The sequence below is a fragment of the Dasypus novemcinctus genome, chromosome 19 (genome assembly GCF_030445035.2).
Source record: "Dasypus novemcinctus isolate mDasNov1 chromosome 19, mDasNov1.1.hap2, whole genome shotgun sequence".
Taxonomy (NCBI): domain Eukaryota; kingdom Metazoa; phylum Chordata; class Mammalia; order Cingulata; family Dasypodidae; genus Dasypus; species Dasypus novemcinctus.
The window spans coordinates 6,831,059-6,892,006 of NC_080691.1; the positions used below are offsets into that span (position 1 = coordinate 6,831,059).

The window sequence follows — 60,948 nt, forward strand, 5'->3', positions numbered from 1 at the left end:
CCTGTGCCCAGGGAGCCCCTCCCGAGCCTGCCCTGCAGGGTGCGTCCCCAGGACGCCAGGACCTGGCCACGGCGCTGGGCCATGGAGGGAGGGCCGCCCGGGAGAGACCCACTGGCCAAAGGTCAAGCTGCGGGGGACGGGGGGGGGGGGGGGGGGGGAACACCCAGGCGCAGCGCCAGTCAGGACCCTCCCCACCTCGGGCCACGCTGCGTGGGAGCGGCCTTCCGGGAGAGGCAGAGCCAGCCAAGCCCTGGGGCAGGGCTGTCGGGGCCCTCGGCGGTCCCTGCGGTTCCCGGGGTGTCCCGCGCTGGCTCCTCTGGCCGTAGGCACGGGGCCAGGGGTCAGCAACCTGGTGGGACTGCGGCGGTGCTGGGCGGGGAAGCGGCTCCGTCCTGGACGCGCTTGAGCGGACACCATTTCCCGACACGGAGACGGAGTGCTGTGGACCAGAGGGACAGACGGACGGACGTCCGGTCTGGGCCAGGAGATGGGGCGGCCGCAGGCAGGTGGGACAAGTCCCTGGGTGGGGCCGAGGCTGAGCCATCAGAGGCCGGGAGACCCCCAGCCGGGACAGCGAGTCCTGCCCTCCCCTCCCCCGCGGGGGCGCCGCTCGCCTGCTCTGCGCCCTCCCTCAGGACCGAGGGCGCTGCGGGGACGCAGCCGCTAGGGACACAGCCGTGGGAGACACAGCCACGGGACACGCAGCGGCAGGGGACGCAGCCGCCGTCGTGCGCGCCCCTCTCCAGGAGCCGCCGGCCGCCGCTGCAGCAGCACGCTCTCCGCTGAGCTGGCGTTTCCTCTTCTGTCACCCCGGGCGCAGGCCGGTCTCGGCCTGTCTCGGCCAACAGGTGTGCGTGTTTTTAACGTGCTCGTTCCACTGGGCCTTTAGTCCCCCGTCCTGGTTGAAGAAACTAAAGAGGAAATGCCCGTCCGTCAACAGAACTTGGTGCTCTGGTTAGTCAGAGAAAACTCAGCGCAGTGGCCAGAGGGTGCCGGTGCAAGGCACGAGACCTGCGGGCTTCACAGGGTGTTTATTTGGGGTAGGAGCTCAGTCACGAGGCCCTTTAGTCCGACTCAAGGAGCCACCTGAGGCACCTTCTCCCCGTCTGCGGACACGGCAGGCCATCCTCTCCTGCGCGGCTCAGCCACTGTTCTCTTCAGCTGCGCGTTACCAGGCGATGGCTCAGCCCCTCGGGGCGCGAGCAAAGCTCCTCCTCCGCCGTCTGTGGAGCTCTTGCTTCTCGTGGGTCTTTGTCCGAGTCTTCTTGAGTGTCTGTTGATGTGGTTGAGTCAAAGCCCCGATCTTACGTCTAATCAAGGACTCCTCAGCTGAACCCAGTAGTCACGGCTCACGCGCACAGGGCAGAGCACTTTACAGACAGAACCTCTCCTTCTGGAATTCATAATCAATCTCAAACTGCCAGATAGCAAAACAGGTTCCGTCAGCCTCTGCGTTCCTGCCTCACTTTCCTTTTCCTTTTTTTCTCTCCCCCCGCCCCCATTGTCTGCTCTCTGTGTGCATTCACTGTGTGTTCTTGTTTCCACTTCTATTGTCAGCAGCACTGGGAATCTGTGACACTTTTCGTTGCATCATCTTATTGCATCAGCCGCATCAGTGTGCGGCACCACTCCTGGACAGGCTATGCTTTTTTTTGCACTGGGCGGCTCTCCTTACGGGGCTCACTCCTTGCGCGCATCAGTACTGCGCTTGGGCCCACTCACCACACGGGTCAGGAGGCCCTGGGTTTGAACCCTGCACCTCCCATGTGGTAGGCGGATGCTCTATCAGTTGAGCCAAATCCAACTTTCCTTTTCCAAAACGCTGATTAGCACCGTCGTCAGATTCCGCCTGTAGAAGCCCCACTCAGGACCCCTTCCTGGTACGGGGTCACCAGCTGCTCCCGGGGCCCCTGAAGCTCCCGTGCAGGCCGCCTCATGGCTGTGGGCCGCGTGGGAGACCCTGCAGGTCTTTGATAGGTGGACCCAGGACCCCAGGACCCCTTCCCCACGTGCTGCAGAGACGGGACGCAGGGGCTGGGAGCAGCCAGAGGCTGTCCGGTGGCTCAGGTGTGGGACATGCTGGTGGCTGGCCCCGGGGAGGGGCCACGTGTACACACAGGACCTCTGCCCCTGCCTGGCAGTGAGGCTGTGCCGGCCCCTGTGTCTAGTGTGGCCCCCCATGGCCGAGCCAGCCCAGAAGCGGCGGCCACCTCCTCCCACTGCCCCCAGGCACCCCGGCTGCTCCTGTGCAGTATGAACCGTCTCCCGGGAAGAGGCCTGGGCGCGGCCAGCAGGCCGAGCAGAATCCCAGCGAGGCCCTCCCCCACCTAAAACCAGGTCCCGTGGGAAGCCCTGGTGCTCTGGACGCGCGTGCCCGCCCACCCAGCCGGCTGCCCGGGACAGCCCGTGTGCAGCGCATCCGGGGGCCGTCTGGTCCCGGTAGCGCTGGCAGAGGCGGGAGGACACACCAGCTGCCGGCAGTATGCACGCTCAGGCCACGAGACAGCTGAGCACGGGTGACAGCCGCTCGAGCTGGCCACTGCCCTGAACGTCTGCAAAAGCACCGAGCATTCTGCGGTTAAGAACTTCAGCAAAGCAAATTCACGAACACGGAATCCACAGGTGAGGAGGAGCAGCTATAGCGGTCTTTCCTGCTCACCGCTGTACTTGCTCAACTCGGAAGGCTCCTTCTCTCATCTGATTGTGTGGGAAATGCTGCCCCACGGCCCAGCAGGGCTGTGTGAGCTCCAGTCGGCGGGACAGAGAGAGCCAGACTCTGGGTGGGAATCACGGACATCCCACTGCTGCCACGCCTCACGGCAAGGGAGCTGGGGACGGGGAATGTGGCTGACGCTGGGGTGGCAATCCCATGTCCCTGTGGCTGACGCTGGGGTGGCAATCCCATGTCCTGCCTCCTGTGGGCTGAATGCTGCTACCCTGCACGGTGGGCGCTCTGCAGGGACAAGCCCCCCAACGCTGGGACCACAGGCGCCAGCAGATGCCCAGGACAGCCGCCATCACTCCTGAGGGTGGACACGGGGCTCTAACCATGCACCCACTTCCCCCAACAGCCCTCAGGGAAGGGCCCTGTCTCCCCACCGCCCCTGCAAGCGTTTGGGTGGGAGCCTGGCGCCTGCCGCTCTCCCCCCGTGCCTTGCCTCGGCATGCCGGGCTCCAAGCCGCTCACTGCGCCCAGACCTGCCGCGCCCGAGCCCACGAGGCCCTCCTGCCCGCCAGCCTGTTTGAACTGCATCGTCTTTTCAACCTGAGGCCGTGCAGGCAACCACGGGGGCCGACTGGGGCCAAGAGCGGGGAGGGGGCTGCGAGGAGGGGACTGAGCCTGGCAGGCGCCCTGCGCTCCTTCTGCAGCCCTCGCTGGCCCAGGGCGGGCGGCGAGCTGACCGCCGGTCACTGTGCAGGGCAGTGCTGCGCCACAGCCTGGCTCGACGGCCCAGCCAGACGAGCAGCCCGGAGCACGCGGCGGGAAACCAGCTGCCAGGGCGGGGCACCCTGGCCACGGGGGCGTGGGGGGCATCGTGGCCACACGGGGCTGGACGGGCTCGAGGGGCGCTGCCCCCCAGGTGCCGGCACCCCATTTCCAAGAGGTGTCTGAGGCTGGTGGGAACGGGCAGCCAGCGGCTCTCGACATAACCAACTTTATTTGTTGTCTCGCCCCCGGGGCCACAAGGACAGACCTCCCAGCCTTGGCAGCCAGCGGGCCTGGCCTGGCCCGACCTGGAGGCCACAGGCTGCACGGCCTGGAGGGCAGGCGCCACCCAGGGGATGCCGGGGGCTGCAGCTCTCACGGAGCCCGGGTTCGGGCGGACGGACGGAAACGTGCTCCAGCAAGGACAATGCTCAGGGGTCTTGTGAGTGTCTCCAGGGTGTCCAGGCCCAGCCGGAGCCCGGTGGGGCCACAGCATGCCTGGTGGCTGCTCAACACGGAGCGCGGCCTGCTCCCGCCCACCGTGCAGGCGTGTCGCTGGGTCTGTGTCGCTGGAGCCCGCCTGGCTGCAGGTGGTCGAGGCGCCCTCAGGCCCGGCCAAGCCGCAGGCTCGCGTCCTACTGGACGGCCCTCTTGCCCAGCCGCTGTCCCACAGGGCGGTTTATGTGCAGCCGGGGGCGAGGGGCAGGGTCAGCTGAGCGTGAAGAACTGGGCACAGAGGTCCTCCCGGCGGCCCAGCAGGCCCTGGGCTGGGATGAACTCCAGGGGCACCGCCTCGGGCCCCTTCTTGAGGTCCTGCTCGAAGACCTGCAGGCACGGGGGCCCTGAGCTCAGCCCTCCAGCCTGCGGCCCCGGCTCCCGCGCCCCCGGCCCGCGCAGCCCTCACCTCGAACGGCGTGAGCGCCAGGAGTGGTGCGATGCTGACCTCGGGCGCTGACAGCTCCTGGTTGACCACGCTGGCAGCCCTGGACACCTCAGGGTGGTAGTGCTGCTGGAGGGCCTGGGGCCGCAGGCCCGGTCAGTGCCCGCCCTGCCCACCCCACCCCGCACGCCTCCTTGGTCAGCGCCAGCCCCCGCCCCCACCTGACACCTTGGTCAGCGCCGGCCCCTGCCCGCCCCCTTGGAGGTCATTCCACCACGCAAGGGGGCGGGGTCGGCTCTCGCAGGCGGAGGGAGTCCTGCCTGGTCCCTGCCTGCTCTCGAGCTCCCCGGGCCAACGTGAGGGCGGGGCAAGGGCCGCGGGGAGACCTCCAGAGCTGGTGCAGCAGCAGGACGGGGGCTGGGGGCCCACCTGCAGCTCCCACAGGGAGCTCTCCAGGGCCCGGCTCTGGGCTGGGTCTTCTTCTCCGGGGTCGTAGGGGTCGGCATCCAGCTCTGGGAACAAGAGCCCACTCATCTGCACCCGCCCACCCTGGGAAGGGGCCTCCCACAAGACCACAGCCCGACAGCGGCCTGGGCCCTCACCGGGGCCGTGGGGATGGTGCACGAGGACGCGGCAGGCGGGGTGTCTGCGCAGCAGGTTGGTGACGAGGGGCAGGAGCAGCAGCAGGGCCTCGGGTGGCGCCGTCAGGGCGAGGCGGGCCAGGCGCTTGGCGAAGGCGGCCACCAGGTAGGCGGGGAGGTGGCTGCAGGGCAGGCGGGCGTCAGGCCGGGCGGCCCGCGCAGCCCCAGCCCCGCCAGGGTTTGGGGCGCATAGACTCACGAGGACGACAGGAAGACGTCAGCCAGGTGGAAGAAGCGGGCGCGATACTTGACGTGGAAGATGGACGGGTCCAGTAGACTGTAGAGCTTCCGGTAGAAGTCGGGGTACTCCCTGGAGGCGGGGACGTTGGGGGCGATGCCGCAGGGTGCCAGGGAGCCCCCTCCAGCCCCGCCCGCCTGCCGCACTCACAGGTTGTGCTGATGGATCAGGACAAACAGCCCGTCCAGGGCCAGCAGGCTGATGGCACCCCCTGCGGAGAGAGCCGGCGGGCAGCCCCAGGCCGAGCACCCTGCCTCGGGGCCAGGGCGTCCAGCGCCCGCTCCTGGGCCCACAGACCCCCACCCAGGGCTGAGCTGGCCTTGGCACCAGGACGCCTGCCCACCTCCTGCCGGCCGGAAAGTGGAAGCCACGGGAGCGGCCAGGAGACCCCTGCCACACGCGCGAGCCGCTCTGTCACTGGGCCTCACGGCCACCGGGCCCCGCCCCGGCCAGGGACACTCACCCACGTCGTAGGCACTGGTCAGGAAGTCGGTCATGAGGGCGGGCTGCGCCAGGTGCGGCAGGATGGCGTCGCGCATGCTCACCAGCACCTTCTTGTAGAGGCTGAGCGGCAGCTGTGGGCGCAGGCGGGGCTGGGTGGACCCCCGCACATACCCCCCAGGGCTGGGTGGACCCCCCCCCCCCCCCCCCCCGCACGCCCCCCCAGGGCTGGGTGGACCCCGCCCTGCACGCCCCCCCCAGGTCTGGGTGGACCCCGCCCTGCATGCCCCCCCCAGGTCTGGGTGCCCCCTCCCGCACATAACCCCCCCCAGGCCCCCAGGTCTGGGTGGCCCCCCCACCCTGCACGTGCCCCCCACCCCCCACCAGTCCCGGCCCCTACCTTACGCTTGAGGAAGCTGAGCCACATCAGCTGGAAAACCTTCCTGTGCTCCTGCAATGAGCTCGAGCTCCGAGGCTGCCGCGCCCACCCCCACCCTTGCCCCTTCCTGGTGCCGGTGACCCCTCCCTTCCTGCTTTCGGGTGAGGGCCTCTCAGGCCTTGGCGACTCGCCCGCTGTGTTTGACTGGAAAGCCGAGGCCCCTGGGCCGTCCCGGGAGGAGAGGAAAGTGCCTTCCCTGCTCGCGGCTACAGGAGGGAGCACGGCGCGCTTGAAGCTGGGGGCAACGCCACCAACCAGGGGGTTCCCCGAGGTGCCCGTGCCAGGCCCGTGTGCATCTCCAGGGTTACCAGGGCGTCCGCTCGCCTCGGCAAGGCTGCGGCCTGCGTGCGCTCCTCCCACCGCCAGAGCCAGCCGGCCCTGCCTAGTGCAAGGATCACCCATGTCCCGGCCACAGACGGCCCCGGGGGCCCAGAACCGCTCACCTTCAGGTGAGTCACCTTCCATTTGTCTGAGGGCTCTGCAAGGAAGGGAGGGGTTCACTGCATGGAGGGAGGGGGCAGGGGCTCCCCCGCAAGGGCCTGCAGGGCTGCCAGGACATGGTGCCGATCTCCAGCCTCTCCTGGAGCCCCGTCCCGGGGCACGTCCCCCCCCCCGCCCCCGCGCAGCCCCGACGCTCACCCGCATGCTGCACGTAGAAGCGGCAGGCACCGCCCTCCTGCTGAGGCAGGCTCACGGAGGACAGCAGGGTGAAGGCGTTGTTCCAGAAGGCAAGGGGCACCTGTGGGAGGGGAGGCCCGGCCTGAGCCCCGGAAGCCGCGCCTCCACCCCCCAGGAGATCAGACGCAGCCTGCTCACCTCAGGATGTCCGTCGGCGACCCTGGCCACGGCGTCCACGGCCGCCTGCATGGTGTGGTAGCGGATGTCGTCGTACTCCAGGAACTCCCGGAACTGGGAGAGCAGCAGGGCGCTGTCCTCCCCGGTGGGGAGCAGTCCTTCCACCACCAGCTGGGCGCAGGGCGCAGGGCGCAGGAGGTGAGCGACCCCCAGGAGAGCCGGGACCCAGGAGCCCAGTGCCTCCAATGCCAGGCAGGCCCATCTCCTGGGCCCCCAGCCCATGGAGCAGAGCAGGTGTGCGCTCATGGAGGAGGGTCTGGGAGAGCCCCCCGCCCCCCAAGATACTGCCTAAGGTAGGAATTCTTGACCTTTTTTGTTCCATGGACCCCTCTGCCAGTAAGGTGAAAACCACAAGCCTTTACTAAGTCCTCCTAAACAGTATATTATTTAGTAAATGTATCCCACCCAAGCCAACACATCCTCGCAAGAAAAACATTTGTTTTAAATTTCAGTTCAAGCTCATAGACCCCTTGTTAAGAACCCCGGGCCTAAGGGGACACCAAGCAGGTGGCCTGCCCACCGCCTCCGCAGAACTATCCTGTCCAACAACTGTCCACTCAGCTCAAGGCTGGCCAGGGAGGCCCCGCCTGGCCCCTCACCTGGAAGAGCTCTCGGGGGAACAGGTACTGGCCCTCCCACTTGGGCTTCTCCAGGGGGTGCTCTCCTTCCAGCTGCACAAACTTCATGAGCGTGCCGAGAGCCAGCTCCTGGGAGGAGGAGGTGTGTGGCCGCCAAGCCTCAGCCAGCCCACATCCCCGCCCACCCACAGAGCCCGCCCAGCCAGGGAGCCCCCGTGACCGGGCCCACGGCGTGAGAGAAGATGGGCACGAGTCCTTGCTCTATCAGCCATGTGGTCACGAGCAAGTCCTGTCCCCTCCGTGGCCTCTCCACACTCCCCAGCCACTGCTGGGTATAGAAAACCCGAAGACCCCAAGACTCACCTTGACCTGAAAGGAAGGGTGTGCCAGGAGCTCCCCCAGGCGGCTGCAGCAGCTGCGGTAGCGGTGCCTCATCCACACCTTGTACTTCCGCACGGCTCCCCGGGACCCTGCAGCCGGGGCAGTGTTGTCAGCCAACGATGCTCACACGTGCCCAGCTGGGCCCAGCCCAAGGCCTGCAATAGGCCTGTTCAGGCCGGAGCCCAGACTGCTCGCCTCCCCATGCCACCCCGGCCCTGGTGTCCACTACAAGCTTGGCCAAACCAGGAAAATTAGTGAAAATGGATCATCAAGGCCTCCAAACCTGGCGCCAGGCCAGCCCATGGAATTGGGCGGACAGGCCTGGCCCTCCCCAGAGGCTACACCGCCCTGCACACAGGGAAAGCAGCTCTGTCCCCAGGGCTAGTGCCCAGGGAAGCCCCCAAAGGTGGGGAATCTAATCTCTTTGTTTCTGCCCAAAACTTAGAGGTCCCAAGAGTGAGATGTTCAACAGCATCAGATCCCACAGGTGGTGCAAAACACACGAGGAGGAAGACAAGCCCTTTCGAATACTCACTCACACTTGGCTGTGGGGGCATTTCGAGTTAATCCCCCCAGCCCCCAGCCCAGGCAGAACTGTCCCTTTCCCGTGGGCTCTTGATTTGTCCTCCCACAAATCTGCAGACCCCAGGAAGTTAAATTGGAGTGCTCACCCCACATGGACAAAGCCAGCCTCCTACCCACAGGGCAGCCCGGGGCCCCTGCGGGATGCTCACCTGACGTGACCATCTCCTCAGAAGGCAGCCGGCCCACAAACAGTTCTCCCCGCTCCAGCAAGGCCCCGAAAAGGCGGCTGCAAGTGCGCACCGCTGCCTGGATCTCCTCCGTGTCCTCAGACTGCCGGGAGAGGACCGTCCCAAGGCGTCCAGCTAGAAACTGGGACCACCTGCCCGGGACGGGCTGGCCCCACCCCGGCCTCCCCTCACAGGCTTCACAAACATCCTCTGCCGGAACCCCGAGAGGCCCTCCATTCTACGAACACCGTCGAGCCGGAGAAATCCCCCCCTTTAAAGCCCTAATCTCGGCTTTAAATTGTCTAACCCATACCCGAGCCAGGCTCCACCTTGCCCGGAATCTTAAGCCCCGACCCCTCGCCAGAACCCGGGGGGCCCCCCATTCCGGCACCCATCCCGTTCCGGACCGCACACCCACCTCAGCCCCAGTCCCCACCCGGAACCCAAACAGGACTCCACGCGTCCCGCACGCCCGATCGCAGGCCTGCGCCTCGGGAGCCCGCCAGGCGCCCTGACGCCCAGGCCGCCCGGTCCCCGCCCGCCGAGCGGCCCGCCCAGGGCGCACCTGCAGCGCCGCCAGGATGTCGAACACCGCGTTGGCCTCGCCGCGGCTCGCCAGCACGGCCTCCAGCAGGCGGCCCAGCGCGCGCTCCATGCTGCAGCCCACTACGCGGAAGCGGGGGAGCCCGGCGCGCTCGTGACGTCACCGCCCGCGCCCGGACCCCTCTCCCAGCGGCGCCGGCGCGCCCGTGACGTCACCCCGCGCCTCGGGGGCTCTCCGCCCCGCCCCCCTTGAAAGCCGCCGTCGGCGCGTCCGTGACGTCGCGTCCGGCGGGGCTCGCGTGCGCCGGCCGGCCATGGCGCTCTTCCACATCGCGCGGTACGCGGGGCCCGAGGCGGCGGGGCCGGCGCAGGCGGAGGCAGAGCGTGGCGGCCGGGCCCGCGCGCTCCTGGAGCGGCTGCAGCGCCGGGCCCGAGAGCGGCAGCAGCGGCGGCAGCAGGAGAGCGCGCCCCCGGAGGCGGCCTCGCAGGCCGCGGGGGCGGCGGGGAGGCGGCGGCGGCGGCCGAGAAGGCGGCGGCGCGTGAGCGGCGGGGCTCCGGGAGACGCTGACGCCGACGCTCCGCGGGAGAAGCGGCAGAAAGTGGCCGCCGGGGCGGCGGACGCAGGTGGGACCCGGCGGGGGGCGGGGCGGGGGCGCCGTGGGAGACGCGGGTACGCGCGCGGCCTTGACCCCCTCGCCCGATTTCTGTCGAGCAGAATGCAGCAGCGAGACGCCCGGAGAGAGCACGGAGACCGGACACGGGGGCCCCGCGGAAGAGACATCTGGGCCCCCGGCCCACGCCCTAGTGCTCGGGGGCTTCGGCAAGAGAAAGGCGCCGAAGGTGAGTGCTCCGACGGGGGCGGCGGGCGGGAAGGTCCTTCGGCCAGACGGCCGCTGCCTGCGCTTCACCCTGGGCGGCTGGGCTGCGGCGGTGCGGCGCCTCCCTGACCGGGATGACTGGGAACGCGGCCCGCACACGGCGTTCCATCGGCGTTTGCCAGTGACTACGAGGCTGCGGCGCTGCGTCTCAGCTGCCCCTACTCAGTCTTTTTCGAGGTTTGGGTGCATACAGCTTTTTTGTTTTTCACTTTAAGGTTTTCCTCCCTCCACTGAACTGGCCTGGCAGTTTGGCTGTGGCCCACGCTGTTGTAAAGATATTCCTGAATGAAATTCATTTGCTTCATGTGTGCTTTTAAGGGGCTTCTATTACAGGTTTAAAAACGATAGGTGTGGTGTTACAGTGTCTTTCATAAGAGTGTTTTATCTGCAAAGAGCTGCAATAAACAGTGCATGCGTTTGTTAATCTAGAAAGAAAAACTGTATTGCAAGGCTATTAATGAAGGCATTCATTTGGAGTCTTCCTATTGCAATTAGGGAAGCACAGATTCAAGTAGCAACCCAAAGGATGTCTGTCTTGACATTTCCAGGCAAGGTTTTTAAAGGGAAAAAAATGTTTATAATCTGGATGTTTGGGGGTACTCTGATTGTCCTGTGTAATTAACTGAGTTCCTTATCTTGTGGTTTGTTTTATGGTTTGGGTGTCTTTGGGGTTTTCAGGAACATTGTTGCTCGAGGCTTTGCATACTGGGGCAGTTTGTGCTGTCTGGTTGAGACCTGCTTTTTCCAAAAGCATTGCTGAGCAACATTTGGTCTTAATACTTGAGCCCCAGGTAGGCACATCCCTGGGAGTTATGTCCCACGTTGGGGGAGGAGGGGAAGATAGCGAGTTTATTTGTAGTGTTTGGCTTAGAAAGAGATTACATTTGACCAACAAGGAGGTTTTCAGGAGGTGATTCTGGGGTATTATTTATAGCTAGGTTTAGTTTCACCATTACAGAAATGAGTTTTATAAGTGCAAACTTTAAGAGCAAGGGTTGGCTATTTAGCATAACCAGGGACATAGATGTGGCTGTTATTCTGGATCTCAAACAACAGATAAGATATTGTAGTGACTATAGGGGAAAAAACGATTAGTAAGGTTGAGATATGTTACAAATATTAGTCTCCAAAATAGAAGATTTAGCCAATTAAGTAAGTGTCTATAGGCTCTCTCTGCCCAGAGGGGCTCTCACCAAATCTTGGTGTGTATTTCTGTCTTTCCCATTTCTCAGGAAGCTCTGTTTTTTCCCACGTTTCCCAAATAAATTATTTTTACCAGCCTAACATAAATAGAAAGTGTCAATGGGTGAGGTTAAAAACTGTGACCTTTCTGTGGAGTCTAAATTAGCATAGCCCCAAAAGTTGGATAGATTGCCTAGGTCAGCAGTCTTTTATTTGGCTAGAGAAAGGGTGACGAATGGCATGGGACCAAGACGAAGGATAACGGTGCGAATGAGGAGTTTAAGAAGGGTAGGACTCATTGCAGGAGGGACAGAGATACACTGGGGCATCAAAGAAGGGATAAGGGAGGAATAAATATGCAAATAAAATAATAAAGAATATCAGAGCAGGGGTTATTGAGTGGAAATCAGGTCTCATCTTGGTTCTTGTGTTAGCCGTTCAGATGCCATCTACTTCTGGGTGATGCAAGCTTACGATCACCAGCAACTTTTTTTTTTTTTTTTTTAAGATATATTTTATTTCTCTCCCCTTCCCCCTGTTGTCTGTTCTCTGTGTCCATTCGCTGTGTGTTCTTCTGCATCCACATGCATTATCAGGCAGCACTGGGAAACTGCGTCTCTTTTTTGTTGCATCATCTTGCTACGTCAGCTCTCTGTGTGTGTGGTGCCACTCCTGAGTGGGCTGCGTTCTTTCATGCGGGGCGGCTCTCCTTGCGGGGCGCATACCTTATGCGTGGGATATCCCTACGCCCCTGCGTGGCACGGCCCTCCTTGCATGCGGCAGTGCTGCACATGGGCCAACTTACCGCACGGGTCAGGAGGCCCTGGAGATCGAACCTTGGACCCTCCATATGGTAGATGGATGCTCTATCAGTTGAGTCACGTCTGCTTCCCCACCAGTAACTATTAATTATACAGGCCTGGTCCTGGGTCTTGGGATACCTGTCTGCGTCACATGCCCTCAACTTCTGATCTCTGGTGATTGACCTTTAGTAGAAATGGATTTCCAAGGGAAACGGACTTTGGCCCAGTGGTTAGGGCGTCCGTCTACCACATGGGAGGTCCGCGGTTCAAGCCCCGGGCCTCCTTGACCCGTGTGGAGCTGGCCCGTGCGCAGTGCTGATGTGCGCAAAGAGTGCCGTGCTACACAGGGGTGTCCCCCGCGTAGGGGAGCCCCACGCGCAAGGAGTGCACCCATAAGGAGAGCCGCCCAGCGCGAAGGAGGGAGCAGCCTGCCGAGGAATGGTGCCGCCCACACTTCCCGTGCCGCTGACGACAACAGAAGCGGACAAAGAAACAAGACGCAGCAAAAAGACACAGAAAACAGACAACCGGGGGAGGGGAGGGGAATTAAATAAATAAATAAATAAATCTTTAAAAAAAAAAAAGAAATGGATTTCCAGGCAGGGCTAGGAACTTTTTTTAACTGAGAAATATGAATCCAAGAATACCTTCTGATTTAGCTGCACCTGGGTTAATTAAAGTATCTGATAGGGTCTGTATGATTATGAATTCCAAAAATAGATATTGGATTATGTTTGTAATCTGGTCTGTACCTGGGCATGACCGAGTTATGATTGGGGCTTTGATTGGGCCACATCATTGGGGCATTGAGTCCCCACCCCTTGGTGGGTGGGGACTCACAGAAAAAAGGCATGGCGAAGGACAGAGCTGAGGGTTTCTGATGTTGGAGTTTTGATGTTGGAGTTTGATGCTGAACCCTTAAGCTGTAACCCCAGGAAGTAAGCCCACAGAATAAAGAGAAGCCAGCCCTAGGAAGAGAGGAACCCAGGAAGCCTGAGCCCTGGCAGACCTCGGCAGCCATCTTGGTCCAACACGTGGAAATAGACTTTGGTGAGGGAAGTAAATTATGCTTTATGGCTTGGTATCTGTAAGCTCCTACCCCAAATAAATACCCTTTATAAAAACCAACCAATTTGTGGTATTTTGCAGAATACTAGACCCCTTCGGCTGACTAATACAGGATCCTTTCCAGTGAAGTTAGAGTACATCTTTATGGAGGTGTCTTTTCCAATATACAAAGTTGCCAGACTGAAGGTTGTGGTTTTGTGTTTTTTATTTATATTCATAAAATCCATCCAAAGTGTAAAACCGATGATATTTGGTATAATTACAGAGTTGTGGATTTATCACTTCAATCAATATTAGGGTACTTTCCTTACTTCAATAATAACTTAAAAAAAGACAAACAAAAAGCCTTCCCCCTTAATAATCACTCTTGACGTCTCTGTCCTTTCGCTGCCATCCCCAGCTCCTGTCCTCGATGGAGTCAAACATGGAGTGCCTTTTGTCTAGTTCCTTTTCACTGTTGTTTTTTTGCTCTTAATTACTATGCATTATCATTCATAGTTTGCTTTGGTATTAATATCTTGTAACATTAATGTATATATGTTTGAAAGAAAAAGTCATATATGCAATATTATCTTTATTAATATTTCATATGAGGTTTCACTGTGCGGTGTAGTCCCACGTTACCTTTTTTAGCTTTTTTTCTAGTAATATACGTGACATTAGACTTTACCTTTCAACCACTGTCACACCCGTATTTTAGAACTGCTAGTTACAAACACTGTGATGGGCTTTCACCATTTCTGTTCATTTCCAAGTTTACAAACAACCTTTTTACCAGTTCTGCACTGGTTAAACCTCAGCTTTCCATTATCTAACCTCATTCTATTCCTGGTGGCCTAGATTCTAGTTACTAACTCCATGAGTTTACACTATATATTTACTTCATAATAGCACAATCATGTGGTATTATCCTTTTGTGTCTGGTTTGCTTCATGCAACATAATGCTCTCCAAGTTCATCCATGTTGACATATGCCTCATGACTTCATTTCTTCTTACAGTTGCATGGTATTTCATCATGTATACATGATAGTTTGTTCATCGATTCCTCAGATGATGAGCACCTAGGTTGTTTCCATCTTGTAGGAGTTGTGAATAATGAACATTGCTGTGCAGGTGTCTGTGTCACTGTTCTCAATTCTTCTGGGTATATGCCTAGTATTAGTATTTCCAGGTCATGTGGCAAATCTGTCTTTAACTGCTTTTTTTTTTTAAGATTTATTTATTTCTTCCCCCTCCGGCCATTGTCTGCTCTATGTGTCCATTTGCTATGTGTTCTTCTGTGTCTTTTTGTATTCTCATTGGACGGCTTTGGGAACCAATCCTGGGACTTTGCAGAGTGGGAGAGAGGCGATATTCTCTTGTGCCACCTCAGCTCCCTGGTCTGCTGCGTCTATTATCGTCTCTCCTCTGTGTCTCTTTTTGTTGAGTCATCTTGCTGCGCCAGCTCTCTGCATAGGCCAGCTTGCCACACAGGCCAGCTTTCCTTTGCCAGGAGGCCCCGGGCATCAAACCCTGGACTTCCCATGTGGTAGACGGGAGCCCAGTTGCTTGAGCCACATCCACTTCCCTTCAACATCTTTTGGAACTGTCAAGCAGTCCTCCACAGTGGCTGTGCCATTCTGCATTCCCCCCAGCAGTGAATAAGTGTTCCTATCTCTCCACATCCTCTGCAACACTAGTAGTTTTCTGGCTTTTTACTAGTGGCCATTCTAATAAGTGTGAAATGATGTCTCTTGTAGCTTTGATTTGCATTTCCCTAATCACTAGTAACAATGAACATTTTCATGTATTTTCTAGCATTTCTTCTCTGGATACATTTCTAATCAAGTCTTTCGTCCATTTTTTAATTGGGTTGGTTTTTTTTATTGAGTTATAGGAACTTTTTTTTTTTTAAACCAATTTATTGATAGAAACTAATAAAGCATACAGTCCAACCAAAGTGTACAAACAGTGGTATTTGGTGTAATTAAATAGTCGTGCATTGATCCCTTAGTCATTGTTAGAGCACTTTCATTACTTTAATATTAATAACAGAGTTTTTATTGTTGTGTCTTTCTGTATGCCAGTACCACGCTGTTTTGACCACTGTAGCTTTTAATATGTTTCAAGGTCAGGCAGTGAGAGTCCTACTTAGCTCTTCTTTTTAAAGATGTTTTGGCTGTTTGGGTCCCCTTTCTCTTCCAAATAAATTTGGTGACTGCTTTTTCTCTTTCTGTTAAGTAGGCCGTTGGAATTGTGATTGGTGTTGCATTGAATCTATAAGTCAGTTAGGGTGGGATTGACATCTTTATATTTAGTCTTTAGTCTATGAACACAGACTGTCATTCCATTTGTTTAGGTCATCTTTGATGTCTTTTAGAGTGTTTTGTAGTTTTCTGGGTACAGGTCTTTTACGTATTTGGTTAAATTGATTTCTAGGTATTGGAGTCTTTTTGTTGCTATTGTAAATGGAATTTTTCCCCTGATTTTCTTCTCAGATTGTTCTCTGCTAGTGTATAGAAACATTACTGATTTTTGCATGTTGATCAAGTATCCTGCCACTTTGCTGAAATAGTTTATTAGCTAAAGTGATTTTGTAGTAGACATTTCAGAACTTCTAAATATAGAATTATTTCATCTGCAAATAATGAAGAGTTTTACTTCCTCTTTTCTCTTTGGATGACTTTATTTACTTTTTCTTGTTGTATTGCTCTAGCTAAATCTTCTAGCATAACAGTGCAGATGGTGTGCATCCTTGTCTCTTCCCTTTCTTAGAGGGAAAGCTTCAACCTTTCCCCACTGAGTACTTGGGGTTTTCCATACATGCCCTTTATCATATTGAGGATCTTTCTTTCTATTCCTATCTTTCAGAGTGTTTTTATCAAAAAAGGTTGCTGGATTTTGTCGAATGCCTTTTCTGTGTTGATCAAGATGATTGTATTTTTTTCCCCTTCAATTTGTTAATGTGGTGTGTTACCCTAATTGATTTTCTTGTGTTGAACCACCCTTGTGTACCAGGAATAAATCCCAGTGGGTCACAGTGTATAATTCTTTTGACAAAAAACTGAAAACAAACAAACGAAACAACAAAAAATAAAAAACAAAACAAAAAAATAGATAAAATTAAAAAATTCTTTTGACATGCTGTTGGGTTCTCTTTGCAACTATTGAGATTTTTTGCATCTGTGTTCATTAGATTGGTGTTTAATTTTCTTATATCTTTATCTGGCTTTGGTGTTAGGGTGATGTTGGCTTTATAAAATGTGTTGGGTAATTTCCCCTCCTCTTTAATTTTTTGGAGGAGTCAAACAGAATTAGTGTTAATTCTTCTGGAAATGTTTGATAGGATTCACCTGTGAAGCTATCTGGTCCTGGACTTTGTTGGGAGGTTTTTTTTGTTTTTTTGTTTTTTTTCTTAATTAGAAAAGTTTTTCTTAATTAGACTACAGAGCAGTCGTGCATAATGTGCAGAATTCCCATACTGTGCCCCTCTACCAACACTTTACGTTGCTGTGGACTGTCTGTTACACATTGTGAAAGAGCGTGATCAGATTCTTATCACTAACTATGGTCCAGTGTGTACAGTTAGTTTTTTGTCCCTATGCACACTCTTAATAACCTGTGTGTTGGTAGTGCACGTCTGTTACCGTTCATGGAAGGACACGCTCATGTTTGTGCTTGACCACAGTCGTCTCACCATATGGTTCACAGTGATACATAGTCCCAGACCTTATACATTCTATTCAAAATGTACATCGGGGCTCTCACATTCATCACAGGCTTGTGCAGTCATTGATCCAGTAAACCTTTGAAAATTTTCCTTAGTCCCAAAGAAAAATCCCAGACTCCCATTATTGACCCCTAAAGTTGATGGAGTACCTTCTTTGACATTGATGCAAGAATTTTACAATATTGCTATTAATTACACTCCGTAAGTTATATTAATTGTATTTTATATTCTTAACCACCATGTATTGCTATATTCTTAACCACCTTGTAATAGTGATGTACATTTGTTCTATTCATAGAAGAGCATTCTTGTCGTTACCTATTACTAACTGCAGTCTTCGTCCACCTCTGGCTTCACTGTTATTCAGTCCCTAGATCATGGGTTCTTAACCTTTTTTGTTCCACAAACCCCTTTGCCAGTCAGGTGAAAACCAAGGACCCCTTACTAAGCCCACAGTATACTGTGTATTTTTTAATAAATATACCACATCACCAACACTTCCCCATAGGAAGAACGTTTTTTTGAATTTCAGTTCAAGCTCACAGACCCCTGGTTAAGAACCCCAGCTCTAGATTATTCTCTAGCTTTCTTGCATTTGGCATTTCCATCTGTAGACTACCCCTTTCAGCCACAAATCCCATTTATAAATGAGCCATGTTAGTATACTCGCTATAATGTGTTACTATCAACTCTACCCGTTTCCACACTTTGACAGTCAAGCTAATTGAAAATTCTATATGCCTTAAGCATCAGCACCCCTTCGCAGTCCTCACCCTGTCTCCTAGTAACCTGCAGTCTAGGTGTTAACTCCATGTGTTTATTCTTTGTATTTGGCTTATATTACTGAGACTGTACAATATTTGTGCTTTTATGTCTGGCTTTTTTCACTTAGCATAAAGTCCTCAAAGTTCATCCATGTTTTCATGTGTGTCCTGGATTCATTTTTTCTGAACAGCAGTGTAGTATTCCACCATGTGTGTATACCACATTCTGTTTATCCATTGGTAAGTGGAAGCTTGGGTTGTTTCCATCTTTTTGCAGTTGTGAATAACTCTACTGTGAACATCGGTGTGCAGATGTCTGTTCGTGTCACTGTTTCCAGCTCTTCTGGATATATTCCTAGTAGAAGAATTGCTGGATCATACGGCAGTTCTATATGTAGCTTCCTGAAGAGCCGCCAAACTTCCACAGAGGCTGCCCCATTTGACATTCCCAACAGTGAAGGAGTGTTCCTATTTCTCCGCATCCTCTCTAACACTTGCTGTTTTCTATTTTTTAAATAATGGTCACTCTGTAAGGTGTGAAATGGAATTTCATTATAGGTTTGATCTGCATTTCCCTAATAGCTAGTGATGTTGAGCATTTTTTCATGTGCTTTTTTGCCATTTGTATTTCCTCTTGGGGGAAATGTCTATTTAAGTCTTTTGCCCATTTTTAAATAGGATTGCTTGCTCTTTTATTGTTGAGTTGTATGATTTCTTTATTTAGAATGGAATTCAAACCCTTTTCAGATTGTGCGGTTTTCAAATGTTTTCTCCCATTGAGTGAGTTGCCTTTTCACCTTGACAAAGTCAAGTCCTTGAGGAGGTCCCATTTATCTATGTTTTCTTTTGCTGCTTGTGCTTTCAATAACGTTTAAGAAACCACCACCTACCACCAGGTCTTGAAGATGTTTCTTTACATTTTCTTCTAGTTTTATGGTTCTCGCTTTTATATTTAGATCTTTGATTCATTTGGAGTTAATTTTTTTGTAAGGCGTGAGGTATGGGTCCTCTTTCTTTCTTTCAGGAGTGAATCTCCAGTTCTCCAAGCACCATTTGTTGAATAAACTGTTCTTGCCCAGCGGGGTGGGTTTGACAGGCTTGTCAAAAATTACTTGACCAGGCGGCGGACTTGGCCCAGTGGTTAAGGCGTCCGCCTACCACATGGGAGGTCCGCGGTTCAAACCCCAGGCCCCCTGACCCGTGTGCAGCTGGCCCATGCGCAGTGCTGATGTGTACAAGGAGTGCCCTGCCACGCAGGGGTGTCCCCGTGTAGGGGAGCCCCACGCGCAAGGAGTGTGCCCCTTAAGGAGAGCCGCCCAGTGCGAAAGAAAGTGCAGCCTGCCCAGGAATGGTGCCGCACACACAGAGAGCTGACACAGCAAGATGATGCAACAAAAAGAAACACAGATTCCTGTGCCGCTGACAACAACAGAAGCGGACAAAGAAGATGATGCAGCAAATAGACACAGAGAGCAGACAACTGGGGGGGAGAGAAAGGGGAGAGAAATAAATAAATAAATCTTAAAAAAAAAAAAATCACTTGACCGTGGATATGAGGGTCTGTTTCTGAACCATCATTCAGTTCCACTGGTCTGTATCTCTCTATGTCAGTACCAAACTGTTTTACCACTGTAGCTAGGTAATATGATTTAAACTTTGGAAGTGAGAGTCCTCTAGCTTTGTTCTTCCTTCCTAAGATGTTTCTGGATTTTGGGAGCCCCTTATCTTCCAAATAAATGTGATAACTGGGTTTCCCATTTCTTTTTAAAAAGGCTGTTGGAATTTTTATCAGGATTGCATTGAGTCTTTATATAACTTTTGGTAGAATTGATACCTTAATGATATTTAATCTCCCTGACCATGAACATGGAATGTTCTTTCATGTGTTTAGGTCTTCTGTTTTTTTCTAAGGTCAGTGTCGTTGACCTGGGCTTTTCATTTGGGGGAGTTGTTTGATGACTGATTCTCTTTGCTTGTGATTGGTTTGTTGAGATCTTTTGTTTCTTTTGGGTCAGTGTCAGTGGTTTGTGTATTCCTAGGAATTTTTCCATTTTATCTACATTGTCCAGATTGTTGGAGTACAGTTCATAGTATCCTCTTAGGATCTTTATTTCTGTGATGTTGGTAGTAATGTCTCCATTTTCATTTCAGATTGTATTTTCATCCTCTCTTTTTTCATTGTCACTCTAGCTAAGGGTTTGTCAGTTTTGTTGATCTTGAAGTTCTGATATGTCATGTTCTTGTTTTCATTAGATCTTTTTAAGTTTATTGAGATCGGCTTTGTGACCCAGCATGTGGTCTATCCTGGAGAAAGATCCACGAGCACTTAAGAAGAATGTATGTCCTGTTGTTTTGGAGTGCAGTTGCGGTGGCTTGCTCGGTCGGTAGAGGTGGGGTCTGGCTGCGGACGAGGGGTCGGTCCCGCTTGGGACGAGGGGTCGGTCCCGCTTGGGACGAGGGGTCGGTCCGGCAGCAGACAAGGGGTCGGTCTCACAGGGGTTGCGCGGTTCGGCTGACGGGGTCGCCCGGCGAAGCCAGCGACGAAGGGGTCACCCGGAGAAGCAGGCGACGAAGGGGTCGCCCGGAGAAGCAGGCGACGAACTGGGGACAAGGGAGGCCAAGCCCTTGTCGGGGGCTCTCAGAACTGGAGGGCGCACGGCAGAAGAACTACCGCGGAGACAAGGTAAACACGCAAGTCCAACTTTATTGAGGGAGAGGCAACAGTTTTATAGGGGCTGGGGAAGGCTGATTGGTCGAAGCCACGCCCTGTTCTGATTGGTTGCCGGCGAAAGGTCAGTGGGCGGTACTGGACGGGGGAGGGGTGGTGGTTAGGGATTGGCTGTCGCTGTTGCTGGGGGAAGGGGCAGGGTTTAGGGATTGGTGGCTGCTGTTGCTGGGGTGGAGGGCAGACTGGAGTTTCCCGCCCACGCCTGGCTGTTGCTGCTGTCGGGGGAGGGGAAAAGGGCAGACTGGAATTTTCTGCCCTGCGCCTGCGCAGGGAGAAGGAAGAAGAAGGGTGCCGCCCCACAAGGCATCGGGTGGCGCCATCTGGGAGGAGGGGCGGCCGCGGAAGCATGGCTGCCGAGAAGGGGAGACCCGAGGGCACTCTGCGCCCATGCCGAGCTTCCTTCAGGGGTGGCGGTGAGTCCGACCAGCCACCCTATTATGGGGGCAGCGGCTTGGCCTGCCGCGGCTGCTCCCCCGCCAGGCCAGCAAACCACACTTCAGCCCAAGGGGTGACCGCATTCACGAGCACTTAAGAAGAATGTATATCCTGTTGTTTTGGAGTGCAGTGGTCTTTATATATCTATTAGGTTTAGTTCATTTGTTATACTATTTAAGCTGTTTCTTTATTGATCCTCTGCACAGTTGATTTGTCCAATGATGAGAGTGGTATAGTTAAGTCTCCTACTATTACTATAGAGACATCTATTTCTCCCTTCAGTTTTGCCAGTGTGTGCCTCATATAATTTTGGTCATCTTGGTTAGGTGCATATACATTTATGATTGTTACTTCCTTCTGGTGAACTGCCTCTTTTTTTAGTATATAATGACCTTCCCTGTCTCTAATAACAGCTTTGTTTTTAAAGTCTATTTCATCCAAATAAGTATAGATACTCCAGCTTCATTTTTGGTTACTGCATGCATGAAATCTATTTTTCCAGCCTTTCCTTTTCAATATGTTTGTGTTGTTGGGTCTACGGTGAGTCTTCTGTAGACAGCACGTAGATGGTGTATGTTTCCTTACCCATTCCTACAGTCTGTATCTTTTGATTGGGGAGTTTAATCCATTAGCACTTGTTGTTATTACTGGAAAGGCAGTTCTTCACTCATTTTGATCTTTGGGTTTTGTCTGTCATATCTAGTCTTCATCAATCTTTTTACACTTTTAATTTTGGTGATATAATCTTGATTTCTAGACTCTTTTCCAAGTCTCTGTCTTTTCTTTTCAGACTGTAGCATTCCCTTTAGTATTGCCTGTAGAACTAATCTCAGATTACAGACTCAGTCTCTGTTTATCTGTGAATATTCTAAATGTGCCCTCATTTTGCAAAGATATTCTTGCTGGCTATGACATTCGTGACTGGCATTTTTTTCTTTCATTAGCTTAGGTGTATCATACCAGTGCCTTGCCTCCGTGGTTTCTGATGAGAAGTCTTACTCTTATTGGGCATTCTTTGTCTGTGATGAATTGTTTTTTTCTTGCTGTTCTCAGGATTCTCTCTTCTTTTGCATTTGGCATTCTGATTAGTATGTGTCTCGGCGCAGGTCTGTCTGGGTTGGCTTGGATATGTGTACGTTGTGCTTCTCGGGTACGGGTATGTATGTCCTTCAATCGGATTCGGAAATTTTCATTTATCATTTCCTCAGATATTCCTTCTGACCCCTTTCCCTTCTCTTCTTCTGGGACACCCATGACATGTATGTGTGCACATCTCTTGGCATCATTTAGTTCCCTGAGACACTGTTCAGTTTGTTCCGTTCTTTTCTTGGTGTGTTTTTGGCATGTTTGCTTTTGGAGGCCCCATATTCAAGCTCATTGATCCTGTCTTTTGCCTCTTCCACCTGCTGTTACATGCCTCCAGTGTATTTTTATTTTTTTATTTTAAGGAGTTACCAGGGATTGAACCTAGGCCCTGTTGGAGATTTGGGCCCAAAGGGTATTGGTAATGAAAGAAAGAGAAAAAGGAGAGTGAAAGAGAAAGAAAAAGAGAACGAGAGAGCTGGGATCAGGGGTCTGCGAGTAGAGACTCATCAGACAACTTCATTGTTCACAAGGGGCTTTATCTACACCCCAGTCTACGGGAGAACAAGCAGGCAGTTAACGATTAGCATTACTAAGGAACTCAAAAAATCTTAAGATACACAATCTAAGTGTTCTATTTACTACAAAAGGTATGTGCTCATCTTTTCTTTTAGTCTTTAACAACTTCATCCTGTTTGCCGGGAACTCAATTAATTACCGCATTCCTTAGTGCTGATGTGTGCAAGGAGTGCTGTGCCACACAGGGGTGTCCCCTGTGTAGGGGAGCCCCACGCGCAAGGAGTACGCCCCACATAGAGAGCCACCCCAGGTGAAAAAGTGCAGCCTGCCCAGGAGTAGCACCGCACACACAGAGCTGACACAGCAAGATGACAACAAAAAAGAGATGCAGTTTCCCAGTGCCGCTGGCAAGAATGCAAGCAGACAACGGGGGGGGGGGGGGGGGGGGGGGGGATAAAAATAAACCTTTAGAAAAAAATTACTATGTTGAGTGCAGATGTAGCTCAGTGGTTGAGTCCCTGTCTCCCATGTATGAGGTCCTGGGTTCAATCTCTGGTACCTCAAAAAAAAAAAACCTCCGTGGCACTTAAATATGCTCAGGGGAAAATGAAGTCCTAAGACAGTTATTCAGACATTATATATAATTTATATAATAAAATATAATTTTAACCTGAATTGTTTGTTTTTCCAGGACTTTTTAACAGTTGGCAGATTGTACAAATACACATTTGAATTAATTTGTAAAACTTTGCTTCTGTGTATAATATAGTGGTTTGTTTATATTCTTAGTTTGCTTTATCTTTTCTCTTTACTCAGTGAAACCCCAGAAAGGAAAAATGGTTGTACCTAAGGACCACATGTTTTTTAACCTAAGATGAAGAGAACCAGAGATAGATATCAGGTGTCCCTCTGATGTGGCTTCTACAAGGGCCAAATACAAGTGCAGGCGTCTTTTTTCCCCTCCCTTCTAAGTACTGTATTAATGTCTAGAGTTTTGCTTATTATAATCATTTACATGCGCTTAGGTACCATTGTTTCTAATAACTTCAAATTCATTTCTGCTATAAATTCTTGGCATACTTGGAGACAGTTTTGCAGAGGGAGTTTTGTTCCTGCAAACTGTCTAACAAGTCCAGTAGCTTCCTCAGGGACAGTTGCCATTAATATTCCCCCGCCCCCCGTGGGTGTGGGCCATGCTTTCTTGTTCCTTTGTATACATTTTCATTGAAAAACTAGGTATTTTAAATAATGTAATGTGGCAACTCTCCTTCCCAGGGTTTGTCGTTGTTGCTGTTTGTTGTTCTTTGTGTTACTGCCTCCCTCCACCCCTCCTCCCCGCTGTTGCTGTCTTCCCCGCCAGTCCCGCCCACATTGCCAACACGCAATCTGCCTCCTTCCTTAGCTACCACTTACCTCATAGCCACCCGCCCACTCCCACCTATCCTCTACCACCCCGTAGCTAGCCCGCCCTAGCTCCAACCCCTCCTTCTACCCGACCCTATATAACCAAGTGTGCTTCCGCAATAAAGCAGACCTGTTCCTGCGCGCAGGCGGTCTCCGTGGTTCTTTCCCCAACCGCGCGTCCCCCACGCCTGGAAGAACTGGTGCTCCCTTCGGGAGTACCCCCCGCCGGCGGTTCGGCAGGAGCGAGCCCCCCCCCCCCCCGACTCTTGGGCCTGAGCGAGGCTAAGCCCTCCAGCCCGACTTTAGCCTCCAGCCCGACGGCACTTTGTTATTTGTTTAGTGATTTTTCTGAGCTAATTCTGTAAAGTCTGTTTGTTGTCACGTGTGGCCACTGAAGCCTGCTCGCTTAGCGTAGTGATCAGCTAATGACTGGACAGGGATTTCCTTAAATATCTGGGACCGGCAAGTCTTCCAGTCATTGCCGGGGGGCTCTGTGTGCCCGCGGGGACCCCTGCAGCCCTCATGTCGGCGCATGCGGCCGTGAGCCTGGAGGCAGTGAGCGCCTGGCCGTCCTCAGCCCCTCCTGAGCCTGTGCCCACGCGCACACAGCCCTGCACATGGCTGTGGGTTTCTGGAGTCCCAGAAATACATCTGAGAAGATCCCAGTGAGACCTGCATACACATTTCAGTCTCCTGGTTCTACTGATGCTTGGTTTCCTCTCTGTAAGGAGCTCACACGAAGCTTAGAGATGACGTTTAGCTCATTGGGCGTGGCCTTTGGAGCTGAGCGCCTGGTTTTAAATTCTTGATCCACCCTGTTCTTCACTTTCCTGATCTTGACTATTGACACAGTCTCTGTGTCTGGGTACATTATCAGTAAAATAGGGGAAATGATAGGTACACCACCCAGGGTTGTTTGTTGTGAGGGTTAAAGAAGCATACACATATGTATCACTGAGAACAGTCCCAGGTAAATAGTAAGCTGTACCTAATGTGATAGCTAGTTTTTATTCTTTTCATTCGAACAGGAAGGCGTGTCTTTTAAACATTAAAAGACCTTTCTGGTAATATATTTCCTGAGGAACTTTTAGAATACAGGTCAGGGTTGACTTGTGACAGCCATAACTCTTCTCTCAATTTAAGAATGATTTTTCTTACAGCATTAATAAATTGAATTTCTCTACTACCCTCTCAGTAAAGAAGAGTCTAGGCTCTGTAGTCATACAGCCTTGGGTTCAAATTCTAGCTCTACCACTCACCAGCAGTGTAATATTAGGCAAATCAGGAAATTTCTTAAATTCTCTGTGATTCTGTGTTTTCATTTATAAAACAAGGATAAAGTAAATCTTACTTCCTAAGAAAATGGTAAGGATTAAGTTTGATGTTGCATGTATAGTGCTTATTATCGTGCCTAGGACGTAAGTTATCAACAGCTGTCAAGTATTATTGCCACTGATGCTGGCGTTATCGACGTCTTGGAGAGAGAACTTTCCATGAAGCCTCTCCACAGTCCTGTCTGATTTCTGAGTCTTTGAATTCTTACTAACTTGATGTGTTTTATAGAGTGGATACCTTATTATTTCTTTATGTGCTGTGATAATAGATACATTGTTCTTTTATCTTAAATGTATTAGCCAGACTGTAATCTTAAAGTTCTATAATATTTGATTCTAAAGAGAGTGTAGGTGCTAAGAAAGTATCTGTGATTTTCAGTTTTCTGTTTTCATGGATCTGTGTTATAGACTGGGAAACAACAATTATCAGTAGTAATTTTGAGAGTTTACTGTATGCCAGGGACCTCACTACCCTTGCAGCAACACTGCAAAATGAGTATGTGCATCAGTCATCTCTTGCTGCCCCCAAATGTAGTTGCTTAAACCAACCATGACTGATTATTCTTTACACTTCTGTAGATGTGCTGATTAGCTCCTCCACTGGTCTAGCCTGGACTCACAGATGAGCTGCAGTTAGCCTGCAGGTTGGCAGTGCGCTGGACTCAGCTGGAAAAGCCGGAGGAACTTCCTCTTTTTCACCCTGGTCTTTCATCCCAAACTTTTTCAGAGAATAGTTTCATGGCTATGCTCCAAGTATTCAAATTCCAATGCACACGCTTGCTCTCTTAAATAAGATGTGAATTATGTGTGTGGATGTCCCATTGGTCAGAGTCACATAGCCAAATTCAGAGTCAATGTGGAAGAGGAGTACATAAAAAAAGACGTGATTCATCAGGTGTTGTTACTGTTATTACAAGTGTGTAACCTCTTTTTTATAAATAAGGAAACTGAGGCTCCTGGAGGTTAAGAATCTACCCTGGGTCCTACAGCTGGTAGATGATAGAAGCAGAATATGTACCTGGCATGGCTAATTCCACAGCCTGTGCTGTTCTCCTCTTGTTAGCTCTGGTAAAAGTCAATTAGGATCAATATCATCTTCTTTTTTTTTAGATTTATTTCTCTCCCCTCCACCCCACCAGCTGTCTGCTCTCTGTGTCCACTCGCTGTGTGTTCTTCTGTGACTGCTTCTATCCTTATCAGCGGCACCAGGAATCCGTGTTTCTTTTTGTCGCGTCATCTTGCTGTGTCAGCTCTCCGTGTGTGCAGCACCATTCCTGGGCAGGCTGCACTTTCTTTTGCGCTGGGCGGCTCTCCTTACAGGGTGCACTCCTTGCACATGGGGTTCCCCTGTACGGGGACACCCCTGCGTGGCTCGGCACTCCTTGCGCGCATCAGCACTGCGCATGGCCAGCTCCACACGGGTCAAGGAGGCCGAGAGTTTGAACCGCGGACCTCCTATTTGATAGGCAGATGCCCAATCCATTGGGCCAAGTCCACTCCCCAGGATCAGTGTCTTCTCGATGTCATTTATCTCTTTGACCATGTTGTCTTTCAGTGCATTATTTTAATTTTGGAAATTTGTGCACATCTTGCTGATTAATTCTCTGAAATTCTTCATCTCTTCTGGGGCTTTGGTATATTCCTTTTCTTGGGCCATGTCTTCTCTTTTCTTAGTATGATTTTAATTTTTTGCTGATATCTAGGCATCTCATTAGGATGTAGTTTACTCAGCTGCTCAGTTTCCTTCTCTTTCGTAGGGATTTAGTGCAGAGGCTGTGTGTTACTACTGCTCTTTGATTCTTGGCTCGACCTGGATTGTTAGGATTGTCCTGGTTGCTGAGAACTGGGCACTGGACCCAGTAATTGGTCGTAGAGTCATTTCCTAGGGCCTTGGGGAGGGAAGCTAGAGGGGCCAGAAAAAGCCTCTCCTGCTTTGTATTTTCTTGTGTGCACTTCCTTGGTCTGCCTGCAGACGGCGCTCTTTGGCAGCTCTCAGTTCCGTGCCTGGATGGAGTGTGTTTGCTGCAACACAGTCCGGGTCAATGTGCTAGCGTGTCCTGTCCAGGGACTAGGAGCCTAGTAATTCAGACTTTGTCTGAGACAGTTCTCTAGCCTTCTCTGGCAGCCCCTTTCCTTTTCCCTGGTTGGAAATATTTCCCCTCCCCTCTGAGTCCTCAGCAATCAGTCCCTGTTAGTAGAGGAGCCTGGGAGGGTCGTGTAGCTTCAGCCCGCTGCGGCTTCAGGGCACACGATGGCGCGGCCCCCTGGCCCGGAAGGGCTCCTGGGACACGGAAGACCAGATCTGAGAGTTGAAAGCTGGGTTGGCCTTAGGCTGTGTCCCTCTCTGTCCTCTTTCCTGGGGCGTCCTCAGCAGTCAGTCCCAGCTAGAAGAGGGAGGTTGTGAGGGTGGGATTTCTCCAGTCCTTCCCTGGCTCCCAGGGCAAACCAGCGTGTGTCCCACCCGGCCTGGAAGGGCTGGTGAGAAACAGACCAGTTTTTGGGTCAGAAGCTGAGTCAGCCTTGGGCTCTGTCCCTCTCTCTCCCCTTTCCTGGGGTGGTGGATCCCTGGGCCCCTTCGTCTGTAGCCGCAGGCCCAGAGGCCCGAGAATTCTAAAGTGTCTTTAGTGGGGGGAGGGTGCCGGTGGCAGGAGCCACTGGTTTTCTACTCAGTTCTGTCCTCGCATCTTCCTTCCTTTGTCCCTCTCTCCTCTGGGTGGTGTCCAGGCTTCGCCTGGTGTCCTAAGCCCTAGAGGATCTTGCTCTAGGCTCTTTCAGCCTGTCCTCAGCTATTTTTCTGGAGAAGAGAGTCCTGTGTCATTCTAGTCCGCCTTCTTCCCGGGAGTCCTCCGCCTCCATGGTTTCTGATTGGAGTTTGGCACTTCATCTTTTTGTGGTTCCCTTGTACGTGATGCTTTGCTTTTCTGTTGCTGCTTCTAGACTCCTTTCTTTATCTCTGGTATTTGTCGTTTTGAATAGTGAGCTTCTCGGGGCAGGTCTGTGTGGATTTCGGTTTGGGGTGCGTTGCCCTTGGATATTGATGTTTATGTCTTCATAAGGGTTGGGATGCTCTCGTTCATTATTTCCTCTAATATTCTTCCTGTCCCCTTGCCATTGCCTTCTTCCCAGGCACCGATGACACATGTGCTTATTAGCATTTTGCCTTGTCACTCAATTCCCTGAGACCCTGTCCAATTTTTTCCATTCTTTTCTCCTGTCTTCTCAAGTTCAGATACTCTGTTCCCCAGCAATTGAAATCTGCTGTTATGTACGTCCAGTGCATCTTTAGTCTCATCCATCTTGTCTTTCCTATAAGCTCTTACTTTTCTTTGTAAGCTTTCAAAATGATGTTTATGCTCACCCAGTGTCGTCGTGGTGTTCTTTCCCTCTCTAGCCGTGTTTCCTTCACCTCCTTGAGCTGATTTTGCTGATTTTTGTGAACATCACTGATTAGTTGTCTTAAATCCTGTGTCTCCTCAGGAGTTTTCATTTGTTCCTTAGGCTAGGCCTTTTCTTCCTGTCTTAGTATGGCTTGTAATTTTTTGCTGATGTTTAGGCATCTGATTATATTGGTGATTTTACTCAGTTGGTCAGTGCGCGCTCATGTTCATTGGTTTTGGTTCGTGGCTCTTTGATTCTTGGTTCAACTTTTTCTAAAATTTTAAGACTTCCCCTGTTAAGGAAACAGGGCTAGAGACCCTCTAACCGGGCGCAGGTGGGGTCCCCGGTGGGCTCAGGACAGGAGCAGCCTCGCCTTTCTGCAGTTTCCCGCTGGCCAGCAGATGGCGCCTCTGACAGCCCGTCACTGACCGGGTATTTTGAACCAGGGATCAGAGTGGACCATGCGTTTAAACTCGTCAAAGAGAAAGCACGCTCAGCCCTCTCCCCTCCCCTCCCTCTTCCGAGGGAGGCATATATCCTTTCCCTTTTCTGTTAGCTGCTCAGCTGCAGGTTCCCACGAGCCTGCGCCTCGCGGGGTGAATGCCGTGTGGTTTTCCTTTCGGCCCCCCTGTCTTCTGACCCCAGCCGCCGGGATGATGCCGGCAGCACGCGCCCTGTCTGCAGAACCCCAAAAAGCTCCCTTGGATGGCTTCTGCCTCCCTCCCGTTTTAGAAGAGCGCTGCCCCCTGCCTGACGCCATTTCCCAGAACTCTTCCACTAATTCAGTTTTAATTGCACCATTTATTTCTTCTACTAAGCTTCAGGATTGGGGGTAATAGGCACAATGAGAATTTTGCAAAACAGGCCACACTTTACATTATTGTCTTTATAAACTGCCCTATGAAGTGGATTCTTGGGCCACTGAAGTGCTGAGGGAATTCCCCCGTTGGAATTATTTTTTCTAATAGCACCTTTGTGACAGTAGCAAGGTACCGTGTCTACAGGGAAAGGTTTGTCTCAGTGGGAGTACATGGAAATCATTACCGAAACATACTTATAGCCTAGGGATGGGGTAGCTGAATAAAGTCCAGTTGCCAATTTGCGAAATGTCCAGTAGTTAAGGGGAAGTATCCTTGAGGATATGGAAAGGTTTTCTTGGATTATGTTTAGGACAAATTAAACACTTTGTATATTTTCATAGTTTAGAGGATGGTTATCAGAAGTTCTCTAAAAGCCTTATGGAACGAGGGCTGGCATGCTGTCTGTGCCGTGTGGGTGCCGGCGCTTTCCTCTTGGCCCACGGTCAGTGCATGCTGCTGCTGCTCCTGCCTGGCAAGAAGCTCGGCGTGCAGGGCTGAGGCAGGGTCGGCACGGACTTGGCTCTGTTCCAGGTTGGAGGCGACAGCAGACCCAGCAGGTGGAGCCTGGGCTCTGTAGGGGGGAACCTTCTGCGTTCCGGTAACAGCTGCCCTACCGGGGCCTCCTGGGTATTGGGCAGGAGAGGTTCACAGTTAAGGCTCGCAGCCCTGGGGCGCTGGGTCAGAAGGAGTGGGAAGTACCATAGGGGAGGGTTGTGACAAGGAACCTTGGGAGGGGAGAGTGAGGGGATTCCGTGGGAAGTTTCTGTTGGTAGGGAGGGCTTCAGCAAAGAGAGACAGAAATAAGGCAGATCCCATAATTAATCCAGCTGATTCTGGAAGTTTTGGCCTTGCACAGCGGCCTCGTCCCCTGGAGAAGCCCCGTGGCTTGGTGTCTAGTTGCTGGCTGTCATCTCTAGAGGTCCGTGCTGCTTTCCCGCTTTTGAGCGAGGAACTGGTCTTGAGAACCACACACGGGGTAATCTGTACTTGGGGTGTTCCAGAGCGGGAGTGCTGAGCAAACGACGCTTGGTTTCCTTAAAGGAGTTCTGACTAGTTTCATCCCAGTGAAGGGGTTCAGTTTGTTTAGCTTTAAATGAGGCATACAAAGGTAGAGCAGGCAAAGAAAATTAGGACTCCAGTTTCCACAGGACCGTGCAAGGCCTGCAGAGCCTTTCAGTTGACGCTGGGTGTTGGGAGAGCCTAGGGGCAGGCATAGGTGAGGCAGGGAGACTGGGCTCAGGAGTTGGAATTGTCTCTGCAAGAGGGCGCCCTTTATTTTTTACTTCTCAGATTATAGGGACAGGGACGTGCAAATCCCTTTCCTGGCCTGTCCAATCTGGTTCTAAGGGTTCCAGATTAATTCCCCCCTTTTGAGAGAAGCGTGTGTGTGCTTGGACTAATTTGAGGAACTTTCTTCCCACAAGGTGAACTGGGGTAGAGGGGACTGCCAGAAATTGATGGGTGCCTGGTAAAGGTCCTAGCTGGAAGCCTCCCGGGCTTGTTGAGACGCCCGCCTCTAGGGTTGTCTGTCCTGCAGGGTGGAGGGTTGATGAAGGCGGTGGGATTTCCGGTGGAAAAGGCGGCCAGGAGCTCTCACTTCCAGTGTTTCAAGGTAGCACACCTGTTTTTGCTACAGGTGTGCTGTGGACAGTTGGACGCGCTTCTGCCGTTTCCCAGGGCAGCCCCAGCAGTCACAGCGACAGGCACTGCACTTCCTTAGACGCAGAGCGCGTTGGGGGGCTGCTGCTGTTCCGGGGAAGTTGCAGGTGTTGGTAGTAATTATACTAAATCACTAAGTTCCACCGCGACCCGTTTCAGTAGTTTACGTTTTAGAGTGGCGCTTAAATCTTCTGAAAGGCCCTTTACAAAGCAGAGCTAAACAGGCTAGCACTTTCACAGTGCATGTGGGCAGGACCTGAGAAGTGCTGAGAGGTGTTTTCGAGCCTGTTACAGTATTTATATACGGGCTCATCAAGTTTCTGGGTACATGGTTGGAGTTTTCTCTAATCAGTAATTTGGGGAAAACTTCAGGTATGACCTTAGGACCTCTGAATGCTTCCATTTCGACAGTAGCTTTTCATTTTGGAAGTCATTTAAGAGATTTTCTCCCACTTAGCTTCATCTGTGCAGAATTGGGCGTGACTTTCGGCAGCATCTTGGGACTTGAGTGGGGGAGGTCTGAGATCCAGGCTCCTGAGTCTGAGTCATAAGATTGAATTATTTTACAAAACTGACAGGTCCTCAGTAGGATTTGGGAAATCGTATCGCTGTAGAAGGGGGAGTTCAGCTAAGCCAGGACCAGGAAGGGGCAGGAGGGGCTGAGAGGAGGGTGAGGGCCGTCAGGCCAGGAGCTCTGGATCCATTTTCAAGCTTGATAATGCGCTTACATAAGTCTTTGTTAGTTTTTGTTCATTTTTGTTAATTTGTTTCTTAAAGAGAGGCAATTTTACAATTACTTATATGTTTAGAAGCTTCCAGATACCAGTTAAAATAAGTTCTGGTTACTTAGTTTTGCAGCCTCTATTTTCTCGCTGCGCATACAGATGTGCCAGTTTAGGCCTGTCAGAAGATCCCCATTGTGGTCACTGTAATTGAAGATTTTCTCCAGCGGGCCAGGTGCAGTGGAATAAGGTGTTAGGTGAGGCGTGATTTTCGAGCCTAGAATGGCTGGTGTGGTCGCCGGCCGTGTTCTCAGAGGGACCAGAACCCCTTCCTGAGGCAGCTGTGACCGCGAGCCGTCCCGCACCAAGCCCGGGGCCTGTCTGCGAGGTCTGCACGGCCTTTCCTGGATGCTGGTTTCCCCGGCAGACGGGCTGACCCGGCACTAAGGCTCCCCAGTTGCACGGAATTGTCTTCAGGGCAGTGGGCGACTTCGCATCGATGTAGCTCCTCTGGGGCTGCCTGGTTTTTTCGCGGGAGTCTTGCTTCTTGGAATCAAGGCCCCTCATCGAAAGGCAGTGGGCGCTGGAAGTGTTTTGGTTCCCATCGTGTCCTCAACAAAGTAATTACTCGATTGCTTAGTCAGGACGGAAGTCAAACTGATGGTTAGGGAAGTGTCCTCCACTGAAAAAGAGCTCAGTGTCAAAGGGGGTTTTTAACGGTCCCATTTGAGTACTCACCAGCCTTGTCTACTAAAAGGGGCAAACACAAAGGACTTCTGCCACAAGCAGACCGGAGCAGAACCTGTTACCTGCTCAAACCAAAAGAAATGATGCTTGGATTGCCCTTTACCGAGGACACCCGAAGAAAGGCCAGACCCTCAGCCGGCAAGAGGGAGTTTAGGGGTGAGAGGACTCACCAGGAACTCGGGGGCCATCGGGACACGCCAGAGCGAGGGGCTCTGTCCAGCACCAGCTCCAGATGGGGCTGGTGGTGCCTTGGAGTCCTGTTTCTGGCAACACGGAAGGTCAACCGAGAGATTAAGGAGGCGGAAGGCAGCAGGGCGCACTGTGGCCTTAGGGCTGCAGTTCTGGGGCGCGGTCAGCTGGGCTGTGTCCTATGTCGCATGTCCAGGCCAGGGTTTTAAAGGAAAGGGTTAGCCAGGGCCGCTCCAGTTGTCCTTCAGTCAGACAGTTACATGAGCTCGTCACCGCCTGGTTTGCGTGGGGGTTCAGGCACGCTGCTGCTCGAGGCTGTGCACACCAGGGCAGCCTGTGGCACCCGGCTGAGTCCTGCCTGATGGGAGGCCCCGGGATGGCCTCCCAACTCCATTTTAAATTTCGTAGCCATTGAAACTCTGTTTTGATCAGCAGAATATCCCTGTCTACATATAATAACATGACTTTAAAATGCTGTTTGACCTAATGTAAGGGGGAAATGGAAAGCAGAAATGAGTTTATATGGCTACGAGTCTCTAAAAAAGAGTCTGGAGGCTGTCAGAAGGATTGCCCCTGTGCACAGCTGAGCAGAGTCTGGGAGACAGATGGAGTGGATGCAATCCCCAGGTGTTGGTTCCTTTGAGGGCTAAAGAGACCCACGGGTTCTATGGTCATGGCAGATGGGGTTCACTGCCATGTCAGATGGCCCTTCTTTGGAGCTGGTGTTTCTGTGTGATGGAACTGAACTCAGATGGGATCTCTTTTCATAAGACTTTCATCCTACTTTACTGGAATTGTAGTTGGTGTTGGGGTTTAAGATATATTTAGGGGATTTGAATCTCTGGACTGACAATAGGATAGCCAGGCCCTGAGCGTCAACAGACTCCAGCTCCTACAATCTAATTTACTGGACTCACCTCACTCAGCTAAGATGGAGTTGAAGAAGGACAACCACCACACCATGGAGCCTAGATTGCCTACAACTGAAAGCAGGAGGATTGCATCCAGTATCCATGTGGAATCTGAGCCTCCTCCTGACATAGAGGTGCAACGGACACAACCAATTCAAGGTCCACAGAGAAAAGGTGGCATTGGAGTGGGAAAAGGGGACATGGTGGCTGATGGGTATGGGGAAAGGCAGGAAGAGATGAGATGTGGAGGCGCCTTTGGGACTTAGAGTTGCCCTGGATGGTGCTGCAGGGGCAATCACCGGACATTGTAAATCCTCCCAGGGCCCACTGGATGGAATGTAGGAGAGTGTGGGCTATGGTGTGGACCATTGACCATGAGGTGCAGAGATGCCCAGAGATGTACTTACCAAATGCAATGGATGTGTCATGATGAAGGGAGTGAGTGTTGCTGGGGGGGGGAGTGGTGGGGTGGGGGTGGTGGGGTTGAATGGGACCTCATATAATTTTTTTTTAATGTAATATTTTTACAAAATCAATAAAAAAAAAAAAGAAACTCTGTTTTGCTTTTTTTCACATGAAGACGACTTTGGGTGGTGGTGACAACAAGGACGAGGGGTTCCACAGAGCACACAGGGGTGTGAGAGGTCCGTGTGAAAGTTCTCAGGCGGCGACACTGAGCCAGGGGGTCTGAAGGCACAAAGGCAGCATCTGGGAGAGGCGGCGCCAGGGGGACCCTGGAGGCAGGGACGAGCATGGCGTGTTCCCACGTAGCTGCCACTCTAACAGAGAGAGCTTGGTAACAGTGTAACAGTCTCGGACTGGGCAACACCAGAGACAAGTAGGTGTTCCAAAGCGGTGGGGTTTAGGGCATTGGGAATTTACAGTCAAAAAAAAGGGGGGGGGGGAAATGGCGGTTGTGAGGGGAGCTCTGTTCTAGTGGCTCATTGGAAAGTGGAGGCAGAAGGAAAGCAGTCCGAAACTGACTGCTCAGACCTTCAGCTCCTTTTCTTGTCCTGGTTCCTGTCTGTCTCTGTCTCGAGCTGCACCTTCCTGACGTCTGATGGCATCAGGACTGTGTGCCGGGGCCTGAAGGTCAAGGTCGAGTTCCCTGAGCCTTGGTAGAACAGTGGTCAGCAGGCCTGTAGCAGAGTAAGCGACAGGAAGTGAGGCGGAGGGGCAGGTGGCAGGGCGCGTGGTGCCTCTCTGGCCTGGCGCACGTGGTGCTGCCGGTGTGCTGTGGGGGGCAGTGGGGATTCTGCCCGTGGGGTGCGTCTCTTGGTGTTTGTTCCCCCCCTCAAGAGTAGCTGTTGGTTTACTGAACAATCAGGCGTAAAATACAGGAGTCACATATAACACTTTTTTTTTAGGCCAGTAAAAAGAATTTTGGGGGAAATAGGGGAAAGAACAGCTTGCTGAGAAATGGGAAAGACGGAAATACCCTCCAAGATTTGATGCTGGCCCCTCTGGGCAGAGGGAGCTCGAGTGCTCGTGAGATCACCTTTTGAACTGTTCGTTGTTCCACCGCCTTGCTAATGATGAGGGGTGCGCCACAGCGGTCATTGGTTACTCCACCAGTGGTGGGGCCAATGGCAGGGCCTTTTTGGAATATCCACGGCCAAGGAGAGGTCTTGGAAAGAGAAACTGGGACCTCAAGGTTAAACCCAAGGTCCAGTGAGGCCTTGTAGCCACGTGTCTGCCGACCACGTTGTGTGTCAGCCACGCTGTGGGTCGTCTCCTCCATTACCCTGCACTAACCTGCTTCACCTCCCCCTTCCGAAGGCTCACGCCCTTATTACGGTCACGGGGCTGCCGGGGCAGGGGTCGTTCTTCTGTGGTTCCTTCCTGCTGGTTAGGGCAGTAGCTGCTGCCTGACGGGGCATCAGCCTCTGGCTATACATTGAAGTTGAAGGAAGACACTGTGAGGGTCTCCCCCGTAGTCGGAACTGGCTGAAATCCCTGCAGGACTAATGTCTTGTTTTAAAACATTGATTCTGGAAGAAATAAACTTAGTAACCTTACTTTTAAAGATAGTTAATGTCTGTTTGCTTTCCTGCATTCAGTTCTTCCTGGTAATACCACGTAGCAGGTCGCCACATCTTGTGGCAGTTCTGTATTTGGCTTCCCGAGGAGCTGCCAGATTGCCTTCCACAGCGACTGCAGCACTCTACCTTCCCGCTAGTAATGAAGGCGTGCTCCTCTTTCTCCACGTCCTCTCCAGCACTCGTAATTTCCTATTTTTTTAAATAGTGGCCATTCTAGTGTGTGTGGAATGGTACCAATTTATTGTAGTTTTGACCTGCATTTCCCTAATGGCTAGCGATGTTGAGCATCTGTCCATGTGCTTTTTAGCCGTCTGTACTTCCTCTTGGGAGAAATGTCTATTTGACTCTTTTGTCCATTTTTAAATTGGATTGTCTTTTTATTATTGAATTCCAGGGTTTCTTTATATATGGTAGCTATTAAACCTTTATTGGGTGTGTGGTTTCCAAATACTTTCTCCCATTGAGTAGGCTGCCTTTTCAATTTGATAAACTCCTTTGAAGCACAAAAACTTAATTTTGAAAAGGTTCCATTTATCTGATTTTTCTTTTGTTGCTTTTGCCCTGGGTGTAAAGTCTCTGAAACCACCGCCTACCACAAGATCTTGAAGATGCTTCCCTCTATTTTCCCCCAGGAGTTTTATGATCCAGACTCTCTTACTTAGGTCTTTGATCTCCTTTGAGTTAATTTTTGTGTAAGGTGTGAAGTAGAGGCCCTCTTTAATCTTTTGGATGTGGATATCAAGTTCTTCCAGCACCATTTGCTGAAGAGACTTTCCTGTTCCAGTTGGCAGCCTTGTCAGATATTGGAGGCTGTTTCTCAAGTCTTAGGCAGACTCTATTGATCAACAAATCTGTCCTGCCAGAACCATGCTGGCACCATGTCAGGTAGTGCGAGTCCTCCCAACTTGGTTCTTTTTCAACATTTTTCACTATTCAGGGCCCCTTAGTCTTCCAAACAAATTGGATAATTGGCTTTTCCATTTCTGCAAAAAAGGGCTATTGGAATTTTGATTGGGATTGCGTTGAATCTGTAAATTAATTTGGGTAGAATTGACATCTTAATATTTAGTTTTTAAGCCATGAACATGGAATGTCCTTCCGTTCATTTGTCTTATTTGATTTCTTTTAGAAAGGTTTCGTAGTTTCTTGTGTACAAGTCTCTACCTCCTTGGTTAAATTTCTTCCTAGATATTTCATTTTATTTGCTATATAAATGGAATTTTCTTCTTGAATCCCTCCTCAAATTGTTCATTATTGCTGTATAGATTACTGACTTTTGCATGTTATTCTAGTATTGGGTCACCTTGCTAACTCATTTATTAGCTCCAGTATCTTTGTTATAGATTTTCGGGACTTTATGTATATAGGATCATGTCATCTGCAAATAGTGGAAGTTTTTTACTACTTCCTTTTCAATTTGATGCCTTTTATTTCTTTTTCTTGCCTAACAACTCTAGCAAGAACTTCTAAGACATATTGTATAACAGTGCTGACAGTGGGCATTTTTGTCTTGTTCCACATCTTAGAGGTGAAGCTTTCAGTCTTTCACCATTGAGTATTATGTTAGCTGTGGATTTTTCATCTATGCCCTTTATCATGCTGAGGAAATTTCCTTCTATTCCTATCCTTCAGTATGTTGTATTTAATCAAGAAAGGATGCTGGATTTTGTCAAGTGCCTTTTCTGCACTTGAAGATCATAAGCTTTTTTCCCCTTCGGTTCTTCTTGGAATGATTGGGGAAAGTCTCTTGTTAAACCATCTGGTCCTGGGCTTTTTCTGTTGGGAGGTTCTTGCTGCTTGATCGCCTCTTTAGCTGTGATTGCTCTGTTGAGTCTTCTGTTTCCTCTTCAGTGCGGGTCGCTTGTGTTTCTAGGAGTCTGTGCATTTCATCACGCTGCCTCACTTGTTGGAATGCAGTTCTTCATGGTGTCCTCTCATGATCCTTTTTACTTCTGTGGAGTCAGTGGTGATGTTCCTGCTCTTGTTTTTTATTTTAATTAATTATTTTCCCAGAGTGATTTTAATTATTTGCATCTTCTTTTTCTTTGTCTGTCTCGGTAAAGGTTTGCCAGTTTTATTGATCTTCTCAAAGAACCAGCTTTTTTGTTGATTTCCTGTTTTTGTTCTCAATTTCATTTATTTCTGCTCTTTGTTATTTGTTTCCCTCACCTTGCTTTGGGATTGGCTGTTCTTTTTCTAGTCCTTTCAGGTGTGCAGTTAGGCAGTTAGGCCTTTGATTAAGTTCTTTTTTTTTTTTTTAACATAGGCTTTAACAATTTCCCTCTTGGCACTGCCTTTGCTGCATCCTGTAAGTTTTGACATGCTGTGTTCTTGTTTTCATTCTTGAGATATTTACTGAAATCTCTTGAAGTTTCTTCTTTGATCTTCTGATTGTTTGAGTATTTCGTTTAGCTTTCATTTCAGTCTTTTTAAATTCCTTTAGACTTTCTCTGTGACCTAACATGGTCTATCCTGGAGAAAGATCCATGAGCTTGAGAAGAAGGTATGATGTGGGGTGCAGTGTTCTTTTTTTTTTTTAAGGGGTGCAGTGTTCTATATGTGATCTTACATCTAGTTCATATATTACATCTCTTGTTTCCTTAATAATCCTGTAGCCACCCCACTTCTTTTTTTTTGTTACTGTTTGTGTGGAATATCACTTTCCAGTCTTTGACTTTCAACCTCTTTGTGTCCTTGGGTCTAAGGTGAGGCTCCTGCAGATGGCATGTAGACGGCTCATGTTTTAATCCATTCTGCAGTATCTGTCTCTCTTGTTCGCAGAGTTTAATCTGTTAATATTCAGTGTTATTACTGAAATGGCAGTGCTTATTTCAAACGTTTTATCCGTGGGCTTTATATGTCATGTATTTTCTCTCTGCCTTCACCTTTTAGTTACTCCTGCTGATGTCATTCATTTCTACACTCTCTTCCAGCCTCACTCGCATCTTTTCCTTTCAGTCTGCAGAACGCCCTTTAGTATTTCCTGTAAGGCAGGGCCCATGTTGGCAAACTTCCTGTTTCTGTTTACCTGCGAATATTTTAATCTCTCCCTCATTTTTGAAGGGCAATTTTACCAGATACAGAATTCTTGAGGGGCAGTTATTCTCTTACAGTATCTTAAACATGTCATGCCACTGCCTTCTCACCTGCATGGTTTCTGGTGAGAAATCAGCATGTAGTCTTACTGAACATCCCTTGTGTCTGATGGATTGCTTTTGTCATTGCTTTCAGGACTTTTTCTTTAGCACTTGACAGTCTAATTAATATGTGTCTTGGAGAAGTTCTGTTAGAATTTATGGTTTGGAGTACACTGCTTTCTGGACATGTATATCCATGCCCCTCCTAAGAGTTGGAAATTTCCAGACATCATTTCCTCAAGCACTCTTTCTGCCCTTTTACCTTCTCTTCTCCCTCGGGGACACCCATGATGCATTTGCTTGTGAACTCTGTGCTGTCATTCAGTTCTCTGAGACCCTGCTCAATTTTCCCAATCTTTTCTCTATCTCTTCTTCTATCCATGCGATTTTGCATATCCTATCTTCTAATTCACTATCCTTTTCTGCCTGTTAGTCTGCTGTTGTATGACTCCAGTATATATTAGTTCACATAAGGGAGACAACATTTGTCCTTTTGTGTCTGGCTTATTTCACTCAACCCACAGTGCCCTCAAGGTTCACCCAGGTTCTTGCATGCATCAGGACTTTATTCCTTTTTACGGCTGAACAATATTCATTGTATGTTATATACCCATTTTGTTTATCCATTCATGAAATGGGCATTTGAAGGGGTTGCTTCCATCTTTTGACTGTGAACATTGGTGTGCAAATAACTGAGTACCTGCTTTTAATTCTTTGGGGTATAGATCTAGTAGGATTGCCACGTCATGTACTCAGCCTCCTGAGGAGCCGCCAGGCTGCCCTCCACAGTGGCTGCACCACTGTCCACTCCCGCCAGCAGGGGATGAGGGCTCCTGTTGCTGCACGTCCTCTCCAGCACTTGTAATTTCCTGTTTTTTTTAATAGTGGCCATTGTAGTTGATGTGAAAAGGTATTTCGTAATTTTGACTTGCATTTCCCTAATGACTAGTGATGTGACCATCTGTTCTTGTGCTTTGTAGCCATTTGTATTTCTTCTTTGGAAAACTCTATTCAAGTCTTTTGTCCATTTTTTAATTGGGTTTTCTTGTTATTATTGAGTTACAGGATTTCTTTATATATTCTGGATATTAGTCCTTATCAGGAATCTGGTTTCCAAATGTTTTCTCCCATTGAGTAGCTGGTCTTTTTAACTTTGTGATGAAGTCCTTTGTTGCAAAGAAGTTCTGGGTTTTGATGAGGTCCCCCTTTTTTTCCTCTTTCCCTTTGGTAGCTTCTGCTTTGGGTATAATGTTGCCTAACAACATTCATTCTGCAGCTACTTCCCTACATTTTCATTGTCGTGGTTATTATATTTAGGTCTTGGTAATCCATTTGTGGTTATTTTTTATGTAGTGTGAGGTAGGGGACCCCTTTCATTCTTTTGCATTTGGATTGCCATTTCTCCCAGCTCCATTTATGTTAATAGAAGAGGCTTTCTTTCCCAGTTGGATGGACTTGGCAGTATCGTCAAAAATCAGTTGGCCATATTTTTTTTTTTTAAGATTTATTTATTTAATCCCCCTCCCCCCCCCCCCCCCCCCCCCCGTTGTCTTTTCTCTGTGTCTATTTGCTGCGTCTTGTTTCTTTGTCTGCTTCTGTTGTTGTCAGCAGCGCGGGAAGTGTGGGCGGCGCCATTCCTGGGCAGGCTGCACTTTCTTTCGCGGGGCGCGGGGCGGCTCTCCTTTCAGGTGCACTCCTTGCGCTTGGGGGCTCCCCTACGCGGGGGACACCCCTGCGTGGGGCGGCACTCCCTGCGCGCATCAGCACTGCGCATGGGCCAGCTCCACACGGGTCAAGGAGGCCCGGGGTTTGAACCGCGGACCTCCCATGTGGTAGATGGACGCCCTAACCACTGGGCCAAGTCCGTTTCCCTCAGTTGGCCATAGATATGAGTTTCTTTCATTACTTTGCATTCAATTCCTTTGGTCAGTATATATATTTCTTTTTGCTAGTACAATGCTGTTTTGACCACTGTAGCTTTGTAACATGCTTTAAAGTCAGAAAGTGTGGGTCCCCCAACTTCGTTTTTCTTTTTCAAGGGTTTTTTGGCCATTTGGGGCCCCTTATCTTTCCAAATAAATAGGATAATTGTCTTTTCCATTTCTCCAGAGTAAGTTGTTGGAATTTTGATTGGGGTTGCATTGCATCTGTAAGTGATTTTGGGTAGAATTGACATATGAACAATATTTAGTCTTCTAATCCATGAGTACAGAATATCCTTCCATTTACTTGGATCTTCCTAATTTCTTTTAGCCGAGTTTTATTGTCTTTTGTGTATAAGTCCTTTACATCCTTGATTGGATTTATTCATAAATATTTGATTCTTTAGTTGCTGTTGTAAATGGAATTGCTATCTTGATTTTTTTTCCCTCGGGTCATTCACTAGTAGTGTATAGCACCGTTCTGATTTTTGCATTGTTGATCTTGTGCTCCAGGACTGTCTATAGGTAGGATCATGTCATCTGCAAATAGTGGAGCTTTAATTTCATGGCTCAACTACTCCAGCAGCACTTGCAGCACAGTGTCGCGCTGCAGTGGTGTGGTGGGCGCCTCGTCTTCTTCCAGACCTCAGAGGGAAAGTTCAGTCTTTCAGCATTAGGTTATATTAGGAAGTTTCCTTCTGTGCCTATTTTCTAAGTGTTCTTATCACAAAGCGGTACTGGGTTTTGTCAGGTGCCTTTTCTACATCAGTTGAGGTGATCATATGGTGTTTTTTTTAACTTCCGTTCTGTTAATTTGTATAATACTAATTGATTTTCTGGTGTTGAGCCACCCTTGCATACCTGGAGAGAAAACCCATGATCGTGGTGTGTAGACTGTGCTGTTGGGTTTGATAAGCAGGTGTTTTGTTGAGGATTCTTTGCACCTGTATTCATTGGAGATACTGGTTTGTACTGTTCTTGTTTGTTTGAGGATGATACTGGCCTCCTAGAATGCATCAGGGAGTATTCCTTCCTCTTTAGTTTTTTGAGGAGGTCGTGCAGGGTTGGCGTTCATTCTTCTTGGGAACGTTTGGCAGAATCCCCCGTCAAGCCCCTGGTCCTGGGCCATTCCCTCTGGGGAGGTTTTGGCTGTGCTCTGTCTGCGCGGTCTCCTGCTGCTGCTCAGTCCGTGCAGTTGGTGTTTCTAAGAATGTCTCTGTTTCCTCTAGGTTATCTAACCTCAGTGCTGCTGCAGGCCTTGGTTTAGCTCAGTGGAGTAGATAATAATGTCTAATGTCCTCTTTTTCTTTTCTGACTTTAGTTGTGTTCTTTTTTTTTATTGTTGCAGTTATTGTAGCTAAAGGTTTGTCAATTTTTATCAATTTTTTTCAGAAAATCAACTTTTTGTTTTGTTAATTTTCTGTTTTTTTATTCTCTATTTCACTTGCCTCCACTCTAGTTTTTATTTCTTTCCTTCGCTTACTTTGGGTTTGGTTTGCTTTTCTTTCAGTCTTGCAGTTTTGAGGTGAGGCCTCTGACTTGAAGTCTTCTTTTTTAACCCAGCATTGAGAGGTGTAAGTTTTGCTCTCAGCGTTGTCTCTAAGCATCCCGTAAGCTGTGGTATGTTGTATTTTCATACATTTTCTTTTGCGTCAAGATACTTCCTAATTTTCTTCTGATTCCTCTGGCCCACTGGTTTTGTCGTCGTCTGGTGCACGCCTTCAAGATCCCTGAGAAGGCCCCGTGTTTCTTGGTCGTGCGGGGTGGGAGCCAAAGCAGGAGACGAGCGGGCAGTCCAGCCCTCGTGTCCTGTCCTGCTGAGCAGGTGCGCCTGGCCCTGGCCAGCTCGGGGCGATCACCTGACTCCTCTCTTCTGACAGGCCCAGCCTTTCCTGCCAGCCTGGTTGGCTCGGCCAAGCTGTGTGGGGCAGAATGTCACCGAAGACCTCGTCCCCATCCAGGACGTCCCCGAGGTCCACCCTGAGCTGCAGAGGAAGCTTCAGGCCCAGGGCATCTCGTCCTACTTCCCAGGTGGGCGGCCCCTCCACCCCGTGGCCTTGCCCGCAGCCCCCGTGCGGCCGTGTTCCGGCACGTACAGATGCGTGGCGCCGACGCTCGTCGCAGGGCTCTGCTGGCGCCTGGGGACTCTCGCACGGGCAGGGGAGTGTCTGGCAGCGGGTCACCGTGGCCTTGACCCGCCCGCCTTCTCTCCAGTCCAGGCGGCAGTGATTCCCACCCTCCTGCAGAGCGCGGCCGGCGGGTTTTTGGTAGGGCGAGGTGGCTACCGCCCCCGTGACCTCTGTGTTTCGGCCCCAACGGGCAGTGGCAAGACGCTGGCCTTCGTCATTCCTGTGGTGCAGGTGAGTGTGGGGTGACCCGGGCAGGGTGTGGCGGGGTCAGACGTCCTGACACAGCCCCTCCCCAGACCCTGCTGCACCGAGTCGTGTGCCACGTGCGTGCTCTGGTCGTCCTGCCCACTAAGGAGCTGGCCCAGCAGGTACGTGGCCCTGGGTGGAGGACGGCACCTCAGTCTCGCTGCCTCGGGCCCAGGGCTCAGGCCGCTGACTGCCTCCCTCCCAGGTGAGCAAGGTCTTCAACGTGTACACAGACGCCACGCCTCTGCGCGTTGCCCTGATCACTGGACAGAAGTCACTGGCCAAGGAGCAGGAGAGCCTCGTCCAGAACACGTGGGTTCCCTGGGTCTCGGGCTCTGCCGGCCGGCAGGAGGCCTGCTGGACTGACGTGGCCACGTTGCGGGTCAGCGCTGCCCAAGCTGAGGCCGGGCGAGGCGGCGTGGGCCTTCATCAAGAGTCACTCTGGTTTGCAGGGTGGACGGCTACCGCTGCCTGGCCGACATCGTGGTGGCCACCCCTGGCCGCCTGGTGGACCACATCGACCAGACCCCGGGCTTCAGCCTCCAGCAGCTCCGCTTTCTGGTGCGTCGGCCGGCCCCGCCTGGGCTGAGGGCAGAGGGGGCGCGCGCCAGCCCTGCCAAGACGCCGTTCCCCGCAGGTCATCGACGAGGCCGACCGCATGATCGACAGCGCACACCAGGCCTGGCTGCCGCGCGTGGTGGCCGCCGCGTTCCGGGCCGAGGGCCCCGAGGGCCCCTGGGCGCCCCTGCAGAGGAGGCCGCCCCAGGCAGTGACCGCCGCCAGGTACCTGGCCCTGCGCCCCTTGCGGAGGGCCCTGGTGGCGTGACTGTGGGATGTGGGTGCAGGGCCCCTGGGTCCCAGCTGCTTTGCTGGTCTCTGCTGTCCTCCGGCTTCGTCCCGTCTGGAGTCTAGCCCGGGCTGGCGAGTCACCCGGCTGCTGCCCCCTTTTCAGCGCCTGCTGCCCCCAGATGCCCCTGCAGAAGCTGCTCTTCTCGGCCACTCTGACCCAGAACCCGGAGAAGCTGCAGCAGCTCGGCCTCTACCAGCCCCAGCTCTTCTCCTCGGGGCCCCGGCAGAGGGGACCAGAGCGCACCCAGAGCCAAGAGGCTGGCGACTCGGGCGGGAAGTACGCTTTTCCCGCGGGGCTCTCGGTGAGCTGGATGAACGGGGCTGGTGGGCAGGGGCGGCTGAACGGGCTGCGGGCTGCGCCAACCCTGCGCCCTCCCTGCAGCACCGCTACGTGCCCTGCAGCCTCAGCTCCAAGCCGCTGGCCGTCCTGCACCTGGTCCTGGAGCAGCAGCTCTCCAGGGTCCTCTGCTTCACCAACTCGCGGGAGAACTCCCACAGGTGAGGCCCAGGCCGGGCGGGCATCCTGGCGCTAGTGCCGCCCGCCCTGGCATCTCTCCGGCCAGGCTCTTCCTGCTCCTGCAGGCCTTCGGCGGTGTGCCCGTGGCCGAGTTCTCCTCCCGCTGCGGGCCTGGCCAGAGGAAGGCCATCTTGAAGCAGTTTGAACAGGGCAAGATTCAGCTGTGAGTGTCTGGGAAGGGGCGGGCCCCTTCGGCCCACAGCCGTGGCTGCGCCTGCAGGCAGGGCTTGGGATTCCCACGCGTGGCCGGGCCCCAGGGCTGGCGCTGCCCGCAGGCGGGACCAGCAGCGCCTCCCTGGTTCTGCACAGCCTCGTCAGCACAGACGCCATGGCCCGTGGCATCGACGTGCCGGGCGTGCAGCTCGTGGTCAACTACGACGCCCCCCAGTACCTGAGGACCTACGTGCACCGGTGAGGGGGAGGGCTTCCTGCAGCCTCAGCAAGACCCCACTGTGCGGTTGGGGTGGGTGGCCAGGAGGGCAGTCCCCGGCCCTCGGCTCGCGAGACGCCCTTTCACTGCAGGGTTGGAAGAACGGCCCGAGCCGGCCGAGCTGGCCAGGCCTTCACGCTGCTTCTGAAAGTGCAGGTGAGGCCTCTGCGGTGGGCGGCCGGGTGGGCGGCCGGGTGGGGAGGCAGGGGCCCTCCCCAGAGTCCAGCCCACACCCCTTCCCCCAGGAGCAGAAATTCCTCCGGATGGTGATGGGAGCAGGCGTGCGGGAGCTGGCGCGGCATGAGATCCCCCCCGAGGGCCTGCAGCTGCTGGTGCCGCGCTACGAGGCGGCCTTGGCGCAGCTGGAGAGGACCGTCAAGGTGCAGCGGGCCGGCCGGGGGCCGCTCCTGCCCAGCAGGCTCGGCGCAAAGACGGACCGGGATGTGGGGGCGGCACCTCCGAGTGGAGCTTGTCCCTAAGGCGGGAACCCAGGAAGGGCATGGGAGGCTGACCTCTGACCCCTCCCTTTGCAGGAGGAGCGAAAGCAGAGGGCAGCCTACGTGTGAGCGGCGGGGACGCGGGGAGCCACGCCTGGACTGCAGGCTGCGTAAGCCCAGGGAGACTCCTCGGGCTCTTGGACGCTACGTTGTGAGCAGAAGCTGGAAACGGCCATTTCCACGCCTTCTTCCCAAACATGGGAAATGGCGGCCACCTGGCACCACTGCAGCTGGGCCTGAGAGCAGGTCAACTTTCACCAAGACAAGACTGGGCATGGCCGTCAGGCAGCTGAAAGGTCGCCATGGGACACGCTGCTTGTCCTCAGCAGGCCTGGATTTCTACTGTGACTGGGGTCATAAATCAAAAGGAAATAGCTGTGGGTCATCATTCACTTTATGACCAGTCACTACTCAGGTAGAAAAGAAATTTACAGCATGAAAAGTTCTTAATTGTGAACGTGAAGGAAAAAAAACAAGCCCGGGGAATACCCATCCACTTCTGTAAGAGGACTTTTTGTTTTCAAAAAGTTTGGTACTATTAAAACAAACTTTTTAAAAAATAGCAACAAATGTAGTTTTTATCCCTGTGAATAGATACCAGCCTTGTGACAGCAGAAAACGCGCGTTCTCAGTGCCCCACGGCGAGCCTTGAGCTAAGAGAAGGGCTTGTCTTCACTGCCCCAGCCACAGGCCAGGCGATCCCAGTGAACACGACACCTCGCAAGAGCGAAAGACACATTTATGGTAAAAAAAATACCCAGCCTAGAACTCCAAGGCTCAACTATAAACCAATTGAAATTCCTTGGGGATACAGAAATGCAAAGTTTTTACACAAAACAAGTGTGCATTTAGTACAGAGCTACACACAGGACAGAAGAGCCCCAAGGACAAGACACGGGGCGCGGCTGTTACAGGCTGGCTGCGGGCGCCCTGTGCTTGGAGGCCCGTGCTGGTGAGCTCTCCCGCGGTGAGCGCCCTGCCACACCCGAGCGCGCAGAGCGGCGCACCAGGCCCCGGCCACGTCCCCTGCCGCAGCTGGGCGGTGACGCCGTCAGCCTGGCGGTGGGCGGCCGCACCTGCACCGTCGCTGGCTGGCTGTGGGCGCCGCAGGCTGCTGGAACCTGCCCGGGCTTGGCCCCCCGAGGCCGTGGCTTTGCTGAGATGGTTGTCACAACTTGCGGCTGTTACTTTTGCTGAGCCACCAGGGCTGTGTCTGCTGCTGGGGCTGCACAGGCACTTGCTGGCCGCCGTGGGCTGCCGTGTTGGGGGCTGGGCCTGGACCTGGTGCTTGAGGGTGTGGCAGAAAGAGGGTCATGTATTTTAAAATGACGTGAGATCCTGCTCTCAGTTTGCTCAGGACATAAGAATGCACAGGGTTTCTAAAACCAGTCTCCCCAGATGTGGGGAGCACTGCAGGGAGAGCACGGGCCAGCAGGTCCCAGAATTACCAAGTAAACGGCCTCCCCCGGGGCCTCAGGTGGCCCGTGGACTGGACCTGCCTCTGGTGGCAGTGGGGCCCCGGGTCGGCTCCGCAGCCGCACGCTGCTGGTCAGAGTTGATTAGAAAAGAACCATTTAAAGTCTCTGGAAATTATCCCAAAGACGTAACAAAACTGACATGGATTCTGATAAAGGTGTGTATTGTAAGCCCTAGAGGAACAGTAAGAAAACCATAACCTGAAAAAATATTAAATAAGAATCTTATGCTAGCCAGTACTCATGAAATGCACAAGAAAGCAGGAGAGAACCGCAGGAGCGTACAGTGCGGGGAGACGCTCCACAGAAGGTGAACGACGATCTGAAACGCAGAAACCTGGAAAAACGCCTGAGGTGTACAGCGATGAGCGAACAGAGACCACGGAGGTGACTTGGGCCAGCAGCACAGGGACCTGCCTAGGGAAAGGTGGCGGAAGGAACTGTCCCCTCAGCGGGAACTGGCGGAAGGTCCAGAAAACAGTGAAAGGACTGCAGAGACGGGGCACAGCCAAAGCAAGACAGAAGCCGCTGAGAAGCCAGAGGCTCCTGGCCGACCCTCCACCCGCACCGACTTGGCACAGAGCTGGCCCGGCTCCCAGCGCAGGCCTCGTCCTGGTTCTGGAGGCCGTGTGGCTCTCGTGCGTGCACTGGGAGCACTGAGGGGCTCGCCGTGCGTGAAGGCGGCTCCCGAGCTCCGCAGAAGGCAGGGGGTGGGGCAGGGTAGGTCGCGCTGCGGCTGTCGTACCAGGACCATGAGGAACTGTTTCTGGAGGAGGAAACTCCTGGGACCAAATGTGCGTCCCCAAGACGAGGCGCAACTCACAGAGGGCCAGGGAGCCCCACACTAGGCCGGGAGCTCGCCCGGAAGGATGGCCCCCGGGCGGTAAGCCCTGTTTTACCTTCGCGCTCTGGCTGGCTCCTGGCATGCAAGGAAAGCTTAAGGAACAGACACCTCTAGCCTCCAACGATGACATGTAAAGTATCAGCATGTCCAGATTTCAGCAAAAGATTACAGAACATCAGAAGATTAAAGGCCTTAGAGCGTCAGGGAGGAGGAGCGGGCCTGGGACAGACCCAAGACTTTTAAAAATGGTCTAAACATGCTCAGCGAGCAAAAGGAGAGCGTGGACGTAGAGCTAGAGGAAGGAGGTGAACACGGGCTACTGAGAGAGAGATTATGAAAAGGAACCGGCAGAGCTGAAGAGCACAACTACTCCAGACTGCCCAGAGGCGTTCAACAGCTAATAACTTCCCAGATTTGAAAGATGTGAATAAACAAATGCAAGATGCTCAGTGAACTCCAAACCAGATAAACCCAATAGACCTGTACCACAGCATGTTAAAACCGAACTTCCAGATCCCAAAGATAAGAATGTTCTGAAAGCCCCAGAGAAGGGAGCCTCAAGGAGACTTAACAGGAAACCATGGGAGCAGTAAGGCAGGAGGACACCTGTGTATCTATAAAGCACTGAAAGTACAAGGTGTCACCCAAGAGTTCTGTATTCAGCGATACTGATCACGATGAGACCTGCCCTACAAGAAATACTAAGAACGTTCTTTAGGTGGAAAAGAAAGGACACTGTTTCAAAGCCACATGAAGAAACAAAGCTCTCCAGTGAGGATAAGGACATGGGGTCATAGAAATGCCAGTACTATTAAACGTTTGGTTTGTAAGACTCTACTTTTTACTCAGCTAACAAAGAAAAAAGAGTGAAGATGCAAATAAATTAAATCAGAAAAGGGGGAAGCTATGACTGACTCCGCAGAAATAAAAAGGATAAGAGTATATTATGAGAAACTGCATGCTAACAAACCAGACAACCTAGAAGAAACAGGCAAAGTCCTAGAAATGCACCAACAGCCTACACCGATGATACAAAAAAAATTTTTTTAAAGATTTATTTCTCCCCCCTCTCTCCCCATTGTCTGTTCTCTGTGTCCATTTGCTGTGTTTTTCTGCATCTGCTTGCATTATCCGGTGGCACTGGGAAACTCCTTTTTGTTGCGTCATCTTGCTGCATCAGCTATGTGTGGGGCACCACTACTGGGCAGGCTGCAGTTATTTCACGTGGGGTGGCTCTCCTTGTGGGTCGCACTCCTTGCATGTGGGGCTCCCCTATGTGGGGACACCCCTGCATGGCACGGCACTCCTTGTGCGCAGCAGCACTGCGCGTGGGCCAGCTCACCACACGGGTCAGGAGGCCCTGGGGATTGAACCGTGGACCCTCCATATGGTAAGTGGACACTCTTTATCAGCTGAGCCACATCCGCTTCCCATTATACAAAAAGACTTAAGAACATAACAAACCGCTCACGTTTAAAGATATTAAATCAGTCATCAAAAATCTCCCAACAAAGAAAAGTACAGGACCAGGTGGCTTCACAGGTGAATTCTAACAAGCATTTACAGAAGAATTACCACCATTCTAGGTTAAACTCTTCCAAAAAAATTGAGGAGGAGGGAATATTGCCCAATACATTTTATGAAGCCAACATCACCAAAGCCAGACAAAGACACTACAAAAAAAAAAAAAAAAAAAAGGAAATTACAGACCAATCTCTAATGATCATAGGTGCAAAAATTCTCAATACAATACTTGCAAATGGAATCCAACAGCAATCAAAAAACTTACACATCAAGACCAAGTGGGATTTATTCCTGGTATGCAAAGGTGGTTCAACATAAGAAAATCAGTCAACACTAACAAAGGAAAAAAAAAACACGTGATCACCTCAATTGATGCAGAAAAAAGCACTTAACAAAATCCAGCATTCTTTTAAAGATTTTTATTTTTATTTCTCTCCCCTTCCTCCCCCCGCCCCCCCTACCCCAGTTGTCTGTTCTCTTTGTCCATTCACTGTGTGTTCTTCTGTGTCCACTTCTATTCTTGTCAGCAGCACTGGGAATCTGTGTCTTTTGTGTTCTTCTGTGTCCACTTCTATTCTTGTCAGCAGCACTGGGAATCTGTGTCTCTTTTTGTTGTGTCATCTTGCTGCATCAGTTCTCCCATGTGCGCGGCACCATTCCTGGCCAGGCTGAACTTTCTTTTGCGCTAGGCGGCTCTCCTTATGGGGTGCACTCCTTGCATATGGGGCTCTTCTATGCGGGGGACACCCCTGCGTGGCACGGTACTCGTGCGCATCAGCACTGCGCATGGGCCAGCTCATCACACAGGTCAGGAGGCCCTGGGTTTGAACCTTGGACCTCCCATGTAGTAGGCAGATGCTCTATCCGTTGAGCCAAGTCTGCTTCCCTCCAGCATTCTTTCTTGATAAACCATTTGAAAGATAGGAAAATTCCTCTATAATAAAAGGCGTGTATAAAAAACCCACAACCAGCATCATACTCAATTGAGAAAAGTTGAAAGCTTTCCCTCTGAGAGAATGGGACGAGGGTTCCTGCTGTCACCGCTGTTACACAGCACTGTGCTAGAAGTTCTAGCTAAGGCAATTAGACAAGAAAAAATAAAGTCATCCAAATAGGAAAGGGGGAAGTACAACTCTTCTTATGGATGACATGATCCTATATTTATTTTTAAATGTCCACAATAAAGCTACTTGAGCTAATAAATGAGTTCAGCAAAGTGGCAGGATACAAGATCAACACACACAAATCAGTCATGTTTCTGTCCAGTAGTATGGGACAATCTGAGGAAATCAGGAACAAAACTCCATTTACAATAGCAACAAAAAGACTCAGATACCTAGGAATCAATTTAACCAAGGAAGTACAGGACCTATATTCAGAAGACTACAAAACAATGCTCAAAGAAATCAATGAAGAGCAAAACAAATGAAAAGACATTCTGTGTTCATGGATTGCAACACTAATATTGTGAAGACATCAATCCTGTCCAAAGTGATTTACAGATTCAATGGAATACCTATCAAGATTCTAAAAACCTATCTTACAAAAATAGAAAATTACCAAATTCCTTTGGAAGGGAAAGTTCATCCAAATAGGGCCAAAAGCATTCTAAAAAAGAAGAGCCATATGGGAGGAATTTCAGTGTCTGACCTTGAAACATATTACAAAGCTAACAGTGGTCAGAACAGCATGGTATTGGCATAAAGATGGACACATGGATCCATGGAATAGAATTGAGAGTCCAGAAATAAAACCTCACCTCTATAGCCAAAAGGTTTTTGACAAACCTACCAAGTCCATGTTAATGGGACAAAACAACCTCTTCAACAGATGGTCCTAGGAGAACTGGATATCCATAACCAAAAGAACTTAAAAGGACCCTTATCTCACTCCCTATATAAGAATCAACTCAAACTGGATCAAAAACCTAAATATAAAAGCCAGGGTCCTACTACTACTACTAGAAGAAAATGTAGGAAAACATCTTAAAAGAACTTGTGGTGGGTGGTGGTTTCTTGGACCTTATACCCAAAGCATGAGCAACAAGAGAAAAAATAAATGGGACCGCCTCAAAATTAAACACTGCACCTCAGTGGGCTTTGTCACAAGTGTGAAAAAGCAGCCAAGTCAATGGGAAAAAATACTTGGAGATCACATATCTGATAAAGGTTTAAAATCCTTGATATATAAAAAGATGCTACAATTCAATAATAAAATGACAAATGACCCAATTTAAAAATGGGCAAAAGTCATCAGTAGACATTTGTCCAGAGAAGAAATACAAATGGCAAAAAAAAAACACACACACATGAAAAATGTTCAACATCACTAGTGATTAGGAAATGCAAATCAATGCTACAATATATCATTTCATAGTTCTCAGAATGGCCACTATTAAAAAGACAGAGAACTACAGGTGTTGGAGAGGATGTGGAGAGATAGGAACACTTACCCACTGCTGGTGGGAATGAAGAATGGCACAGCCACTGTGGAGGACTGCTTGGCAGTTCCTAAAGAAGCAATATAGACTTGCCACATGGCAACACCACTACTGGGAACACAGCCAGAGGAACTGAGAGCAGTGGCACGAACAGACACCCGCACACCCATGTTCAGAGCGGCATTATTCACAATTTCCAAAAGCTGGAAACAACCCAGGCGTCCGTCAACGGATGAAAAGATAAAACTGTGGTGTGTTCACACAATGAAATATTAGGCAGCGGTAAGAAGTAGTGAAGCAAATGGCAAAGTGGATGAACCTGTAGACACTATGTTGCTTGAAGCAAGCCAGACACAAAAGGACACACGCTGTATGACTGTGCTGCTGAGAACTGAACATGTTGCGTAATCTCATGGAGCTCCTAACTTGCATATGGGTCACCAGAAAATAGAATGAGCTCAGAATATGGAAAGCTGAGGGTTAACTTGTGCAGAACTGATAAAAAGGATGCGTGCTGAATGAAAAGAAAAGGTGAAAGCCCAATATAATTTTGTAACTAGCAGTACTACTTTGTGGGTATGAAATTGGTTTAAAGGGAAAGTCTAAGGTCATGTGTGTTGCTAAAAGGAAAGCCAAAAAATATAATATGGGGCTGTATAGCATAATAAAACTGCACATGAAATATGAATATGGGTAAAAGTGCATAAATACCATCTTACTTTGAAACTGAACAAATGCATGATAATACTACAAGATGTTACTATTAAACAAAACTATTATGCTAAGTGAAAGAACCAGACACAAAGTACCACATATTGTATGACTCCATTTATATAAAATGTAAATACAAATCAATTTATAAAGATCAAATTAGATTAGTGATTATGTAGGGCAGGGGAAGGACTGCAAGCAGTATGGAGTTTTTCTTTTTTTGAGTAATGAAATTGTTCTAAAATTTTTGTGGTGATGTACGCAGATTGCTGTGATTATACTAGAAGCCACTGATTACACACTTGGGGTAGATCTGTGGATTCCACAGTCTCTGGACAAAAGAAGCTTTCAAGCAGCTGTTGAAGCCAGGTAGCGTTTATCCATTTCCAGCCGTATACTTCCAAACAGTTGCTGCTTACAGTCGACATCTTGTGGACAGCACATGGCGGGCCTCGTTTTATACCCGCTCTGACAGCATCTGCCTTGGACTGGAGCGCCCATCGACGGAGGAGTGGATGGAGAAACGTGGTCTGCTGTCACACAGCTGTACAGACTTACGTTCTTACACATTCCACAGCAGAGAGGAACCCTGAAATAATTACGCTGAGTGAAATAATCCAGACACAAAAGGACAAATACTGTGTGATCTCACTGATATGAAGTAACTAGAATATGCAAATTCAGAGACAAAGATTAGAGGTTGGAGATTAGCGGGGACCGGGGACCAGGTGGGGTGGGGAGTCATGGCTTTGTGGGTACAGAGTTTCTGTTCTGGGCTAGGATAAAGTCTTGGTAATGGGTAGTAGTGATGGTAGCACAAAATTGAAATTATTGCCACTGAACTGCCAAGAAAAAACTGTCTAAAATGGCAGATTTTGTTATATATATGTAACCACAAAAAATTACCATTTAAAAAAGGAGAGACACAATAATCAATACTGTTGAGAATTCAGGGAAACGAATCCTCATACATTGTTGGTGGGAATGTAAAATGGTGCAGCTGTGTTGGGAAAACAATTTGGCAGTTCCTCAAAATGTTAAGCATAGAGTTACCATATGTAGCAGTTTGGCATTGTTTATGCATTCCAAAAACAGATACTGGATGTTTGTGAACTGGTCTGTTCCTCTGGTGTGTTCCCCTTTGTATTAAGTTCAGAGGTTTCACTTTTACTTGATTAAATTAAAATTAGAACTTTGATTTGGCCACACCAGTAGGACATTGTTTCATAGAGAAAACAACACAGCGGAAGAGAAAGTTTTGAGTTTTGACGCTGGAGCCCTGGAAAGTAAACACATGGAGAAGGACACACAGAAGCGGGTACTCAGGCACAGAAAGTGCCCAGGGAGGGAAACGGCCTGAGAGTCCACAGCTGGCCTCAGGGAGAGAGGAGAGCAGCTGAGCCCAGGAAGAAGGGCGCCCCGGCAAGAAGGACGAGCCCGGCGCCAGCCCACGGCCGAGACGGGAAGGAGCCGGGGCCACGGGGCCTCGAGAGCAAGAGGAGGCTGGGCCCCCGCAGCCGTCGCCGCCACCTCGCTCCACGCGGCGCAGAGTGTGGGGAGGAAGGAACTGAGTTGGACTCTCTGGGGCCTTGTGACTGGGAGCCCCCACCCCAGATAAATGCCCTTTATAAAAGCCCACAGACTTCTCGGACGCTGCATCTGCACCTGTTGGCTGACCAGTTGGCTGACCAGTGCACCCTGTGACCCAGCACTCCTGCTCTTACGAATAAACCCAAGGGAAATGAAAGTGCACGTCCACATAGAAGCCCGTGCACAGATGTTTGCAGCGGCTTCATTCATGATGGCCCAAAGGTAGAAGCAACCCAGAATGTCCATCACCTGGTAAATGGATAAAAAAATGTGCTCTAGTCCCACACAATGGAGTATTATCCAGCCATAGAAAGGAAATGCTGCTGCCTGCCGCATCGTGGATGAACCTTGAAACGCGAGGCTGAGTGAGAGAAGCCAGACACAAAAGCCCACATGATCGCACATCTGATTCCATTTACAGGAAATGTTCAGAACAGCGAAATGCACAGATGATGCGGTTTGGTGGTTTCCTACTATGGGGGAAAGGGGAATTAGAGAGTGACTGACAATAAGTCTGGGTTTCTTTCTGGGTTAATGAAAATATTCTACAATTAGATAAGGGTGATGGTTGGAAACTCTGTAAATATGTTTTTAAAAAAGCAACCACTGAATTGTATACTGTAAAATAGTGAATTTTATGATACGTAAATATCTCAGAGTTGCTTGGAAAAAAACTTAGAAATGGGTGGGACACTGGGCATTCCTTCGTGGACACTTTGGGTTATTTGATTCTGCGGGATCTTGCGCCTTCCTTCCTTTGGCTTTGACTGAGCTATTTTTACAACAGTTGTTTGAAAACTGATCATAATGCAAATGATTTGCATCCATCTGGAGGCAAATGGGTTTTGCCAGTAGAGATGCAGTTGTGTCCGCCTGGTGGGAAAGGTGATGCCAAGCAGGCACTGACCTATGGATTCGGACCAGTTTTGCCCTCATCAGGAGATTGATTTTAGCATTTCCGATCATCTCTATATGTCTTCAAATTTTCATTTGGACCAATTTAAATACTTTATTAGTTCCCCCATTAATTAATGAGTTAAATAAAATCTTTGACATATGTTCATTTTATAGTTGTATGACAGTCATTTCACAATTTTCAAAATTATCTTTTAACACCTGTTACAAACTATTTTCAAGAAACACATAAATCTAAGTAAAGAAAGGTTGCACTGGCAAAGAGATTATGGGCAAATGCAAACAAAAAAAGCAGAGGTGGCAATATTAATATTAGACAAGGTATAAATTAAGGATAAAGACAGACATGTAATGATAGAAGGGAAAATTTCTGAATATTACATAAAAGTCACAAACCTGTAGGTAGCAAGTAACAGTAGACAGATATAATTTCAACTGCTTTTGAAACACTGTTTAGAAAATTTCGTAAGTCATAAAATCAAGGTTGATATAAAAGTTTTGGATGATTTTTTAAATTGTATTTGTCGATGTGAAGGATTAGCAGTAACTTTAGCAAATTTTTCTAAATGCCAAGTTTGCTGAAGTCAAAACCCATATATGAAAGTATGAGATGCAGGACAGTAGAATATGTTAAGAATACTGTTCATAGTTGGCATATTCGTCAATTCTGATGAATGTTAGAAAGTGGAAGTTCAAAAACAGCTCTAAAATATCCAAAATTAAAATCATCTGAGATAAAATCAGCACTCGCTGGCCTTCAGATTTCAGTTTCTGCAGGAAGACAGCCAGTGCTTCTGACTTGCCTATTTTAAATCACACACACATGAGTGAGCAAGCCACCCACGAAGCAAAAACCCACCCCGCCCATGGCCTGCCCTCCCCTACCTGAAGCGCACTGGACCAGCCTGGGTCGGGCACCTGCGGCAGCCGTGGGGCTGCGCTTGCTGGCGCTGCCCGAGTTCCGGCCAGCCCCTCCTAAGTGGCGCTGGGAGGCTTTCACCTCGTGGCTGTACGGTGGTGGGGGCTCGAGGCGCACAGGCTCGGAGGAGCTGCCACCGCTGCGGGGAGCGCGCAGAGCACCCTGGAATAGAACACACCTCAGCACAGCAACAGCAGCGAAGGCATGACAGCTTGCCCAAAGGAAAGGACGTGGGCCCACTCTCCTGTGACTTTCTGAAATTTCACAATATTCCGTATTTTGTCCATGGAACCCAGCTATTAATCCACTTTTGGCCTGTGGTGTGGCCACCCCGAATTTCAGGCTGGAGGGCAGCTTAGAGACCCTGATTAGCCCGCGCCCGCCAGGCCGCCTGGCTGGTGCCAGCGGTGCTGGGCGCAGAAGAACCTACTGTGCCCCAGAGCCCTGGTCCTCCACGTCGACACTGCCTCTGGGGGCAGTGGGCAGGCTTACCCGGCCTCCCACTATAAGTCAGAACTGCTTGATGTTACCATGTCACACCAAGAATGCTGGTCTCCCTAAGAACTGTCTGTGTGACAGGAACTAAATTCACTTTGGGGGAACCGGATATGGCTCAACCAAGTGGGCTCCCGTCTACCATATAGGAGGCCCAGGGTTCGATGCCCAGGGCCTCCCGGTGAGGGCGAGCTGGCCCACGCAGAGTGCCGGCCCATGTGGGAATGCAGCCCCACGCAAGAGTGCTGCCCTGTGTGGGACGCCGCCCCTCGCAGGAGTGCTGGCTGACGCAGAGAGCTGGTGCAGCAAGATGATGCAACAAGAGACAGGAGAGACAATAAGACGTAGCAGAACAGGGAGCTGAGGTGGCGCTAGAGACTGAGCACCTCTCTCCCACTCCGGAAGGTCCCAGGATCAGTTCCCAGAGCCGCCTAATGAGAAGACAAGCAGACACAGAAGAACACACAGCAAATGGACACAGAGCAGACAACGGTATGTGTATGTGTGTGTGTAATAAATAAATGTTTTTTAAAAAAATTCACTTTGGCAGGCACGGGGAGGCTGGACTGAGGCCCCCCCGGGCTTCTCAGTGGCACTCGGTGTAGCCCCCTCCGGGGAGCGTGGCGGCAGAGGGTCACTTCCTCAGCGAGTGGTTCGTTATTTTTCTAAGCAGTGAGGGCCAGCTACTGAAAAATTTCAAAGCACCTTCACGGACACGGCGAGTGTGGACAGAGTCTATTAAAAATGGTCTCAGAAAAAACCTCTGCCTCAGGCCACTACCTTGGATTGCCTGAGGGCTTGGAGTGACTCGGCTTCTCTGGCCCAGCCTTGACCAGCCTTGTCATTTGTCATTTGGCACAAAATCCTCGTGCCCTACTGCCCTCGGGTTTCTTGCCCGGGTCAGTTCCGGCTTCAGTGTAGCCCCTCCCCGAGCCCCAGGACCTGCTGACCCGCGTGGCGAGCGCGCCCACACGCAGAACTGCCGTGCGCAAGGAGCGGGCAACATAAGGAGCGCCGCCCCACCTGAAAAAGCGCAGCCTGCCCAGGAGTGGCGCCACACACGGAGAGCTGGCTCAGCAAGATGACGCAGCAAAGAAAAAATAAAGAAGAGACGTAGTTTCCCAGTGCTACTGGATAATGCAAGCGGATGCAGAAGAACACACAGAGAATGGACACAGAAAGCGGATAACGGGGGGAAGGGGAGAGAAATAAAATAAATCTTTAAAAAAAGAATTGCACATTGTCATCAAAGGAAAGTTAGTCAAATAAGTCAAAGAAATGGACCAACATCAGGAAACTGATTAATTTAAAATCTAAGAATTACTAGACAAGAAAAAAAAGATACTTTATAAAATTCAGCAGCCATTCCTAATAAAAATTCAAAGGAAATTCATATCAAAGAGAACTACATAAACACGATGGTTTTAAAAACTAGCTCCCAAAATTAAGCACAACAACACACAGAAGCCGTTTCTATCAAACCAGGAACAGGAGAGGGTGGCAACTACCACCACTTCTAACACTTCAAAAGATTTTATTTTTCTTTTTTAAGGAGGTCCTGGATTCAGTTCCTGGTGACTCCTAAATAAGAGAAGACAGGAAACTGACATGATGGGTTGGCATGGCGAGCTGATGCAACAAGAGGCACAAAGAGGAAAACATAATGAGAGACAATAGGGCAGGGAGTGGAGGTGGCTCAAGTGATTAGGAGAGGCCCTGTGTTCAGTTCCTGGTGCCTCCTAAAAAAATAAAAGGAAGATGACCACACAACAAACAGACACAGTGAGAGGGTAGGGAGGAATAAATGTTTTAAAAATTTTTAAAAAGGGAAGTGGATGTGGTTCAGGTGATAGAGCTTCCACCTACCATATGGGAGGACCTGGGTTCTATCCCTGGGGCCTCCTGGTTAAAAAGAAGAGAAAGCGTGCCTGCATGAGTGCCTGTGTAGTGAGCCAGTGCCCACACAAGTGCCCGTGTGGTGAGTCAGTGCCCTGCACAAGTGAGCCACACAGCAAGATGACGACGCATCAAAAGAGAGACAAGGGAGAGTGAAGGTGAAGTGCAGCAGAAACCAGGAACTGAGGTGGCACAAGTGACAGGGAACCTCTCTCCACTTCGGAGGTCCCCAGGATCAAATCCCAGTGAATCCTAGAGAGAGAAAATGAGAAGAGAAGACAACAGAGACAGCAAAATCAGCAGGGTGGGAGGAGGGGATGGGGGGAAATAAATAAATCTTAAAAAATAAAAAAAATTAACAAAAAAAGGAGGTACCAGGGTCTTTACACATGGGAGGCAGGCACATAACCACTGAGCTACATCTGCACACTCAATAGATGTTTTAAATGATACAATTAAAAAATGTATACGTGAACTAAATATTGGGGGAAAAGAGATGAAATTATCTTTATGGTCATATGATATGACTATGCCTGGAAACGTTAAGAGACCAAATATTATAGCAATAACAGAATTTGACAAAGTGCCTGGACTCAGGATAAATATACAAAACTCAACTGCTTTCTTCTTTATCAGCAAGAGCAAAAGAAATGAAATGAGGAAAATATCCCACTAATAATGGCTACAAAAATTATAAAATACCATTGAAAACATTTAATAAGAAAAATACTGCACACGTCTGAAGAAAATAATCATATTAGTCAGCCAAAGGGGTGCTGATGCAAAATACCAGAAATCTGTTGGTTTTTATAAAGGGTATTTATTTGGGGTAGGAGCTTACAGATACCAGGCCATAAAGCATGAATTACTTCCCTCAGCAAAGTCTGTTTCCACGTGTTGGAGCAAGGTGGCTGCCGACACCTGCGAGGCTCAGGCTCCCTGGTTCCTCCCGTCCTGGGGCTCATTCTCTCCAGGCTCAGCTGCTCTGCTCTGCTGTGTGCTGACTTCCCAGGGTTCCAACTCAAAACTCAAACTTTCCCTGTCCACCGAGGGGGGGAAGGATGCAGTGTCCTACTGATGTGGCCCAGTCAAAGTCTTAATCATTATTTAATCAAGTAAAAGTAAAATCTCTGAATCCAATATAAACTAATATGCCCGAGGGACAGACCAGTTTACAAACATCATCCAATATCTTATTTTGGAATTCATAAACAATATCAAAATGCCACAACTATATAACCTTATTAAAAGGAATTAAAAATGTTTGACTAAATGAAATGTTGTTAAGTCAAGATCCTGGGTAAGGTGATTTAATATCATAAAATGTCTCATCTTCAGAAATGAACATATACAGGTAATGCAATTCCAATGAGAATCACAATGAACTTGGCTTTTGTTTTGCTTTATTTACTTTTAAAAAATATACAAAAAACATAACTTTAAAGCTCATGTAAAAGAATACATGTTTGAAAAGAGGCAATGCTCTTTTGGGAAAAAATAGAATACTGAAGGGGTTCTTATGAAATATTTATACTTATTCTAAAGCTTCTATAATAATAATAATAATTTTTAAAAAACAGGAGCAGATGGAGCTCAGTGGCTGAGCACATGCTTCCCACATACCAGGTCCCAGATTCGATCCTTGGTACCTCAGAAAAACAAACAAACAAACGACAACAACAGTATGGTACTGGCACAGAAATAGAGTAAAAAATGGGGTGGGAGATTCAGAGTTCTGAGAAATACCCAAAAACATATGGGGACATATAAGATAGTGGCATTTCCTTAAAGGGGAAAAGGAAGACTTATTAAATGAATGGTGCTTGAGGCAGCTAGTTTAGGGAACAGGAAGATTGGCAGAAAACATGGCCACAGAACACGTGGCCCTGGATCGCCACCTGGAAACCCTCTAAGGAGCGACAGCCACCAAGGAGGCAGCCGGCAGACCCCAGCCCTGGAGACCCCCAGGGGCCTCACCGCTGGGCACACTGGGGACTGACGGGTGGGGCGACCAGTCAGAACCGCAGACGCTGGGGCACCTGCTGCGCATCGCACGGGGAGGAATAGCTAGCAGCTTAGAAAGTAGCCGCACCAGCCAGACCTCTCTCTCTGCCTGGAGCAGCCTGCACCCACACCTGGGGAACTGTAATCTGTTATTTTCTCCCATTTCTATTCTCCTATTTCCTTAATAAACTACTGGCCTAACTGTATCGGCATGTTCTTAAATTCTTTAACGTAACATAGCCAAGAACCTAGAGCAATCCAGCTTCATTTGGTGAGCCAGCCAGGAATTCTACAGGCGCGGAACCTTCCCCAATCCCAGTGAGGACTGGGGAGTCTAAACTGAATTACAGCCTGTTTAATGCTCTCTCTTGGTTATCCACTTCATATGGGTTCCCCTACAAGCCTCCACAGGACACAATTCTGGGCCAAGGGCTGGGGCACAGGACCCCTGCACGTCCATGCCATTCACCCAGGCTTGTTGGACCTGACCATGGCTGGGAGGGCAGGGGAGCAGGGCAGGGGCGCAAAGCAGCACCCTGCTAAGACAGGGGGTCCCGAGCTGAGCTCCGCAGGCAGCGAGGCCACCTTTCCCAGCCTGGATCGGGTATCTCCACTCTGAAGCCCCGGTTTTTTTAGCGGCCAGCTCCGCCACCGGCGCTGGCTGCCCCTGCCTTCTCCCGTCGTCACCCCCTGGCAGCAGTGACGGTGGCAGACCTCCAAGGCCTCGTGCTCCTGGGGAGCCCAGCCTCCTGCATGCATCTCCCTGTGCCCTCACCCCTTGTCGGTCTGCCTTCCCACCGACCCCAGCTGGTCCCC

General features: G+C 50.5%; 2 protein-coding genes across 3 annotated transcripts; one reads left to right on the forward strand and one right to left on the reverse strand.

Annotated features, from left to right (window-relative positions):
* Positions 1-3,623: 3,623 nt before the first annotated feature.
* NOC4L (nucleolar complex associated 4 homolog) lies at positions 3,624-9,340 on the reverse strand. Its single transcript, XM_058281183.2, has 15 exons — positions 9,198-9,340; positions 8,615-8,735; positions 7,863-7,969; positions 7,521-7,628; positions 6,883-7,032; positions 6,706-6,805; positions 6,510-6,544; positions 6,028-6,078; positions 5,650-5,761; positions 5,337-5,397; positions 5,148-5,258; positions 4,910-5,070; positions 4,737-4,819; positions 4,332-4,445; positions 3,624-4,252 (listed from the first exon to the last, which is right to left on the reverse strand). Exons 1-15 carry the CDS (start codon positions 9,285-9,287, stop codon positions 4,136-4,138), a joined length of 1,521 nt encoding a protein of 506 aa, XP_058137166.1. The 5' UTR covers positions 9,288-9,340; the 3' UTR covers positions 3,624-4,135.
* A 130-nt stretch (positions 9,341-9,470) lies between these two features.
* On the forward strand, positions 9,471-49,340 carry DDX51 (DEAD-box helicase 51). Of its 2 annotated transcripts, XM_058281184.2 has the most exons (15): positions 9,471-9,799; positions 9,891-10,015; positions 42,532-42,682; positions 42,866-43,011; positions 43,077-43,148; positions 43,232-43,338; positions 43,479-43,587; positions 43,664-43,809; positions 43,979-44,177; positions 44,258-44,373; positions 44,439-44,555; positions 44,702-44,803; positions 44,915-44,978; positions 45,068-45,202; positions 45,356-49,340. In XM_058281184.2, exons 1-15 carry the CDS (start codon positions 9,490-9,492, stop codon positions 45,386-45,388), a joined length of 1,932 nt encoding a protein of 643 aa, XP_058137167.1. In that variant the 5' UTR covers positions 9,471-9,489; the 3' UTR covers positions 45,389-49,340. The 2 variants fall into 2 exon arrangements, with proteins under 2 accessions (XP_058137167.1, XP_058137168.1); XM_058281185.2 differs by lacking the exons at positions 44,915-44,978; positions 45,068-45,202; positions 45,356-49,340 and having other exon boundaries at positions 44,458-44,555; positions 44,702-44,804.
* Positions 49,341-60,948: the final 11,608 nt, after the last annotated feature.

What these genes read in the sequence shown, in the direction of transcription:
- NOC4L (XM_058281183.2), bottom strand. Translation starts at nt 9,287, where the DNA reads ATGGAGCGCGCGCTGGGCCGCCTGCTGGAGGCCGTGCTGGCGAGCCGC. An exon ending in GACCAGTGCCTACGACGTGG is followed by an intron (nt 5,398 to 5,649) that starts GTGAGTGTCCCT and finishes CTCTCTCCGCAG; the next exon opens with GGGGTGCCATCAGCCTGCTG. An exon ending in GCACCATCCCCACGGCCCCG is followed by an intron (nt 4,820 to 4,909) that starts GTGAGGGCCCAG and finishes TCTTGTTCCCAG; the next exon opens with AGCTGGATGCCGACCCCTAC.
- DDX51 (XM_058281184.2), top strand. Translation starts at nt 9,490, where the DNA reads ATGGCGCTCTTCCACATCGCGCGGTACGCGGGGCCCGAGGCGGCGGGG. An exon ending in GAACAGGGCAAGATTCAGCT is followed by an intron (nt 44,556 to 44,701) that starts GTGAGTGTCTGG and finishes GGTTCTGCACAG; the next exon opens with CCTCGTCAGCACAGACGCCA. An exon ending in AGCTGGAGAGGACCGTCAAG is followed by an intron (nt 45,203 to 45,355) that starts GTGCAGCGGGCC and finishes CTCCCTTTGCAG; the next exon opens with GAGGAGCGAAAGCAGAGGGC.